At 40.9% G+C, this 71554-nt stretch overlaps 5 protein-coding genes across 6 annotated transcripts in view; 3 read left to right on the top strand and 2 right to left on the bottom strand.

Annotated features, from left to right (window-relative positions):
- Positions 1 to 4765, top strand: part of xkr8.3 (XK related 8, tandem duplicate 3) — a 4903-nt gene extending 138 nt beyond the window's left edge. The window contains exons 1-3 of the mRNA XM_072674682.1: positions 1 to 362; positions 2452 to 2639; positions 3727 to 4765. The exon at positions 1 to 362 is cut by the window's left edge and continues 138 nt beyond it. Coding sequence (XP_072530783.1) covers positions 34 to 362; positions 2452 to 2639; positions 3727 to 4469 — 1260 coding nt within the window. The 5' untranslated portion in view covers positions 1 to 33 and the 3' untranslated portion in view covers positions 4470 to 4765. The remainder of the gene's footprint in view (positions 363 to 2451; positions 2640 to 3726) is intronic.
- Positions 4766 to 18446: 13681 nt separating this feature from the next.
- On the top strand, positions 18447 to 23048 carry LOC140551284 (XK-related protein 8-like). The gene is made up of 3 exons (XM_072674681.1): positions 18447 to 18773; positions 21083 to 21273; positions 21624 to 23048. Exons 1-3 carry the CDS (start codon positions 18466 to 18468, stop codon positions 22337 to 22339), a joined length of 1215 nt encoding a protein of 404 aa, XP_072530782.1. The 5' UTR covers positions 18447 to 18465; the 3' UTR covers positions 22340 to 23048.
- A 4461-nt stretch (positions 23049 to 27509) lies between these two features.
- LOC140551065 (XK-related protein 8-like) lies at positions 27510 to 31486 on the top strand. Its single transcript, XM_072674435.1, has 3 exons — positions 27510 to 27811; positions 29783 to 29973; positions 30756 to 31486. The coding sequence occupies exons 1-3, from the start codon at positions 27510 to 27512 to the stop codon at positions 31484 to 31486; spliced, it is 1224 nt and encodes a 407-aa protein (XP_072530536.1).
- Positions 31487 to 32580: 1094 nt separating this feature from the next.
- On the bottom strand, positions 32581 to 48113 carry eya3 (EYA transcriptional coactivator and phosphatase 3). 2 transcript variants are annotated; one of them, XM_072675612.1, is made up of 18 exons: positions 48032 to 48113; positions 44403 to 44517; positions 43638 to 43687; positions 42812 to 42921; positions 42369 to 42449; positions 42148 to 42214; positions 41764 to 41873; positions 40717 to 40802; positions 39704 to 39884; positions 39284 to 39453; positions 39047 to 39130; positions 38528 to 38617; positions 38386 to 38444; positions 37877 to 38037; positions 37165 to 37279; positions 36174 to 36295; positions 35426 to 35526; positions 32581 to 35188 (listed from the first exon to the last, which is right to left on the bottom strand). In XM_072675612.1, the coding sequence occupies exons 2-18, from the start codon at positions 44433 to 44435 to the stop codon at positions 35108 to 35110; spliced, it is 1701 nt and encodes a 566-aa protein (XP_072531713.1). In that variant the 5' UTR covers positions 44436 to 44517; positions 48032 to 48113; the 3' UTR covers positions 32581 to 35107. The 2 variants fall into 2 exon arrangements, with proteins under 2 accessions (XP_072531713.1, XP_072531714.1); XM_072675613.1 differs by lacking the exons at positions 41764 to 41873; positions 42148 to 42214; positions 42369 to 42449; ... (2 more) ...; positions 44403 to 44517; positions 48032 to 48113 and adding an exon at positions 41342 to 41672.
- A 1828-nt stretch (positions 48114 to 49941) lies between these two features.
- LOC140551854 (serine/threonine-protein kinase Sgk1) lies at positions 49942 to 56717 on the bottom strand. The gene is made up of 13 exons (XM_072675609.1): positions 56546 to 56717; positions 55666 to 55741; positions 54709 to 54772; positions 54548 to 54591; positions 54372 to 54429; positions 54188 to 54271; positions 53958 to 54089; positions 53743 to 53855; positions 53472 to 53595; positions 53164 to 53259; positions 52902 to 53057; positions 52725 to 52814; positions 49942 to 52050 (listed from the first exon to the last, which is right to left on the bottom strand). Exons 1-13 carry the CDS (start codon positions 56613 to 56615, stop codon positions 51883 to 51885), a joined length of 1275 nt encoding a protein of 424 aa, XP_072531710.1. The 5' UTR covers positions 56616 to 56717; the 3' UTR covers positions 49942 to 51882.
- Between the last annotated feature and the right edge of the window lie 14837 nt (positions 56718 to 71554).

Here is a 71554-nt window from a genome sequence, read left to right as displayed (position 1 = left end):
GAACTTTTGAAAAATGTGGCGGCGTCTGTAGGCATGGAGTGTTTTCCCAGATATTCCTGGCTGGACTTTCTCTTCGCCGTTGTGGGAGTTTGTACGTTTCTGTTCGACGTGGGCTCGGATGTGTGGCTGGCCCGGGAGTTTTACCAGCACGGGGAAGTGTTCTGGTTCTCGGCGCTGCTCGGCTTCATGCTGGTCTCCTCCGTTGTGGTTCAGATGTTCAGCTGGTTCTGGATCCAGTACGACAGCCAGCTGGAGAACTACGAGTTCAAGACCTCCGGCAGGAGAGTGATCCTGTTCGGCGACTCAAAGCGTGTCAAACTCACCTGCCTCCTGCATATCTGTCAGCTGGGCTTCCTCCTCAGGTAAACAGTGGAGAAGCTCATTCAGCAGGACTGTTGTTCACACACAGCTGAGCTGAGCTAGCTCCTTCCTCTGAGCTTTTTTTTTTTTTGGAAATTAGGTCTCAAATCCTGCCTATAAACTAAAATCACCTCATACCCTTTCATCCTGCAGCTTTATGTATTGTTATATTAGATTCTCTGATTCTGTAAAATTGAGCATGGGGATATCCAATCATATCACCATCATCTGTCAAACATGGTGGTGGTACTGTTATGGCATAGGTATGTAAGGCTGCCATTGGAACTGGCTCACTGGTAGAACTAGGCAATATGTTGATATTTGATCGCACCGTGATGAATTTTGTTATCGTGATACACAGTATGCTTTTCCAAGCATATTGAGGATTGAGGATACTGTTAGTGCTTAATAAACACTGATCAGCTGCAGGTTTCATTACAGACAGTGTGATTAGACTGGGTTCATTAGATGGCGTGCAGCAGATGCTGAATAAAAAAACACTGTATTCTAGTAGTAGTATAGTAGTTTTTAGGAATATCGCTACTGATGTACTTAGGTAAGGTAAAGGTGCATGTATTTGTGACTGTACAGTGTACACCGAAATGTGTCCTCCGCATTTAACCCATCTGGTAGTGAACACACACTCACACACACACACACACACACACACGTGTTAGGGGCAGTGAGTACACACACACACACCCAGAGCGGTGGGCAGCCAACTCCAGCGCCCGGGGAGCAGAGAGGGTAAAGGGCCTTGCTCAAGGGCCCAACAGTGGCAGCTTGCCGAGCCTGGGAATCGAACCCACAACCCTGTTATCGATAACCTGCTGAGCCACCACTGCCCCTATGTGGTTACATGTGTCTTGAGAAATTTTGTCTTTAATTGTCTTTAAATATCACTTTTACTGTATTGCCCAGCTCTAGTCACAGATGTTTATTGAGGATAGGATTGCTGATAGGTAAATGCTGCACAACTGACAGCATGGGTTTGTAAAGTTAGTGTTTTGGTGAGAAATAGTAGTTTTGACACACACAGTACTGTGAATACATATATAGATATAGATATTCAACACCATTTGCAATGCTACAACATTGAATAAAAAAATAAAACGCTTGAAGGCCCACCAGGGGACATTTACATTTCACAATGGGAGCCAGATGCGGTCATAGTATTGTAAAGGTGCAATACTATCTTTACCCACCAATTACTAAGGTAGAAATTCTCACAAATATTATCTGGTATGAATGGTATCAGTACTGTCATTTAAAAGGTTCAGCATTGTTCCACAATTGTTCAACGAAGTTCCCTCTGGCCTCATTATTCAATGGTAATCAGAGCGCAGAGGTGGCTGTATGATTTTGTTGATGGAAAGAATGACACATTAAGTGAAATTGAAAACGTCAGGATTTTCTTCACCTCACAAACTATTTGGTGGGTCATTAGACTAAAACGGCCTCAACATGTAAGTTACAGAACAAGCTTCATGGCACCCTTATTGTTGGATGCACTGTGATGGTTGCTGGGGGAGCACACATTCAGAACTCAGTACACTCACATCACTTTGGAAGCTCTTATTACTGATTGGTTTCATCAGTGGAACAATAAAAGGCCACTATGTACATTTTTACTATACAAATTATTTCAATTATATTATAATCATTTCTATTCTACAGTTTTGTTATTCAGAATGGTAGTTTGTGGTACAAGGAAATAAAAATCTCCCAATTTGGTACTGCCTGTTAACCTATGCCTTTGTAGCTCCCTCTAGCACTAGTAATGCTCCCGACACTAGGAGGGTAATACATGGGATACGTGCAAAGCCTCGGAATATACCGCAGGGGTACCAAGCTCCACCACACCAGCTAACAGACGCTGCCTGCTGATGGCAAAGCAGCATGGCTCGGGATTCGAAGTCACGACTTGAATGCATGAAAAGTATTGTGATAATAATTTTGCCATATCGCCCACCTCCAGCTCTACTTCTGAATGATCAGTGTTAAATAGCTAATGCCATGTCCTATTTCTCAAAGGATTATTGTTGGAGATGGGAATTAAACCAGTGACCGTTTTGTTTTCTTCGTCCTCAGGCACATATCGGCCATCTGGCTGGGATTCTGTGTGTGGTGGCGAAAAGAGAAGGGATCAGAATATGCAGTGTATCTGACCCATGATCTCAGCATGCTCCGGCTCATCGAAACGTTCTGCGAGAGTGCTCCTCAGCTGTCCCTCATGATTTACATCATGCTGGACACCAACCAGGCCAGGACTATCCAGTGTGGGTAACCACTTCTGCCTTCCGACTGTATGACGAACGTTAGGAATGGCATAGCTTCGTGTCATGTTCATATTTCTGCCTGAAATCTTATGTAATTATGAAACCCAGGGTCTTTGTGTGGACATCAGTACACAATTAGGTAAACAGGAGGTTTGTCATGTGAAGAGTGTGGTAAACCTCTATTCAGGACGGATGCTTAAGTAATGTGTGGTGGAATGTGTTAGCCAACTTCAGATGTTGCTCATATGAGGAATGTGGGATCAAGGCACATTGTAGTAGACAAAAGTATGATAAATCATTTGCATGCAAAGAAGTGCTAAGGTAGGGCAAAGGTAGGTGAACCTGATGAACCAACAGCTCTGTATATGTGGAAGGCCTCTTTCACGCAGGCCTTGGTGTGGTATGAGTGGCACGGCAGGACAGTAGGGCAACTGCCACACCCTGCATACCCAAATTAGTACATACATAATTTTCACAAAGCCCTGAATAGTCAAATCAGCGATGTATAATACTTACAGCATTTCCTGACATGAGACTAGACAGTCATGTTAGGCTTGTCAATCCACCACAAACTAAAAAAAATGTATGAATTAATTAAGTAGCATTTGCATGGCTTAACCCCTTATTACACACTAATCAGTATTATACAGTAACTACAAGGACTTCCATACCAACCTATGGGGCTATTCTTTGGTAATAGAGGTTTGTCAATAGCGTTTTTAAGGGCTTAAAGGAGTGGGTGTCTGCTATATTGAGCCCAATCCAGTTCCAATCCACCACACTTGATATATATATATATAATTATATATTCTTCTCAATATAGTCATTCTTAATTCCCACCCACTAGCTAGGACTCCCCTTTCACACAGTGCTACTAGTGCTGGAAGGATGAAGTCTAGCATGTCCTTCCGCAGAGTCACACAGAGCACCACTGCATCCAACGCAATACCCTTTGACAGTTGATGCAACTGACAACACAAAAATGCCATCTGTCATGTGCACTGTGTCCAGCTTTCATGCTAAATGGACCAATAGAAATGCTCAACAACAACACCGATTAAACTTTGGCTTTGTGTCCCACATGCAGGTGTGAGTACGATCGCTTCCACAACATCAATAGCGTGGATGGTGGTGGACTACCACCGCTCTTTACGCTCCTTCCTGCCTGAGAAGAGCAAACAGGGATGGCTCTCTTCCGCAGTTTACTTCCTGTGGAACCTGCTGCTGATCGCCCCCAGAGTGGTCACCGTGGCTCTTTTCACCTCCGTCCTGCCCCACTACGTTGCCGTTCACTTCCTCTGTCTTTGGCCTGCGTTCGTCCTCTGGGCCTGTCTGCAGGACACCAACTTCATGGACAGTCGTGCTGGGGAATGGCTCTACAGGGCCACCGTAGGGCTTATATGGTACTTCAGCTGGTTTAATGTGGCAGAAGGTAAGACCAGAGGGAGGAGTGCTATTTATCACTGCTTTGTTATTACGGACAGTGGGATTCTGCTGTTCACGTGGTGGTGGCTCAGGGATCCAGAAAAAACACAACCCTACACCCTCTTTCTTCTCATCTTCATCCCCCTGTCGTACGGCACAGGTCTCTTGATCAAAACGCTCTATTACTGCTGCTTCCACCCAAAGCTGTGGCAGCCGGTGGACTTGGAGAAGGTTCCAGTTGATGTGCCGGATGGAGAAGTGGCTGGAAGTGCTTTTGTCCAGACAGATACTTCCTACCATGATGTTGTAAACAAGAGAATGGCCAAACACGTCAATAGCTTTTACAGCACAAGGACGTTGCCTATGGCTAAAGCAAACGGCCAAGGAGAGGACAGGGTTGTTTAAGGAGGAGAGATGAGCAAAATGAAGTTTTACTTGTATCGTGTGGGTGTTTATATGCACCTTTCTTCGGGAAAAAGGGAAATATTTTATTAGCAGAAGATAATGTTAGCCCAGATTAGATTAGACTTAGATTTTCTGATTTAGACTTTCAGTTGCACTATCCACAACTACAAATGCTGCCGAGTTGGACAGGTTTCACAGAACACTTGCAAAAAAACACTCTGAAAAGACCCACTTTTAGATGAGCTATTTATTAAAGATAGACTTATATACTACATAATATATATATATAATATAATATATACATATATATTATATATATATATATATATATATATATATATATATATATATATATAATACATCATTTTGTATGTGTATGTACAGGGATCACTCTGAATATTCAGAATATTGGCCAATACCAATCCAATCTGACTCTCGGGTTTCATAAATAAAACAACATGTAACATATATATATATACTTCCGATTTATACAGTTATTAGTAGTATTAGTTATGCTTTAAATGACCATTTTGGTGTCGAAACATGTCTTACAGATGTTGATGTTTCACTGTAAAACAGTGATGTTCCACACTGCAGCCTCTAGACTGCTGTGTTGTCTTCTGAGAACTGCTCTAGGTGGGGAATAATGTCTGTTGACGAAGTTCTAACACAGCGACTCAGCGGTAAAAACAAAGGACCCAATTAATTCATTCAAACATTCCTAGATCCCGATTCAAGCTTAGCTGTCCCTCATGATTTATCATGCTGGACACCAACCAGGCCAGGACTATCCAGTGTGGGTAACCACTTCTGCCTTCAGACTGTATGACGAACGTTAGGAATGATGAATCTGAATCTGATTGGGACATCACTAGTTTTAGCATCGCTAGCTGCAGAGGCATGGCTGAAGTTACTCTTGCAAGGTGGTGGGCTGAAAGCCAGAAGGTATACAAATATTCTTGTTCTCTCATTGGTTGAGGAAGTGGGGCAGCCCAAATCACACATCATCACACTTTGGGCAGCCTTGCTCCAACAAGGACCCCAACATTATGGCCAAAACAGAAGGCATGTGAGTAGTTTGATTACCAATAGATCCAGTCTAGCGTGGTCTTTCACGAGCATTCAGAGTAAAAAAGAATCGAATGTAGTAATGTACTCTAAATGTACACTATTAAAAGTATAAGATCTTTGTGGAAGTTTTGGAGGTTCTTCAGTTTAACACTGTGGAGGAACCTCTTCAGGTGCTTTGATGAATCTTCAATGAGCCTTTTTCTTTTGAAACCCTTTTTCTTGAAGGTAGAGCTGAGCAATATGACAATATTTGATCGTATCGCGAAAGTTTGTTATCGTGATACACAGTATGCTTTTCAAAGCATATCGAGGACACTGTTAGTGCTTAATAAACACTGATCAGCTGCACGTTTCATTACCAACAGTGTAATTAGACTGGGTTAATTAGATGAAGAGCCACAAATGTTGAAAACAAAATCACTGGATCTGAATAGTAGTTTCTAAGAATCTGTAGCTACAGATGTTTTTCGTCTGTGATTACATGTATCGTGATAAATATTGTGTATCACGAAAAAAAAATCTTTAAATATCGTGATACAGTATTTTTACCATATTGCCCAACCATAGTTGAAGGTTCTTTCATTGAAGAACCTCCAAAAGTTCCTCAAGGATCTTATACTTGTAATAGCTTGTGGGTTGTGAGCTGCATTTTCCTTTATTTGAATTCAGATTTTTCCAAATTGTTCTGTAAAGCTTGTCCTACCTAGGAACAGCAGAGCATGTTTTGTGAGGAGTTGATCCTCGCAGGGTCATTTAGTCCAGAAGTAGGATTAATCATTATCTGCAAAACTGTCCCTCAGGCTGGGCTTTAAAATACAGCTGAAGGTCTTTTTATGTAGACTAGTCCTGTGATTGATCACAGCGCGTAATCCCTAAATCACTGGTGCCAGCATCCAGCCCAGCGTTTCCTAGCATTGTCAGATCAATGATACCTATAGCGAGTTTGAACATGTTGGCGAGGGAGAGGGATAAACACTAAACAAGCAGTCGGTACAGCCTGTCAAGATGGACAGCAGATTTCCATTGGTCCCTTGGCTTGTGTTACATGACGATGTCGTTGGGATCTAGTACAAAAGCACCGGGGGGGTATGTGTACAATACCGTACAATACAGATATGGCTGATCTAAACACTGCAGTCCCACCTCTCTTAGAGCAGAATACATTAGAATCTCCTGGCTCTTGGTTTGGGTAAAGAACACAGCTCAAGCTGGAGCACATCTGTGGTATTATGAAGAGCCTGTTTACAGTGTGTTTACATTTTTTCGCATAGAATGTTGCTTATCTGTGTTTTTGACCAAACAGTGGGTTCAAATTGAGTCACACACTATACCTCATCTGTAATACCTTATCCTAATGTAAACTCTCAGCAGTGGACCTCAGCGAAGTTTGTTTAGCAATCCTGCAGTATTGTACGTCAGGTTACTGCTGGTGCAGGTCACGTGACTTGGTCATCATATGGCTTGGTTCATCGGACTCCACCTAACATGCTGGCTTTGGTACTGTTTTATTATGTAACAGGAGAGGAATCTGTCCAGGTTGATTGTGTCTGCGAAAAAAAAAGGCACTACATTTTGAAAAATGTATATTTGAAATAGTTTACATTTATATTTGGTATATTTTTTGGGGGGCCATATGATATTTTTATAGTGCAGTTATCATTGTGATAACTGGTTGTTTTTCCAAACCTGCCTAATTTAGAGTATTTTTTATTTTTTTTACAGATTTTTAAAAATGTTTGTGGAGTTGTTTGCAGCTAAAAATTCTAATAATCAGTAATGTTAGCTGATGTTTTAATTATTTAGGATTTAGTTGTTTAATATACACCAGTTTTGGAGCTACCTAGAATTCTTATTTTTATCGGTAATATTTTTACCATGATAATTCAAACTTCATGATTGTTTTATACATATACATATACCCCCCCCCCTTGGCTTTCCCCATGTCAGCTGTCTCATCAGACTACAAACAGTGTATTAACAGTATAGTGTGTTAAGCTCTGGTAATGAGTCTTACCTCCTACTGAGTTCATTAGGTTGCTGAGTGTAAGGCAGAAAGCTGGAGTTTGATCACCTACACTGGTGGTACCAGGGCTGTATTAGCCCACCAACAGCACGGATACTCAAAGATATGGGAGTTGTAAGGGCAAATTGCCAGGAAAATAACTAAAGAGATCTCCTAAAGGTAGGAGAAAGGCAGGAATTGGGCCTCCCAAGGAGCAAAGCATCCAATGAGCAGAGGTCACTAGCAGACCCTGCAGTAAATCCCAGGGTGCAAGTAAAGTACATCGGTTGCACCAACTTATATTTGTCCGGTGCCAAAACTGTCCAGCTTTTAAGTAATGGAATGCTGATGGGAACACTACTTTAGACTGTTGAATATTTCATGGCATGCCAGTGTTGTTATTGGGGGGGGGGGGGGGGGGGGGGTCTTCTTCCTTCTTTTTTAAATTTTTTTTATATATTTTTCATTCACTATATGCTCACATCTGACAATGTCTTGTTTGTCTAATTCTTTAAACATGCTGAAATTAACATCTGAGTGTTATTAATGGTTAGTTACATTTATACTGTCACAGTTTTGTCACTTTTTTATTATTATTATTAATTATTATCTTTATTATTATCATTATCAAGGTACATTTTCTCTCTTCTTTCTCTGCACTGTGACACAGTACACAACACTATACTACTCGAATGTAAAGCACACATGGCTGTTACAGATTTGTGCCCTGCAATGATCTTTACCCTAGTCATGCATAATCATTGCTGTCACACAATACAACCCTTTCTACATTGACTACCATTGACGGTTAGGAAGTTCTCCTTCTCCTGTGAAGTTCAACTTTAAGCCTGATATGAAAGTGGCCAGACAAACAAACAAACAAAAGCACAAGTAGTATCGGCTCACCTCTTTCAACCTCTCCATGTCTGATCAAATCTCACCGGCCAGCTGTGATGAGATGTTTGGAGAGATTACACCCACTGGCATGCGTCCCGCCACTGAGAAAACCACTGGAGGGAGCTGAAAGTGATGGGAGGAACATGCCTGATGCCCCTCCTCCCATTCTAAGCACCCCCCCATCTTTTCTAAGAACTGGCTCCACTTACTAGAGAGGGGGGGAGGGGGGCTGGCTGCTCTCTTTATCCTCCTCTTCCTCCTTCCATTAATAGGTGAAAGACAAATGAATCGTCTGTCTGTCTGCAGCTACATTATATGTACATTATAATGTTTGTGGACACCCCTTCTAATGAATGCATTCAGCTATTTCAAGTTGCACCATTGCTCCATTGCTGACACAGATGTCAGTCCTTGTCTAGTCCTTGTGGAGAAGTAGTGCCAATACAATAGGACACATGAACCTATTGGCACCCTGCCTAATGCTAGGCATAGGCCCGAGGAGTATAAAGTCCCCCAGCACTAAGCTGTGGAGCAGTAGAACTCTCTTGAATGATGGTGCTCCATCCAATACTTTCGGCATGACTTGGAGAGTTGTTGATGAGGCGAGGTGGTGATCGTCTGAAAATGACGTCTGACCTCACTATTGTTTTGTTACTGAATGCATTCAAATCCTCACAGCAATGCTCCAAAATCCAAAATCTAGTAGAAAGCCTTCTTTCCTGGACAGTAGAGACAGTCACTCCAACAACAGCAGGACAAACAATTTTCTAATAGCTTTGATTTCAGAAGAGACAAGGAATAAGCAGGTGTCCCAATACTTTTGTCCATATAGTGTATTTATATGTCTGTATCTCTCATTTAAAACTGTCCTTCAGACATTCTGGCCTTGCAGTGTCTGCATTGGCACTCATTGGTACTTCTAGTACTGTGCCATAACAATCTACATGTCTAGTATTAACTGCATATGAAAAATCCTTTGCTACTATTTTGCCTCTTTTGGCCTAATTTTTTTTGTAAATGTGTGTTTTTAATATTAAGCCTACAACTCTACCTAAACTTCACTTCAGTGTTGAAACTTGCTTGTTGCTGCTTGAGAATGTTTTCTTCCGTATCATTTTATAGACAAACATAAAGTGTGGCAGTGGATTATGGATGTAGCAGTCCGATCATTTATTTGCATTTATATTTTAAACCTTTTTTTTTTTTTTTTTTGGAGCAGATTTGTAAAGCTATGCATGCCAACCCTGTGATAAATGTGTACGGACTCATGTGTAATGCTACATTTCTGTGCTGACTGCCTTCTGTAACCTGAGCAGAAAGTGAAAAGTTTGAATGAACGGTATGTGTTTTTTGTGTTTCAATTAATGTATTTGTATATATTTTTGTTGTTGTATTTTTATTTGTATTTTAGCTCTGTCTGGAATTACTGTATGTATAGTGTGTGTCTTTATGGCTAGGATCAGTCTTCTGTTACTTCCAGTTTTTTTCTGTTACAGGTTCTCTATCAGATGACCTAGGCAGTTTGTTCCTGGTCTTATTTAAAGTACTGTGTAAATAAAAATGACTGAAAAAAAAACTCTTGTAGTTGCTTACAAGTTCTTTTGCACTATTCTCTAATAACCTATGATTTTTGCGGTAGTTTGAAATGTATAGACTAGAACCCAAAATATAGCTTTATACTGGGAGACTGTATAGATTAGAATCCAATAGAGACCTCTAACCCTAGATACTGTATAGGCTAAAATCCAGAAGATACCTCTAAGCCTAGAGACTGTATAGACTAGAATCCAGAAGATGCCTCTAAGATGAGATACTGTGTAGACTAGAATCCAGAAGATGCCTTTAAGATGAGATACTGTATAGACTAGGATCTAGAAGATGCCTCTAAGCTTAGATACTGTATAGACTAGAATCCAGAAGATGCCTCTAAGATGAGATACTGTATAGACTAGGATCTAGAAGATGCCTCTAAGCTGAGATACTGTATAGACTAGAATCCAGAAGATGCCTCTAAGATGAGATACTGTATAGACTAGGATCTAGAAGATGCCTCTAAGCTGAGATACTGTATAGACTAGAATCCAAAAGATGCCTCTAAGATGAGATACTGTATAGACTAGAATCCAGAAGATGCCGCCGAGCTTAGATACAGTATAGGCTATAATCTAGAAGATACCTCTAAGCTTAGATACTGTATAGACTAGAATCCAGAAGATGCCTCTAAGCTGAGATACTGTATAGGCTAGGAACTCGAAGATGCCTCTAAGCTAAGATACTGTATAGGCTAGAATCCAGAAGATGCCTCTAAGATGAGATACTGTATAGACTAGAATCCAGAAGATACCTCTAAGCTTAGATACTGTATAGACTAGAATCTAGAAGATACCTCTAACCTTAGATACTGTATAGACTAGAATCCAGAAGATGCCTCTAAGATGAGATACTGTATAGACTAGAATCCAGAAGATGCCTCTAAGATGAGATACTGTATAGACTAGAATCCAGAAGATGCCTCTAAGCTTAGATACTGTATAGACTAGAATCTAGAAGATACCTCTAACCTTAGATACTGTATAGGCTAGAATCCAGAAGATGCCTCTAAGATGAGATACTGTATAGGCTAGGATCTAGAAGATACATCTAAGCTGAGATACTGTATAGGCTAGAATCCAGTAGATGCCTCTAAGATGAGATACTGTATAGACTAGAATCCAGAAGATGCCTCTAAGATGAGATACTGTATAGGCTAGAATCCAGTAGATGCCTCTAAGCTGAGATACTGTATAGGCTAGAATCCAGAAGATGCCTCTAAGCTGAGATACTGTATAGGTGGGTCTTTAGTCTGTGTCTGAAGATAGTAAGCTACTCTGCCAATCAGACTCCCAGGGGAAGTTCATTCCACCGCTTTGGTGCCAGGACAGGAAAACGTCCGGATGCTTGTCTTCTGTGGATCTTGGCGTGTCAAGCCGGGCGGTCCTTGAAGCTCAGAGGCCTCTTGATGCAGATCAGCTTTTGACCATTGCCATCAACTACGGAGGGGCTGGTCCATTTGTGGCTTTGTAGGCCAGTGTCAGGGGTTTGAATCTGATGCGGGCAGCAGCTACAGGAAGCCAGTGAAGGGAAAGCAAGAGGGGGGTTCGCTACATGGTGGATCTTCGAAACAGTGAAGACAACCTGTGCTGCTGCACTCTGGATCAATTGCAGGGGCCTGAGGTGGTGAAATATTTAGGCCCTTACCTCATATCGCTAAATAATCGTGTTATTAAGAAATATATTCTACATTACAAAACTACACGTTACTAGGGATGATTACTAATCAAAACTATAACCAGAGCCAGTTTAAGGAGGGCCTGGCCACTTCATCGCCCTTGCCTTAGACTCCCGAAGTCCTGTCGTCCTTTTGTAGTCGGCTTCATGGTCATGCTAATCTGGATCTGGTCTAAAATCTAAAGTCTTCCTTCTGAATGTTTTTGGATCTTCTTACTTTACAAGCTGAATTTCGCTACAGCTACGCTAATAGCAGGGTAACAATCCCGTAGACTGAAACTATGTTGCATCAAAGTTAGTCGGCAGTTAAACGTTAACATCTAGAACTATCGTAGAACAACACCAGCTTACTTAAACTTCACTCTACTACTGCTGAAGGTAAGAGGGCCATTCCACCGAATGGGAGCCATTTGCTTGTTGTAACTTTTATAAAAATGAAACTTAATTTTGTATCTTTTTTCAACTCTGAATCTTATAACATATTTAACTATTCAAAACATGTATTGATCAATCTCAGGCAGCTTCATTTAATTTTTTACAAGGTTTCTAAGCCGAAGATGGTTACATTTGTCTCAATCCTGTTAACAAAACTGATTTGACATTTTTAAAGAATGTTTAAAAGCATGGCAATGAATTCCTTTGATTTCCCCCCAAGACATTTTTAAAGTTTTATTAAAATTTGATGCATCTGGGGTGTATTTTATGCTTTTTGTGTGTTTTAATAATTTTTTGTGTTTAGGTTTTTTGCACTTTTTCAACTTCGAATTTGGGTGGGTTTTCAATTTTTCAGTCCATTTTTTCACGTCAGGTACATATTCTACACTTTTTAAAAATCTTTTTTAGATTTCATGTTCAAATAATTGATATTTATGACTAAACAATCTACTCTATATGTCTGCATGCTGTATTCTTCTAAAAAATGTAGCACCATTTTATCTTTTCAAGAAAACCTAAACCTGAAATTGATAAATTGGACCAAACATAATTGGAAAAAAAGTGGTTTATTTTCTTTTTTTTTTATTTTAAGAAAACAATAATCAGGTAACAGGAAAGAACATTGGGGTTTTGGGGTTTGTTTCTTCAACAGAATCTGTAATTCTTGAATTTGCTTCTGAAGCAAAGGTCTATTGAGATTTTCAATGTGAGGACCATGGCAAAACCTTCCGACCAAACCAAAGTGGATTGGTTATTTTTTTGGGGGAGGTCAGTACGGGTAGTTTCCCCATCTGCCACGGGTTCCTACGGCCCAGTGTTCACTCTGCAGTCCATGCAATTTTTAAGCTAGGGAACCTATAGGCTGCAAAAGCTCTACCATGAACACTACCAGTGTGGCCAGTAACTGACCAGTGATGAATGGTAGGTAGAGGGGGCCCTTGATTATGTTGCCGAACACACATGAGCATCACATTAAATGACACACTGAAGTTGTTCAAATGTTGTTACATACTGTTACATTTTCTCTGTGACTTGATAAGCATAATTTCATACTGCAATGCAATCATGTCTATTTCTATGAGCTACTTTCTAAATGCATTCTAACATTTGGTTGTTACACAACTAAGGTTGCAAAATTCTAAGTTGGAAACTTTCCATGGGAATTAACCGGAATAAACTAGATAATTGCAAAGTTACAGATTAGCCTTTAACAGGGACCTTATATGTAGTTTAATTCCTCCTCTGCACGGGTCATTTCTATAATCAGCCATAATACAGGCACAATCCTGCATCCTGAGCCCACACACTACATCCAGTCAGGTTTGGATCAGAATACTGGGCTTGATATAGTTGATCTATGGCATTATGACATTACACCTGGAAGGGCTTGGTTGTGGAACTTGTAAAAAACTGTAAAACTAATATTCACACTAATAAATCAATAAACCAGAGAACTCTACATTACTTCTGTTACCGGAACTCAGTCCTGTTACTATTTATATAAGTAACAGGACTGAAAGTAACAGAACTGAGTTTTTAGCATAGAACGAGCAAAAACATGAAATATAGCTACATGGCAGCTTTGCTAATAGCATGAGGACACTGAGCACATTATTGTGATTTTTCCAAAATGTGTATTTTAAAAATGTAATCTAAAAATGAATTTAGGTAACAGGACAGAGCACTGAGATTGACCTCCTCAGTCATCATTACATAATGATCAAATATACAGAACAAAAAAGGAGGGAACCTACTTTTGGTCTTCCCCTGGCCTTCAGAAGATCCAACCAATGCAACTTCCTGTTGAACATGTGACTTGTTGAATGTTTCAATTTGATTAGATGGGTAATGTGTTATGGTAATAGGACTGAGTGAAAACCTAGGGACACAACTAAATGTGTATTTTTTCCTGTTGTAAAATGTAAAATTACAAATTACACAAAGAATTTTAATAATTATATCTCATGGAGAGCGGGAACAAGTAACAAATGCAAAGAAACAGACACATTTTCAAATCAAATCAAATCAAATCAAATTTTATTTGTCACATACATAGTCGTACACAGTATAACTTGCAGTGAAATGCTTTTTTTGACAGTCTGCCCACATCAAAGCTATTCAATAAGATCTAAATTTAAACTAAACCTTAACTTAATGAAATAAAGTGCAAAAGTGCAAAAAAAAACCCTAAATGTTTTATAAATAAAATAAAAGTTACATTTAAGTTAAATTGAAGTTAAAAAATAAAATATAAAAATATGAAAATATAGAAATATAAGAAGCAAAAAAAAATATACAGATGGAATAGTGCGTGTATACATATGTACATTTTTAAGTGTTCTATGAGTTTTTATTAATGTTTTTAATTATATGAATGTAAATTAATTTACATTAAGAGCAACCTTAAAGATGTGTTGCTTTTAGTCTCAGAATAAAAAAAAAAATAAAGACTTTGCCTATTTGTCCTTCAGTTCAGTCGGTCCAGCAACTGCTAACCAGCCAACGCGGTGCTGCTCAGAAAAGCATGAAAAGAAGCAGTTAACCATTTACAACTCCTGTCAACTTGACTATATATATAAAATAATAATAATTTGAGTTTGATGGGTTAGCTGACCTTCCAGCATAACCATTTGACTAGGCTAATCAACCAGTATGACAAAGCTGGCTGACCGGCATGACCAACCTTAACCAGCTGATTTATCAGCAAAGGGACTGTTTCCCCCTGGATGACTGTGGTGAAAGTACCGGCCTAAAAAAGTAAAACAAAACAAAAAGCAATTCTTGTGTTTTTAAATTGCCATTTCTTGTGTTTTTTACTGGCATTTCTTATATTTTTATTGACATTTCTTGTGTTTTTTATTGATATTTCATGTGTTTTGTATTGGCATTTCTTGTGTTTTTATTGATATTACATGTGTGGTTTATTGGCAATTGTTTTGTATTTTTTATTGACATTTCTTGTGTTTTTTATTGGCAATTTTTTTGTATTTTTTATTTATATTTCTTGTGTTTTTAAATTGACAGGTTTTAAAAATATTTCTTGTGTTTTTGTAGACATTTCTTGTGTTTTTTTCTTGTGTTTTTGTAGACATTTCTTGTGCTTTTTTCTTGTGTTTTTATAGACATTTCTTGTGGTTTTATATTGACATTTTACATTTTTTTATTAAAAATACTTCAAACAAAACACACATAAGTAAAAGTACTGACATTATAAGTGACTGCAGATTGACCAGCAAGTGTTGGTCAGCTTTTCTCTTATTGTTATAGCAAAGGAGAGATGATGGGTGATGTTTGGCATCCTGGGAGATGGTGTAACTACACCCATAAAAGAACCACTTTTGGTTCCATAAAAAAATGAAATGTAAAACTCCATTACATTGGTGAAGAACTTTTTTATCATCAGATGAAGGTTCTTTTCAGTTCTTTTATGCTTCTATATACAACTATGAACCATTATACAGAACTAAAAGAACTACAAAGCACCAAAAAAAAGGTCAATAGGAGCTCTGTATAGTAACAGGAACTTAACAGGAGCCACTGTTTTTGTTTAGGGGATTTCCTCCACTTAAGCAGTTACACATCAATTTCTGAAACACAGAACAGAGCGCACGACGCCCCCTTCTCTGCGGTCTCATGTCAGTATGAGTTCAGCAACCAAATCTTCTGTGTGTGTATGAATAGAAAGTGCACAGTTCTGCTACTATGATCCAAGGATGGCTGGTGCCAATCCTAGATCATGCCGGAGCCTGAGAGAGCACAACTGGCTAAATTCCCATCATTTTAGTGTGATGCTGACCGGCATGGTCGTCTGCTAGCCAGAGTGGAAGAGACACAACGGCTGATTGCACATGTGTCGGAGGACCTGTAGCATTACATGTGCTACGGGGGAGAGTACTAATGAGGGGGATGGGTGATTGGCAATCTGGTTCAGGCATGTTGGCTACTCACTGCCCTCTACATGCAAAACCACCTGGTTGGAGCATTATTATAGGGGACAGAATTCCTCAAGATACAATAGAAACCCTTACCCTGTGCTTCCACTCACTGGCCACTTTATTTGAAACACCGTAGACCTTACAGCTGCAGTATATAGGCATATAATGACAGTCTGCAGTGACAGTCTCATTTTTAGCCCCCTCTACCTACCATTCATCACTGGTCAGTTACTGGCCACATGGTCACTGCTGTCAGATTCTTGGCCCAGCAGTGATTTTTTATTGATATTTTTGTATTGATATTACATGTGTGGTTTATTGGCATTTCTTGTGTTTTTAAATGGCCATTTATTGTGTTTTTTTATTGATATTTAATGTGTTTTTTATTGTCATTTCTTGTGTTGTTTATTGTCATTTCTTGTGTTTTCTATTGGCAAATTGTTTGTTTTTTTATTTGAATTTCTTGTGTTTTTAAATTGACATTTATTGGGTTTTAAAACTATTTCTTGTGTTTTTGTAGACATTTCTTGTGTTTTTTTCTTGTGTTTTTATAGACATTTCTTGTATTTTGTTCTTGTGTTTTTATAGACATTTCTTGTGTTTTTTTCTTGTGTTTTTATAGACATTTCTTGTGGTTTTATATTGACATTTAAATTTTTTTATTCAGTAACAGGTGTGGTTTAAAAGTACAAAAGTACTTCAAACAAAACACACATAAGTAAAAGTACTGACATTATAAGTGACTGCAGATTGACCAGCAAGTGTTGGCCAGCTTTTCTCTTATTGTTATAGCAAAGGAGAGATGATGGGTGATGTTTGGCATCCTGGGAGATGGTGGAACTACACCCATAAAAGAACCACTTTTGGTTCCATAAAAAACTGAAATGTAAAACTCCATTACATTGGTGAAGAACCTTTTTATCATCAGATAAAGGTTCTTTTAAGTTCTTTTATGCTTCTATATACAACTATGAACCATTATACAGAACTAAAAGAACTACAAAACACCAAAAAAAAAAGTCAATAGGAGCTCTGTATAGTAACAGGAACTGAACAGGAGTTTTTGGTTAGGGGATTTCCTCCACTTAAGCTGTTACACATCAATTTCTGAAACACAGAACAGAGCGCACGACGCCCCCTTCTCTGCGGTCTCATGTCAGTATGAGTTCAGCAACCAAATCTTCTGTGTGTGTATGAATAGAAAGTGCACAATTCTGCTACTATGATCCAAGGATGGCCGGTGCCAATCCTAGATCATGCCGGAGCCTGAGAGAGCACAACTGGCCGTCAGCACAACTGGTCGTCTGCTAGCCAGAGTGGAAGAGACACAACGGCTGATTGCACATGTGTCGGAGGACCTGTAGCATTACATGTGCTACGGGGGAGAGTACTAATGAGGGGGATGGGTGATTGGCAATCTGGTTCAGGCATGTTGGCTACTCACTGCCCTCTACATGCAAAACCACCTGGTTGGAGCATTATTATAGGGGACAGAATTCCTCAAGATACAATAGAAACCCTTACCCTGTGCTTCCACTCTCTGGCCACTTTATTTGAAACACCGTAGACCTTACAGCTGCAGTATATAGGCATACAATGACAGTCTGCAGTGACAGTCTCATTTGTACCCCCCTCTACCTACCATTCATCACTGGTCAGTTACTGGCCACATGATCACTGCTGTCAGATTCTTGGCCCAGCAGTGACACTGACCTGGTAGTGTTCATGGTAGAGCTTTTGCAGCCTATAGGTTCCCTAGCTTATGAATTGCATGGGCTACAGAGTGAACACTGGGCCGTAGGAATCCAGGGCCGATGGGGAAACTACCCGTGCTGACCTCCCCCCAAAAAATAACCAATCCACTTTGGCTTGGTCGGAAGGTTTTGCCATGGTCGTCACATTGAAAATCTCAATAGACCTCAAAAGAGCAGTGCATGCAAAGGCGAAAACCAAGAATCTCACAGCAATAGAAGACTTTTGCAAGGTAGAACAGGTGAAAATCCCCCAACCAAGAACTTAGCCAGTCTCAGTAGTAGACGTTTGGATCAGGGGTGCCCACATCACAGATTAGCAAAGAGAAATATCAGTGTTAAACTCAGAACATGATATAAAACATACACACTCAGTTTTATCATGATTGGCTGTGGACAGTAGTTAACCCATGAGTCATCTATCATGAGAGGCAGATGGCAGCAGCTGATGTAGTGGGAATTACCGTGTGTGTGTTTGTGTGAATGATTAATGACATAACAGAGGAATGTGGAAGAAGGCGTTCCCATGCTAAAGTTCAAGGAAGCACTTACTTTCATTTCATACTGGACTATATAGTCAGAAGGCTGTAGCAACAGGGCATTGCAAAAAAAAGGACAGTGTGCTCCAGCGTTAAACCATGGAAGACGTCTTCCCGTTCAGTTTCCCAGTTTCAGCCAGCCTGCTATCTCTGCTCAGTATACTTCTTTTCCTGGTGGATGTGGCACTGGATGTGTGGGCAATTGTGGCGCTGTATCAGGAAGGGGAGTATGTCTACATGGGAGTGTTGATAGCCCTGCTGCTGGCCTCCTCAATCCTAATGCAGGTCTTCAGCTGGATCTGGTATTCAGAGCCCGGCAAGGAGATGGAAACCAGCATAGACAAATTCGCAGACAAGTACAATTTGATAGGACCGCTGCACGTCTTCCAGCTGGGAGTGTTTCTCAGGTATGACCTTTTTGGAGAGAATAAGTGGTTACCGATTGTGATTTCAATCCAGTATGAATCTACAGTGTGCATGTTTTACAGTCTGACAGTAATAATTATGAATAATTGTAATTCAGTATGAATCTGCAGTGTTTTTGTTTGTACAGTAGTCTGGCAGCAATAATTGCAATAATTTACAGTAATAATTGTGGAGAGATTTTATCCCGTATTAATCTAGAGTGTGTGTAGTTTTTACAGTAATAATTGTGGAGCGGTTTTATCCAGTATGAATCTGCAGTGTGTGTAGTTTTTACAGTCTGACAGAAAAAATGTGGAGAAATTTTATCCAGTATGAATCTACAGGGTGTGTAGTTTTTACAGTAATAATTGTGGAGAGATTTTAACCAGTATGAATCTGCAGTGTGTGTAGTTTTTACAGTAATAATCATTGAGAGATTGTATCCAGTATGAATCTGCAGTGTGTGTAGTTTTACAGTAATAATTATGGAGAGGCTTTATCCAGTGTGAATTTACAGTGTGTGTAGTTTTTACAGTAATAATTGTGGAGAGATTTTATCCAGTATGAATCTGCAGTGTGTGTTGTTTTTACAGTAATAATTATAGAGAGATTTTATCCAGTGTGAATTTACAGTGTGTGTAGTTTTACAGTAATAATTATGGAGAGATTTTATCCAGTGTGAATTTACAGTGTGTGTAGTTTTTACAGTAATAATTATGGAGAGATTTGATCCAGTGTGAATCTACAGGGTGTGTAGTTTTTACAGTAATAATTGTGTAGAGATTTTATCCAGTATGAATCTGCAGTGTGTGTAGTTTTACAGTAATAATTATATAGAGGTTTTATCCAGTGTGAATTTACAGTGTGTGTAGTTTTTACAGTAATAATTATAGAGAGATTTTATCCAGTATGAATCTGCAATGTGTGTAGTTTTTACAGTAATAATTATATAGAGATTTTATCCAGTGTGAATTTACAGTGTGTGTAGTTTTACAGTAATAATTATAGAGAGATTTTATCCAGTATGAATCTGCAATGTGTGTAGTTTTTACAGTAATAATTATATAGAGATTTTATCCAGTGTGAATTTACAGTGTGTGTAGTTTTACAGTAATAATTATAGAAAGATTTTATCCAGTATGAATCTGCAGTGTGTGTAGTTTTTACAGAAATAATTGTGGAGTCAATGGTCTTCTGTAATTGGCTGTACCCAGACCTCTCTCAGTAATAGTTACCAGAAATGGAACAACACCTGCTGATAGACATGACTGTACAACACAGAGTTAATATAACTGAATGTGTCCTGTGATGGAACACTGACAGCAACCCTTTGGGCTAAACTGTCTGTGGGAAGTTGGGGAAACTACACAGATCCTAACGGCCAATCAGACAGTCTCACAGTACATTACACAACCTCCTCTTGGAAAAGTAATCAAACTCCAGTGTAAGAATGAATAACTAGGTCTTTTGTTGGAAAACTGGGTGGGTGCCCATTACTGCTAAATTGTACACACACATATGTGTGTAACTGACAGACTGGGTAGATTAAAAAGCTGTTCTAAAGGATCTAAAGCTATGTGAATACTGTTAGTACATATGATATTAATAACTAGGGTGGATAGACGTGTAGAAGACATACAAGTACCTAAGGGATCATGTCATTATATCTTGGATTCGGTTTAATTATTTTGGTACTTTAAAAAAACTCCATGCACACAGGATTGGATAAAAGTATTTACACATCTCAGTATAGCTCTCTGGTATATTAATATAATATATCATTATTAATTATTAATATACCAAATACAATAATTTCTTTCTGATCATAACACTAGCAGTAAAATAGCAAAATGATCAAAATAATTATGATATCAATAATTAAAATACTATTTTACTACTCTTTTTTTGTAATTAAGCTGTCACAGCTGTGAGCGAGCAGCACCTCACCTGCTTTTAAGCCACCATTGTCAGAACTGACCCACCACCCAAACGCTAGTCCTCCCGTATCTGGCCTGCCTCTCGAGCAGCCATTCAGTGTGGTATGAGGCCTGCAATTGGGCTGAGTCAGTGTGACCAGCTGGTTAACCGGTTAACGCAGCAAGGCTTATCACACACTAAGGTGTATTACTCAGTAACTACAGGGGTTTCTGTACAAACCGTTGGGGCTATTCTTTGATAATAGAAGTTTGTAGTAACACTTTCAGCCAGTCATAGCCAGTTTAAGGGGCTAAAGACGGTTCTGAACGGTTCTGTGTTGTCTGTACAGTCGTTTAATCTCCATTCTGTCATTCGTTCTACCCTTCTCATGCAGGTGTGCCAGTTTAGTAGAAATCTCCATCTGCAAACTTGTCCAAATCAACAGTTACCAAGAAGGAGTCGCGGTGATGCTGAAGCATGATCTCAGCATACTGCGGCTGTTTGAGACATTCTCTGAAAGCATCCCACAGCTTGTTCTCATGATCACCATCATCATGAAGGAGCAGGAGCTGCAGCTTTTTACAGGTCAGACCAGCACCTAAAAGCACTTTTCTACAACCGTCCAAACTTCACCCAGAAATTCAGTCAGTCCTGGCTGCTGAGGCTGGACTAGCTTTACAAAACCCTCACTGGAATCCCATTCAACCCAATACGACACTGTGTAAATGACTGTGTTAGGACTACTGTGACCATTTTTATTAAGGTCGAAAGATACTGATAGGACAGATTGAGTGGAGTGCTTTGTCGTGTAACCAAGGTGATAACCATCAGCTCTCAACAGGTCCAAGACTTCTTTGTGTTGATTTCTAAATAGCACCAAAAAGGTCAGAGACCCTTTTTTTTTTAAACAAATATTTCTTATTGTTTCTCCTCAGGTTTCAAAATTGCTGCTTCACTCCTTTCCGTGGCCATTAGTGTGTTGTTTTACCATCGAGACATGCGTGAGCTGGTTCCTGAAGACCAGAATATGGGCTGGCTCTCTTCTGCTGTTTTCTTTCTGTGGAACCTGTTCCTGATTACCCCGCGGGTGGTTGCCGTGGCCCTCTTCGCCTCCGTCCTGCCCTGCTACATCGCTGTTCACTTCCTATGCCTGTGGATGCTACTGTTCCTCTGGGCCTGGAGGCAGAAGACGGACTTCATGGACACTGCCGGAGGAGAATGGCTCTACCGGGCCACTGTAGGAGTCATCTGGTACTTCAGCTGGTTTAACGTCGCCAGCGGCAACACCAGAGTCAGGGGCATCCTCTACCATGTGTTGACTGGGGCCGACACGGTGCTGCTTCTGGGATTGTGGTTTTGGAGAACATCTGTGGAATCCGCTTGCCGGAATCCTCTACCCATTAATCCCTACGTACTGACTGCTGCGTTGCCTGTGATTTACATCACCGGACTCCTGCTGAAACTGCTTTACTACTGGAAGTTCCATCCCAACTGCCATCCCTTCAGAGATGAGAAGCCACAGATTGAGTTTTACGCAAGAGCTGCAGCTGTAGAGACGGACTCTTCTGATGCTGAACCTGATGCTGAACCTCAACTGACCAATACTGGTGTCAACAAGAGGATGAGAAACATGGCTAATAATTTCTACTGATTTGGACTTTTCAATAGGGCTGGATTTTCTAGTCTATAGGATTTAAAAGCAGCCCAGATGTTACACAACTGTATTTTCTATCTATAATCTACAAGCATTCCGGGTGCTATGGGATCCTTTTATGGTGTTATGTACTTTGTTTATTTATTAGATGTCTGTGTTATACATAATAAGCTGCTAGTCAATGTTTAAATGCATCAAAATATGAGAAGCAAAGCTGCACGATCAATCATATTTTTACTGTTCTCATAAAAGGTGGAGTACAGTATATTTATGTATTTGATAAATGGGAAGCAAGTACTGGCACGCTTGGGTGATCTGCCTCTGCAGGTATTTTGATCTGTTTTCATACTGATTTCCCACATGTTTACATGTAGCCTCTGCTTATTAGGTATAGCAGCTAGGCTACAGCTCTAAGACTGAGTTTGTTTTAGCCTTTTATATTATAGTTTTAGCTTTTATTCTTGTGTCTCTTTTTGCATTTTTGCCCGGTAGTAAGTGACACGTTGTTTGATGTCATTTAGAATTACTTGCTGGTCTTCCAGAGATTATTTTTGACATTATTTTCATCAAAACCTATGTATCCAAAATAATATCCTTACTTTCATTAAGTATGGCATTTCATGTCCACATCATTCAGCCCTGATGGGAATTGGGAGCTCTGACATTTTTCTGACATGGCTTGGTAACAGCATTTATTTATTTATTTTTTGTTATATATATATATATATATATATATATATATATATATATATATATATATATATATATATATATATTTATTTATTTATATATATATATATATATATATATATATATATATATTTATATATATATATATATATATATATTTACATTTATGTGACATTTATGTGACGTTGCACATCTGTAATGTAAATGCTTTACTGCTCTCTTACTATGTCGATGTTGTGGTGTTACACGGGTTTATGTTCTCTTGTGCAAAATGCAAAGTAGAGCAACATCAACAGAACCTTTGTGTTTTCGTGCATTGGCAAAATATCAGGTTCAACAGCTCAGCCAACAAAAATGTGCACCTTGGACTTTGGAGTGGAGTGAAGGAACTGCACACAGAAGAAGCACTGCACTCACAGATGCTGCAAACAAAAGTCTTAATCAGTGAAATATGTAAAGTATTTATCTTAATGATGTTTTTATAAGATCAGAACATACATATGTATTAAAAATGTAATACATTTTTGATCTGTGAGATTCAGGCTGTGTGTTTTTCTGCACAGAAGCTTCAAGGTTTCAGTAAATGTGGTGATCTGTATTACTCAAACCCATGCCAGTGGGAACGACTTGCTTACTGCTGGCAGTTCTATTTACGTGTACTAGTCAGTCTACAACACTTTCTCCACCACCACCACCACCTACACAGGGCATTGTGTCTCCACTATCACACTTTATTGTGAGCTAGAGGTGGACGATATGGTCAAAATAGCATCACACAGTGTCCACTATCATTATTATTTTTTAGAGTATGTATATAGTGCTGTCAATGTTTGTAGATTTATCCTGTGCATTAATGCATTAATCTTATTTTTTTTACACAATATAATCATCCTACCTAAGTTTGGCCCTTACTTTCTCCTTACAGAGCCTCAGCTAAGCTCAGCTGAGCTCAGAGGGTAGATTACACTTTATTTATACAGAAATATGGATTAAATCTCATAACAAACTCATTCGCTTACCCCTCCCTCACCTCTCTCTCTCTCTCTCTCTCTCTCTCTCTCTGACACAGACACAGCTGCTCCTCTCTTAGTTCTTATCTTACTCCAGCCCAATGACTGATCATCCATTTCTCTCTTAAAAAGCTCTTGAAGCATTTCCTCTATTAAAGCTTCTGTGTCCGTGCTTCGTTGTTTTCGAGGTTTCTAAGTTCTCAAAACTACAGTGAGATATTATATATATATATATTTGTTTATTTATATGTGTGTGTGTGTGTGAATGAATAGAGGTTTGAGAACCCTTTGTACTTTGTACACCTTTACTTTAAGACTGTACACCATGTAAAACCTCTAAAACTTTATCAACACTAAAAACCAACACTAAAAACCTTTCACTCAAGGAGAACCAAACCAATAACATTTGACAAAAATGTCAGACCTAGTCATTTATTTGTTGAGAAATATTAGCCAACATTACAGAGCTGTGAGTTCCAAAGGTATATCACTTCCTTGTGCAGCAACAACTGTATCTAAACATTTCCGGTAACTGCCGATTAGACCTGTACATCGGCTTGGGGGAATCTGAGCGAATTCCTCCATACAAAACAGCTTCAGCTCTGTGATGCTGGTGGGTTTCCTCCCATGAACTGCTTGCTTTAGATCCTTCCACAACATTTCAATTGGATTAAGGTCAGGACTTTCCAAAACATTTAACCAACCTTTATTCTCCTTTACCCATTCTTTGGTAGAACGACTTGTGCTTAGCTAGTACACACTTTTATTACCTCAAGGCTGCACTTTTGTCAGGTTGTTCCAGCAGGAACCTCAATAAACTTCAGCTGGTTGAAAATGTCAGTTCTATCAGCACTTCATTGGTTCCCAGTTAAATTCTGTATTGAATACAAATTTCTTCTATTAACATATAAAGCCCTACATGGTCTCGCTCCTGAGTACCTGCGGGATCTTACTACATGTTATGAACCATCAAGAATACTTAGATCTCAGGGTGCTGAGATCTCTGAGATCTTACTCGTTCCCAAAATTCCGAAAACTTCAGCAGGGGGAAGAGCCTTTTCTTATAAAGCCCCCCAACTCTGGAATAACCATCTAGATAATGTTCGGTACTCAGACACAGTCTCAATCTTTAAATCTAAGCTGAAAACTCATCTGTTTAGTTTAGCTTTTGGTAATTAATGTTTCCCCTTAGATAAAGGATTGTAGGTCCAGGGGTTCGTGGACACAGGGAATTGTAGTACACTGAGATGCTCGAGCTATCGTCTTGCTGCTTACACACGATCACTCAGGTTTGTGGATGGTGAAGCAGATGGACGCTAGCGTTTCAGGGAGCTCCTGTGTCTGTTACCTTCTGGCCCTTCTACCCTCTACCTGCGTCAGACCAGCTGCCACCTACCAGCAGTCCCCGCCCCCACCACCACCCATGCCAGACCAGCGGCACACCCTCCTACCACTGCTACCTGTCTAATGACCATGTTAAAACCTAAATGGACTCTTAACTATCTGCCACTATTAATATCACCACTATTAACTATCATTACTCTGACCATCACTGCCATGATTATATTAAGTTATACTACCGCATTATTATTATATTATGATTATGATCAGAGCAGTTCAACAGTATAGATGGTTTGATAACTTTTATCAATAATTTATATATAGTATTGACCAGAGGAGGATGGGTCCCCCTTGTGAGTCACTTGCCACTGTTGCCGTTGGCTTGCTTACTGGGGGTCTTGGATCCTTCATGTCTTCTTATGTTATTTAATTTTTTATCTCTTTTACTAATTACTAATTATGTAAAGCTGCTTTGTGACAACAACTGTTGCAAAAAGTGCTATACAAATAAACTTGACTGGCTTAGGGTCATTGTCTTGCTGCATGACCCACATTCTCTTGAGAATGAGCTCACGGACAGATGTACTGACATTTAAAATTCATTATTCCATCAATGATGGCAAGCCGTCCTGGTCCAGATGCATGATACTGCCTCCACCATGTTTCACAGATGGGTTTAGGTTTTTACACTGCAACGCAGTGTTCTTCTTTGGTCTCATCCTTCCACAAAACAGTTTTACAATAGCATTCTGGCTTGTCCATGTGAGCTTTGGCAAACTGCAGACAGGCAGCAATGTTCTATCTGGAGTTCAACAGCGGCCTTCTCACTGAACCATTGCTGTTCAGTGTTCTTCTGATGGTGGACTCATGGACAATAACATCAGTCAATGTGAGAAAGGCCTTTAGTTGTTTAGAAGTTACCTTGGGTTTCTCTGTGACTTTGCAGACTATGATTGTGCAATTGTGGAGTGGTGAAGTCCAAACTCTTTAGAGATGATTTTGAAACCTTTTCCAGCCTAATGAGCACCAACAACTGTTCTTATGAAGATCAGACTTTAATAGATCCCTGTTCTTTAAGTAAAACAGGGCACCCACTCACACTGGATTGTCATCCCACTGCTTGAAAACACCTGACTGTAATTTCACCTTTAGATGATCTGCTAATCCTAAAGGTTCACATACATTTGCTGCTCACAGAAAGTGCAATTATGGGTAATTTCCCTCAATAAATATATGACCTAGTACATTTTTTTTAAAATCTCATTTGTTTGAGTTGGGTTCTTGTGGTCAAATTCATGGACTTTATGCCAAATTCATGCAAAAATATAGACATTTCTAAAGGGTTCACAAACATTCCAGAACCACTGTATATAATCATACAAACTGTGAGCAGTCAGGTCTTGAGATGACAAGAAACTGAACCTGGTTGAATTCTCTGGATGTTGTAGAGGAGACATCTGCATGAGCCGTGAGCGATAAGTGGTCATCGACAACTACACCAAGGCTATGTGCTTCTGCAGATGGGGTGCGGGATGTGGAAATTGAGAGACCACTGCGAAGTCCTGTAGCTGCCGCAGAGCAGTTCTGTCTTGCTTGGGTTGAGCTTTAGGTGAAGGACTGCCATCTGTAACGAGATGGTTGGTTGGACATCCTAAGAGCCAAGCCTGTGTGTCAGAAGGACGAAAAGAAAGGATGAAAAAGACATGTGAAGAAGAGAAGAGGACCTAGCACTGAGCCCTGTGGGACACCAGTGGAGAGTTTGCATGCAGCAGATGTTGAACCCCTCCTTGTTACCTCATAGGAACCAGGAACCCCTTTCCAGGTAGACTCAAACCACTCACAGACATGGAGCCGGTCGAACCACTCACAGACAAGGAGCCGCTTTCAAGCATGTGGTCTGCTGTAATTTTGCTAAAATAATTTTTTTAAATGTTTCACATATTACAGTTTACAGGAAATCAACCAATGCTGCTTTAAAGAAGGATGTGTGACGTATCAGAGGAATGTGTAGGAAGGGTGTAAACATTCCAAACTTACTTTCAGTTTAAGTTCGAAGCTTGAGTTCAGTACAGAAGTCAGAAGACTGTAGCAACAGGGCCAGGGACAGTGCGATAAATCTCCATACCATGGGCATTTCTTTTAACTGCCCGGTATTCGCTAGCCTGCTGGCTCTATTGAGTAATATTTTGTATTTCATAGACGTGGTGAGTGACTTGTACACTATTGTGTCGTTGTGTCAGGAAGGAAATCACGTCTCTATGGGAATATTAATAGCCCTGCTGCTTGGCTCATCAATCCTAGTGCATATGTTCAGCTGGATCTGGTATTCAGACCCCAATAAGAACTTGGAAAGCAGCGTGGAGACATTTGTGGGGAACTATGGCTTAATTGGACCACTGCACATATTTCAGCTGGGTATGCTCCTCAGGTATGGACAGATTTTACTATTTTATTTAATATTTTATCCAAATTCTAACTCAGAGATGCCACTATCATTTTTTTTATGACATTATGTCCATTAACCCTTGTGGCACAGTCATCCATTAGCTCAAACAATGGAATTGGGCAAGCCACAAACTCACCCTCTCAGCTGTCGAGTCACATGAGCGAATGCCGACTTAAAATGACTTAGGGGGAAACACGTTGCAGCCCTCAACTTAGTCTGGTGGACTTGGCAGGCGGAAGGAAGCAATGACTAGCATTGACCACGTCTAGGCACAGTCTGAGAAAAGGAAAATCAATCAATCAATCAATAAATAAATAAAACTATGAATAGAAAATGAGTACAAAATATCAGTTTCTCTCTACTACTGAGCTAAATAATAATCTCACAAAAGAATGTAATTTCTATCTTTTTTTAATATTAGGTACAATATAATTAGTGTTTGGTGTCAAAAATCTGTTTACTGTTCACATTGCCATTGGAATACATTGTTTAAAACCTCCAGTTGCACTTTACACCATTTTAAACCTTCAAAATAAAGCATCCCGTAGAAATGATTCAAAATGACCTCAAGCTAAATCCTACATGAACTTTTATCGACTTCACTGACTCAGCTTGCCTCAGGGTTGCTGAATCCCCAGATAGCAAGCAGTCACTGAACTGTCAACATTAACTTCACTGGATGCTTTATGTAGAGGAAGGGTCATTTTGTGAAAAGCTGAATAGGGAAAGAATAGTGAAAAGGGACTTGTAGAAATGTTTTTTTTAAAATATCAGCACAAACATCAGCACAGAAACTAGAAATACGTTTGCTTATGCATAAAAAAGGGAGGGTGAACTCAGAATATCTTTGTCTTGGAAGCCGGGTTGGCTGTCCTGTGGAGAATTCGACCCTTCCTCCTCAGACTTCAAGACTTCACTACTGCAGCTCTCTTCTGGCTGGTCTCCCTCTGTGCACCATCAGACCCCTGCAACTTATCCAGAACGCAGCAGCACAGGTTGTCTTCAATGTCCCTAAATTCAGCCATGTCACTCCACTGCTGCGTTCTCTCCACTGGCTTCCTGTAGCTGCCCGCATCAGATTCAAAACCCTGACGCTGGCCTACAAAGCCAAGAACGGAGCAGCCCCTCCATACTTGATGGCGATGGTCAAAAGCCTATCCGCACCAAGAGCCCTTCAAGCTTCAAGTACGGCTCGGCTCAACCCACTATCCCTAAAAAACACGGAAAACAAGCGTCCAGGCTTTTTTTCTGTCCTGGCACCAAAGTGGTGGAATGAACTTCCCCTGGCTGTCGCTCGCTGTCTTCAAACGCAGACTGAAGACCCACCTCTTCAGAGAGTACTTGGGAGAATAGCAGAGTGATCACCTTACTGGCTTGTGTTTAGTAGAGTCTAAACTTAGAGGTATCTTTGAATTTTAGTCTATTCTAACTAGCTGAGGTTTTTCTTGGGTAAATAGCAAAGCACTTTTGTAAGTCGCTCTGGATAAGAGCATCTGCTAAATGCCTTAATTGTAAATGTAAATGTCTGCATGAGGAGCCGGAGCCAGGCCCCCCCATCCCTGAGCTGATAGTAGAAATGGAGGAGATGAGGTGCAACACCTTCTCCCAAAATTCAATGTCATAACTCCACTTATGGTGCAAAATGTGAATCATGAGTATTGAAACTACCATCCCTCACTTTTAATGCCAATACTACCAGTTCAGGTTCCAAAGTAGAAGGTGCAGCACTTTGTCTGGCGACCTGTTCCACTTAAGCAACCTGCACCCGCACATTCAAGGCAAGACAGGCCAGACAAGGCCAGAGTGTGCTACTTCGCTACAGGGACCAGACGAACTGTGTGTGTGCATTTGCACATCTGGGTCAGCCATAAGCGTGCATTCATTATAATGGATCGTCCACAAACATTTGGACATACTGTGCATGTATTAATTTAGTCTTTCGTTCTCATGCAGGGTGGCGGGCGCGACTGAGATCAACGTTCGGAACCTTCTGCGGAAAGGTCGCTTCCGAAAGGGAGAAGTCGTGTGCCGCAACCACGAGCTCAGCATGTTGCGTCTGTTTGAGACCTTCTTTGAAAGCGCCCCACAGGTCATCCTCAAGATGTCCATCGCTGTGCGAAAGCGTGACCTGCCGCCTTTTACAGGTCAGTTGAACCCCTAAAACGCTCTTCCTGTCGTTCTCTTTATAGAATTATCGGATGCTGAATGAGGTCCCATCACTCCATAGACATTAAAAGCTGGATCTGCAGCTTCTGGTACCTACAGCAGCTCTGTCCCCCATCTCCATCCTCCTACAAATGAGCTAACAGATGGCTAGATATGTCAGATGTCCACAATTTGCTCTGGTTTGAGGCAAGTGTGCGTCTTGCAGTTTGCGGGATGTTAACCCGCAACGATCTTCCTGATAGATAATCAACCCATGGGTCAAATATCCTAAAAGCTTTCCAAGCCATTTTACTGATGGGTACAACCTTCCTTGTAAGACTGTTGAGCAATATATCGCAATACATTACTTGCGCTACATTATGTGGGCAAAAGTCTTTGGACACCTGCTCATTCATCATTTCTTCTGCAACTGTGGAGTAACTGTCTCTAATGCTGTGAGGATTTGATTGCCTTCAGCGACAAGTGCGTCCAGCGTGTCGAATCAGCACCACTCCACCTCACCCCCAACATCTCCAAAAGGACTGGATGGAGCACCATCCATCGTTCACCATCCCCACAGCTCAATGCTGGGGGGCTCTACACCCCTGTAGCCCACATTTGCCATTAGGCACAGTGCCAATAGGTTCATGTTTAGGTCAATAGTTCTCCACAGGACCTACACAGGCCGTGTGTGTACTATGCAATGGGTGCAACCTAAAGTTGCTGATGGTGTCTTCAAACATCTGTGCATCCTTGTCCTCATTTGTTTTTTTCTTTTCAGGTATTACAATTGCCCATTCGCTCGTCTTCATCTCCTTCGATGTGTTCTTCAATCAAGATGTGCGTGCAGTTAACCTCGTGGATCGAAAGAGAAGGCTCTCCTCTGTGGTTTTCTTCCTGTGGAACCTGTTCCTGATTGCCTCGCGGATGGTTGCCGTGGGCCTCTTCGCCTCCGTCTTGCCCTGCTACATCGCCGTTCACTTCCTATTGCTGTGGATGCTGCTGTTCCTCTGGGCCTGGAGGCAGAAGACAGACTTAATGGAGACTAAAGGAGGTGATCTTCTCTATCGGGCCACCCTAGCAGTCATCTGGTACTTCAGCTGGTTTAGCGGGACACGTGTTACCACCAAAGCCGTGATCAGCGTCTACAATGTGTGCATGTTGCTGGACACTGCGCTGCTTCTGGGCTTGTGGTTTTGGAGACGATCTGTAGAATCAGCTCGCTTGAATTCTCCGCTCGTTAATCCCTACGTACTGATCGGTGCGCTGGCTGCAGTTTACTTTACTGGCTTCTTGCTGAAACTGCTTTACTACTGGAAGTTCCATCCCAAGCTGCCGAGGTTTCGATTTGATGATGGAGGGGAGAGGCCAGGGATGCCCTTACAGAGACGACCTGCAGCACTGGATGATCTGGGAGAAGATGAGCCTTGGTTACCTGAAACAGAACCCCAACAGACCATCACTGGTGCAGAGAAGAGGATGAGAACCATGGTTATGAATTTTTACTGCTAATTTAGACTTTATAACTGATGAACAATGACTGGCTGGAAATTGGTCCTGGAGAACCCCCAGCCCTGCACATTTTAATGGTTTCCTACTCCAACACCCCATCTTCAACTCAGGAGGGGCCTGCTAATGAGTGGATGAGCTGGATCAGGTGTGTTTGGAGCTGGGTAAGCACTAAAAGATTCAGGTTTAGACTTACTTGATTAGATCATACTGTTATTCTGGGTGCTATGGGATCCTTCTGTTATGTTTTATTCGCTCTATCATCTGGAAGTTCACCCTAATAGTCCCCTAAAAATGTTTACATGCTGTCTTATTCACATGCAGTGCCAGTTTACTGTGTTACAATGAACAGTTAAGTGACTGGCGGGTGACATGATACTCAAAAGGCAAAGATGAGGCATTAAATGAACCTGGAAATCGAATGCAGTCCAGGAAAATCAGCGACGCCTGCACAAATATGACCTTCATGCATCGTGAGTCGGCAGATGAAAACCTTCCCTACAGCCTGACTACAAACTTTATAGGTTGGTGGCGGGCAGCGGGTCTTCCCGGCCCCAGCCGCTGGGTATGTGGGGTAGGCGCTCATTCAGTCATGGCTCGAGCTTTAGCTATGCTAGGTTGGCCTTGTGATTGGTCAGGGGTGTACGAATATAAACCTGACCCACTTTAAGGACCACCCATTCCACATCAGGAGAAAAGCAATACCAGTGAAACACAGACTTTACACTGGGGGGCCAGCTTTAGGTTCCCAGGGGCCTTAAATGCACAGCCTGTACCAATCATGCTGTCGGATTCCATAACCCTTGTCATCCAGGTTAAAACCTAAAAAGGTTTTATACAGATGAAAGACACCAGGACCACCAGATCCAGCTTTAAAAGGTTTTATTTACGTTGCCACAAACATTCTTATAGTACACAGAAAAAAAAATTCTGGGCCAAACAGTATTCCGGTCCCATACAAAAAAAAAGGAAAAAGTGGAAATTGCATCTCACTTGAGTACAATATTGAATAAACTACTTAAATTTCCTACTTAACATAGTCAAGTTGAGCCAGTTCTGTCAGCTTGAGAGTCCTCCTAACTTTTCGTATTTGAGGAAAGGGAAAAAAAAAAAAAAGAAGTTCATTCACACTTCCACGACAGCCACTCTAACTGAGAAAATCCTAGCACACGCGCGCACACACACACACACACACACACACACACACACACACACACACACACACACACACACACACACACACACACACAGGATAAGCGAGGGGTAAATGATTTGTCGTAGCTGCGTAATTCTTTAGAGCACACGGTCCTGAATCAGAGGGGCAATCTCTGAGCTCCGACACTTCATGGTGCTTTCAAGCCTAGTTTTGCACGAGAAGCCCAAATTCTTCAGCACAAATTAAACACATCACTCGAAATGTGCTCACCAACAACACAGGCAAAACAAGAAAACTCACAAAAAACAACAACAACAAAAAATATATATGAACACGTCACATGTACGATATGCCACGAGGACAGAAAGAAAACATCCGGAACCAGGCCTAAGGACTAAACCTGTTAGCAGGGGGCCCAAACAGACACCCATCAACAACACTAGGACGTCATCGCTGACCACGCTTCCGGGCTGGACGTGCTAACGGCTTCAAGGTCCGACCCAAAACCTGTAGAACTGTACGATCTCATCTCAAACGGATGAGTTGTACAGCTTCGTTTGATTGTCCATGCATTGTTTAAGTCTCGAAAGTGATGCGGGTGAGAATAAAGCTCAAGGTCACTTTATGCTCACTAAAGGGGGTCAGCTGCATTAGAACTGCATGCATGAGGGGAAGAAACAGCATTTGGAGGACAGGACGGGAGGAAATGAGAAGAATAGCGCATGTACGGTATTCTGAAATGTAAAAAAAAAGGTAATAAAAACAAAAGGAGAAACAGACACACTCATGCACACAAAAACCTTAAACATATTAGCATGACTTGCCATATTTCAGTAAATCCCTTTACAATGATACATTAAATGTAGAGTTTATAGGTAAAAGGCACAATATAAATAATTACAGGGAAAAAACAAAAAAACAAAAACAAGCATACACACACACACAGATGGAGAGTACACATTCGTAATCGTCAAAGCTGCTTGTGTAAATCAAAAATGCTCTTTTTCTTTAGGCTCAGTATTGTTCAGTCGAAACCTCACAGAATCAACCCTCCTCCTCCTCCTCTTTACGCCGCTGCTTTTAACACACTCTCAGGTAAACAGATTAAACATTTATCACCGACCGAAAATCAAAACGTATTGCACAGACAACTTCCTTTTCCCACAATATAAGTCATTAATGAGCTACTCATGAGCCGGAGCGGAGGTACTACAAGTTCTGCCACTTTTTTTTTTTTGCCGCTCAAAATGACCAACACGCATAGCCTTGCAAAAGTCCGCCGCTGAAGTCTGTGAACTAAGAAGTGACCCGCTGTGGTTGGTTCATGTGTACAAGTACTCAAGTGTGACTGCCCTCAGTTGTACGAGGCTTTGGTGTCGAAATACGCATTGCGACACCCGCCGCATCAGATGCTCTGTACTCCAAGCTCAGCTTCTGGTCCACCCAAGGGTAAATGCTTAGTAAGAGGGTGCTTTTGATTCCCTCAAAAGGACACTTCGGACTGTGAGCATAGAAACTGAAGTTTCCAAACAGGCTTATCTGACACATTTAGGACCTGTGACTGACTGGAAAGGTAACACCAACATTTATATGGAACCAATACCAACACTTGGTCCTGCTATCTAATGCAGTTCTATTAAACTCTACTGAACAGCCTAACTGTGAAGTAAATGGGCTTGTTTTTGATACTGAGGGTTCACGTGCAAAGACGTGTGGCACACGAGGAACTGTTTAAAAGACACCGGCGATAAACTGAGGTCTATGGTAAACCCTGTGTGTACCACTGGAGCACCGGCGCAAAAAAGAAGAGCAAATTCACAAAAATCTGAATAACAGAAAAAACTGTACTACCAACATACATAATCAGGCTTCTCGACAGATCCAGTCCTCTACACGCTTTGGAATGAGTGCAAAACCAAAATCGGAGTCCAGACGACCTTTAAAGCAAATATGAGCATGACCAAGAACACAAACTAGAGAATAAATTCTCAAAATCAAAAAAATGAAAATCACCCAAAGCTTTCATGCCAGTGCAGACCTTTGGTCTTTCCTTTGGTGAATCCAGTTGTAATGGAGATGGTTATGCTAGCAGCCCTTTTGCAGTGGGCCGGCAGTAAGCGGGTCACTATTTTTCTGGCGATCCTCACGTTTGTGCGGATCACGTCTCTGGAGGTGTGTAGCAGTGCCAGGCTCAGCTCCAGGGTAACTTAGCTGCCTTAGAGTTCGTGGAGAGCTGAGACTGAGAAGGGGAGGGGGGAGGATGTAGAGCCGTCCGTCAGCGACGAGTGTTTTCCAGTTTACAAGCACTGACTTTCCAAATTCAGCCTTAATCAGCTCCCAGCAGGTGTCCATAAGGTGATGGGTGGATGTGTGTTTGGAGCAGGGGTGTGACCAGAGACCTCCCTCCAGCACGTGAGGTGGTTTATCACTGTCAGACAGCCTGGGTCTTCCCTCCAGTCAGTCCGCCTCTATAAGAAGTCTAGCTCCAGAGCTTGGTGCAGCGACACCAGGTCCCCATGAGCAGAGATCCGCCAGAAGGGCATGTTGTGCTGCACAAACACAGAGCATTTCCTTCATTATACACATGGAATTTAAAAGATATGGACATCCAAACTTTTCTTAGCATTTAATTATTTCATTGAAATTTGACAGTGCAGCCTAATACCTGGGAACCACACAATGGTTCAAATCTTTGCTTCCAGTCTACTTGAACAAAGCAGATAAAACAAAAGTGTGAGGGGTATCCACAGCATGAATGGTTGAGAGGTTGCGTGTGAGTGCTGTACCTGCTTAGCTGCAAACTCCTCCTCTCTGCCATCTCCAATAACCACATAGGTCACCTTTTTCCCAAAGCGGGACACAATGCGCTCAAAGCAACTCTCTTTTCCTGTAAATCAAACAAAAAACAAACAAAAAAAGTCTTAGCATTCCATTGATTCTTTCATCTTACTAAAGATTAGTATCCAGTAACTACCAAGGTTTATGCAGCAAGTACTTCTAACTACTTCCAGACCTGCTGACTGGTCTCTAAAGACTCTGGTAAACTCCATGCCCAGGAGAGTTAAGGTAGTTTTGAAAAATAATGGTGGCCACACAAAATATTGACACTTCAGGAACTTTCACTAAGGGGTGTACTCACTTTCATTGCCGGTGGTTTAGACATTAATGGCTGTACATTGAGTACACTGTTATAAAATCTGCACATCTGTCCATGCCTTGTTATCTGACATTCAAAGAAGATTCAACTGAATGTCTCTTAAATGCAACTGAACTGTAATGTTATTTAAATGTAAATAACCTGTGTTGAATGCAACTCTACACATAACTCTAACCCTAACCTTAATTATACCTTTTTAGGGTTCAGCAGTCAGGCATTTACACTCAAGTTCAGTTGCATTTAAGAGACATTCAGTTGAATGTTGAAGCTGAATGTCAGGTGATGACTGTCCAAGTAAAGTGAGACTCAAGAAAAAAAACAAACAAAAAACAAACAAACAAAAAAAAAGCAAGGATGTTGAGTGGATCTGAACGTACCTATTTTAGTGGCGCTGTAGATGTTGTCCACAGGGAACACATCCCCCAGGCCGTAGAGAAGAACTTTAGCCAAAGCAGGAACCAGCTGCGTGGTGGTGACCAAAACATTCATGCACCTGCCCCTGCACACAAGACCAAGAGGGTCCATCAGCACTCACTCTAAACTTAGTTCATATACACTGAAACACTTTTATATCTGAAAGAGCAAGTTTACACCACCCCCCCCCATTGTAATTTTGTACCATTTCTATCAGTCTGTTTATAATGAAATGTCTACAATGTAAAGGGATGCTGGTGTTTAGCAGTCATAGGTGTACTATATCACTACAGAAGGCAGTTCTGTACTTCTGGAAATAAGAAACTGGAATGTTACTTCTATCATGTAACAAGATATTAGACGTACACTGCAGAGTAATAGTTTCTTCTGCTACATGCAGTACTAGAACAAACGCCAGCTAATGTTTTAATTATTATTTTTTTTTATTATTGTGCCAATTCTCTCACATTGTCTTATTGTTATCCTGTTAGGAAGTGCAGACCACAGTAGTTTTCACTTCAATGTGGGGAAGTAGGCAGAATGAATTACCCCTCCTGTAGTTCTCCTTTTTTTAAGCTGAGATCATTGATAGTAACCTACAAATGCTACAAGTGACCATCTGTGTGGCTAGAGGTCGCTTTGCAATTTGGAGAAATGAGAAATAAACTGAGAAAGCATCTCAGCTAAATTCTAATCAATCAACTCATGTGTGTTAAAGTCACTTATGAAGAGGTTGCACAATGGAGATAAACATTGTCACTATAATTGGTATAAATCCGTCTTTATGATATATGCAGTTAATACATAAATTCATACTGTGACAAAACAGTATCATGGTAAACCATCGCACTACCCAGAGAACAAAATCCAATGAAGTGTGTTTGGATAATTGTAAGGTAGTGTAGAACATTAAGGTCTGTGCTACTGTCTTCAGCCTAGAACAATGGGCCTCACCTCGACTGAATGAGCAGCAGGGATTTGATAGCGGTGCTTAGCCAGCTGTCAGTCGCTGTCTCGATCTCAGAGCGCACACGAAGCAGCAGCTCCCTCTTCAGGGGACTCAGCAGAGCTGCAGGGAAAGAGAACATTCACAGTCAGCCATCTACAACTCGTAACGCATGACATAATAACAGTGTATTTCAACCTAATCTCTGTCTGTCTGCTGCATCTGTATACTGTAATTACCTGAGACCTGAGATTTTTCCCTGTGCTGACAAACAAAAGAAAAATCTGTGACTCAAAGCTGAAATAACCCAAGCTACTTTTTTTTAAATCCATTGTTATACAACTTTCCAACATTCAAAATCAGCTCCATTTATCTCATCTCCCGGTATCCACTGACAAATGGCAGAAAGCACCAAGTTGATTGTGTATTATTGTGTAATTTTATTTTAATTTAGATTTAGAGTTATTTTGTGACTGAAAAAAATCTGTTCTACTTAGACAAATTCACTGACAATTCAGAAGCTGCCAGATGACAATTTCTAAATCAGTTTTACACAGAAATGGGCTGAAATTATTGTGTGTGGTAACTGACCATTTACGACAAACGCAGCAAAACACACAAAGTCTGTGTTCTGTTATTAAAACAACCCAGAGAACACAGAAGAATGGTATTCCAAGTTAAGAGCAGCAATGTAGACTGAGTGAGACTGTGTTCTCTTACCTCCAACGTTCCCTTTGTATCCATTGTAGATCTCCTTAAGGCGGCGGTACCTGAAGGCTAACTTCCGCATCCATTCCACTCCCCCCTGCACTCCTGTGGTGGAGCCTGTGCCTCCTGCCCCAGCAGCTCCATTAAAGCCATCACTCGCAAAGTTATAATTACTAAAGGTGAAAAAGAGGGGTTTTGTGACTACCTTGTTTCTACAAAGGCTAAATTACTACCAATTGCTAAATTCATCACTGCACTGTCAGTTCTGCAAAGTATGCAGAACAAATCAGCAAGCGTCTATAGACTGACTGAGTTAAAGTATATCAGTATATGTTAAATAATGAATGACAAAATTATATTATTACGATTTTCATATAAAAAACAAAACAAAAAAACAAAACAAAACGGAACACAACCCCCCAATGCTTTGGTGTATGTATGTAAGATTTGTTCACTTTAATCGATCAGATCTGTAATATGTAATAATACGAATCAACAATAGTGGACTAGTCCTGCAGTACCTTAGATCTTGTCCATTGTCATCAGAGGCTACATCCTCAACATGGACCTGATCACACTCCTGTAGAGAAACAGACCATTGTTTAAATCATATAAAAAAATAAAAACACAGAAACCCCATAACAGCAGAGAAAGGGGCATCACCTCCAGATCATTGAAGAACAGATGAGTGTCTGCAAGCTCAAATATCAGCTCCTCCATTTGCAGACCCAGATTTAGGACTGTGGCCGGATCCTAGGGGAAAAAGACCCAATTTCAAATACACCAGCACAGACTCTGCACAAATCTCAACCAGAATACATCACACAGTTTAGCCGTCATGTTACAAAAATAAGCACAAACTTTTAAACATTTCAAAAATGTATTATATGCCCAATTAGCCTTTCATTAAAAAAAATCACTTTTAATACAAGAAAAGGAAAAAAACAACCATAAATTATACCATGACTAGAATCTAGTTATTTGGCCTGAAGAGCTGTACTTTATTTTACTGCATTGTCTGTTCACTAAAGGAATCCTATGCCTGCCCTCCATTTAATTGATCTGCATTGAAGCATGCCATTCCTGAACAGTACAGACCCCCCCCTCCCTTATAAACGTGTACATTTCAAAACATCAAAACAACTTAATTTAATTATTATGTCCTTTGTCCATTAACAGCACCTTGCCAAACTTCTGGGCAAATGATCCTGTGAGGAGAGAGTGGAAAATGATGATGGTTTCATCCAGATCCCACAAGAAGATTCGCTGTGACAGAAAGGAGAAGACCTTAGATTAGAACTTCAAGTAAAACTGCAAGTAAAACTTCTAAGTAAAACTTAGAAGATTAACAGTGACTTATTTACTACAAATATACACATATTCCATATGTGGACTAAACACCATCAACACAGTTTATACCTCCAGGTCGTTGTCAGTAGACTGGGAGCTGTCAGGCTTCTTGCCTTTGCCTTTAGCTTTGCTGGGCGGGTTCCTGCGGGCAGTTTCGTCCTGGTCACGAGGCGCTGTGGAGAGCGGAGTTCTGGCTGGCAGAGCTGCACCAGCTGGGAGGGCAACACCAGGAGATGTGACTAAGAGAGAACACAGCTCCAATCAGTCATTAAGAAAAAAAAGTTAACAATAAAATTATTCATACAGAGTTGGGAAATTGAACTTTTCCAGCTCTGTTCAAGTTAAAATAAGATTTAATGTTTTTCCATCGTTATCCTAAATTTATTTAGTTTCCCCTCATAATTCCAAGCTATATGCTTTATCCCAACTTTTATCACCATAAACATTTATATATATATATATAGGTTTTATGAAGTGGCTGTGGGCTACCTGTGGTGCTGGGCAGGCCTGCAGTGGCACTGCCCTCGGTCTTGGCGGCTGTGTAATTCGGCACCACCACACCGGCTCCATCGCCTTCACTGCTGGGCGCTGCAGCCGGAAGGTAATTGGGGGGAGGGACGTAGTACTGAGGAAACTGATTCTGTCCCAAAGAATTATAGCTGGAAAAATCCTGTCGAAGAAAATGAAGAGTCATCATTTACTTTCATGGTGCCCAATAAAGGAAACGGTTAAGATATATACTGTACAGTAAAGCACCCGACAATGTCTAACAATCATGGTATAACTATCAAGTGACAATAGAGTAAAGAAAGCTAGCAACATTAAATGTGTTTGCACATGGGACAGTTGCCCAAATAAGAATTGGTCCACTTTTAACTGCTCTGTGAACCTGTGAATTTGTAAACTGTTCCTCTCTCAGTTTGGTTGCAATCACTGAACTCCGATAAGTGGAATGCTAGTTCAGCCTGGTCTGAATTCATTCGAGATTTATGTCAAGCTAACTTGAGAGAGCGGGGGCGTTGTGTTAAAAAAAATAAGCCAACCACTTTTCAACAGGAAAACTAACAAATGGCTCTTCAAAATCAGGGTTCCTTCAAGGATATCTTGGAAAAGAGAGAAAGGAAGGAGTCATAAGAGCTTTGTTTACGCAGATGTTATCTGGTATGCATGTCTGCTTTCTTTATGATTGTGCTTTGGCTAGCATCCTGTTCTCTGGTCTTCTACAGGTAAACACAGCAACTAAGTGCACTTCCTCCTATAATTTTTACATTTGGTCTTCCAGCAAGTAAATGTCACAAGCAAGGAGTATTAATTGTAAACATGGATAAAAGGCCAGCTGTGTGCGTGTTGGATGCGCATACCGGGTTATTGTTTCACACATGCCGGCCACTCCACGTTAAGAAGACAATGTGAACGACTAAACAAGACAACCGGATTTGGGCAGCAAATCAGACCTGGGCCACTTTTACCCGCTATGTTTACTTTAGCAGCTAGAAATTCACCTGGTGTGTAACAGTTGCTGTAGCGGTCGTGACAGCAGTGGCTGAGGGGATGTTGGTGTACACACTGGATGTAGTGAAGCAGGACCCTAAAGCAAATATCCAGAGAAGCATGAGGAAAAGATGAAGCAGCAAATATGATGAAGCAGATTTCAGAAGTGATAAACATTGCCAGGAATTAAAACACATAATTAATCTGAATATTAATGACACATTTTATGAAAATGATTGAAATGGTGGTGGGTGAATCATGGGAACATGTCAAATGCACAGTACTGCATTCGATAGAAGTGTATGAATATGCATGAGAGCAATGTGATGCATTGATCTTAAGGCAGTGATCCAAGTCTATTCATCTTACAATGTTATAGAATAGTTATAATTCGGTTATAGAAAATTTTTGTACCAAAATAATCATTTTAAACTGTATAGTAGTAAACATTTATATTACTAATTTCAAAATCACAGTCAGTTGTGATTTACATCCCTAGTATTTGAGAATGCTACACTGTAAACTTCAAACACACAGCTGTATGCCAGACTGTAATCCTCCATTGACAGGCCGGTGGCAAGCACAGTGCTCGGAGGGAAAGGCAGGAGGACAGAGAGAGTGCAGCAGCAGGCTTGCCTTGGCTGGGGTAGGAGTAGTGGGCCTGACCCTGCGGGGCTGGAGTATAGGCTGAGCTGAAGCTGAGAAACCCCGTCTGGCCAGCAGGGGGCACCTCGTGTAGCAGCCCTGCCTCGTTCTTAATGCCTGGCCACATGGCACCTGTCGTCAGGCACGGACAGAGGCATGGACGGAGAGATGGAGCAATAGAAAACCAAAAAAATAAATAAAAACAAGGAGAGAATTGACAAAAAAAAAATGCAGAACAAGATGATTAGACAGCAGAAAAGAAGCAGGAGTGAGCTGAAACGTGAATGAAGGAAAGTGAGTTCATTAAATGGTTTAAATGCAGAGTGAGAGCGTGTGTTACAGTGGCATGGCAGTGGCATCAGCTGGCAGCTGAATTAATGAATGCATGTGTGGGTGAGGGAGAGAGAACAGACCGAATGGGGGCAGGCCGTACGTCTGGCCTGTTTGACTGAAGGTGCTGTATGCAGCTGACTGGCCCAGTGAAGGGAACGCCATCTGGCTGTCATAAGCAGTAACTGCAGGACTGAGAAAGAGGGAGAGTGTTTTCATCTGATTGTTTGAATCACGACAAACAGGTTGTGCCTCAGGTTGTTTCACAGCTTTTTATGCAGTTACTGAACACTGCTTTTTTTTGTAGTTTTTCGCTAATTTTGTGCTTCATGCAGTTGTTTAGTGCTCTAGACATACTGACCACTTAAGATTATTCACTCATTATAGTGTACTGGGCCAATGCATCACGATAACAGTAACAGTTATATTGCCGTAGTACATATGTCAGAGCATTGCTCAACTCTTACTTGCTTCCTTGGTACATCTGTGAGGTATATTCAGCGGCTGTAGCCGTGAGGTCTTTGCATGTTTCAACTGGGAGAAGGGAAAAAAAAATATAAAAGTTACATTATATTCCATTACAATTTATAAACAAACTACAATTCTGATCCTTTTCAAACAATGCCTTGTATGATTTGTGTAATAATAATAATAATAATAATAATAACAACACTAATTATAATAAAACCTTTGTCACTATAGGAGCTGTCTGTGTCACAGGGCTTGGTTCTTGATACGTCTTGATTTGACTGCTCTTGACGTCCGGGAACTGACAGACATTAAAGAACAAGCTGTCATATATTCGCATACATACACACACAGTATTTACAATGTGTTGTGTACTAGATTTTGAATGGATAGAATTGCCATTTTTACCCATCATTCAACACTTAAATCAACCACAATTGCAAAGTTAAAATGTGTTCTTAGAGAATTAAAAAAAAGTATTCCAAATATAATGCAGGATGAAATTGTACCGAAACCACATAACCATAGATTATCTCCTCTCCTGGCGCAACTCACACTAACCCCACCCCTATGGTAATACTGTATACTGCTGAATATTTTTCCATATTTTGACTCCAAACGTTGCCACAATCTGATTTTGGAGAATAAAAAATTGAGCTTCACCTGTATCCAAATGAGTGGCAGATGATGGAGGGTAAGTGGTGACCTCTGAGCCTAAAACAGCTGGATCCCTCCTGTCAGGGCAGTTACTGTTGTCATTAGCACCCTCATCCCTACAAAACAACAAATACCATACATGAAAAGTCTCGCTGTAGAATCCCACAAACAATTAGCACCTCATCTGGAAATCTGGATGTTTTCTGTATTGTCAAGAGATCTGATCATTAATGAGTGGTTAATATCCACTGGAAATGAATTTAATGTGGGCCATCGAATAAAGACATAGTGAATGGCAATGGGACAGAGTACAAAGTTATGCCTGTAGGCATAAATACAGAGACATTCCTTCTGGACAATTAAGCAATGGCGTTCAACAGTCTTCAAAATCCCATTTTAGTCATGCTTTTAAAGGTAAACATGTGACTGCTTGCTTGAACATTAGCACACACGGATGCCTATTATTCCTCCCCCAAACCCTTAAGGCTACATTCAAAGCAGATTAAAAAAAAAAGGCCAAATCCAATCTTTTTGGTCATATGTGACTCAAATGTGTTATCTGTGTGGCAGTGTGAACGGCAAAAACACACACACTGAACCTGACGTTCGGTTCTGATTTAAGCCACTTTCAACTTTGAACAGCCAGATTGAAATTCATCTGATTTTTACATTAATCTAACTCAACATTCGCTGAGTAAAATGGGGAAAATGGGCAACAGCAGTGAGGGACGTTTGTAGTGGTGGAATAGTGAGGTAAAAGTAGGTAGCCTTCAACAAAAGACACTCAATGTTTGCAAGGATTAACAGGAAAAGTACAAAAGGAAGACTTTACCTCGGGTTCTGCTCCTGACAAGGCTTTGATTCATGCCGAGCTTTTTTCGCCTATTAAATAAACAAAGTTGACCATTGTTATAATTACAGGTACCACGAATTACCATAGAATTCAACAGTTTGAAAACACCAGAAGGTATTTTTAATTTGATTTTATTATTTTATTTGTTATTATTTCTTTCTGAAGAATAACAAGAAATTAGTCAATGATCAACAATATACTGTTATTATCCATGTATAACCAAGGCACCTTATATGCCTTGAAATTTGATCTCCACTTTGAAAGGAAAGATCATTTGAGACTTTAGATATTTCAGTTATTGCAAATCCAATCTTGATATACTAAATTATAAAAACCTTTTTACAGCTTTATATAAAACAAAGGGGGCTGGTGTATTTTTTTGGTATTTATTGAAATATTTGTCTATTCATTCATTCATTTTTGCCACAACTTGGACTAATTGTATCTCTCTCTCTCTCACTCACTCACTCACTCACACATTCATATATACATACACACAGCTAATTCTATTTTCAAGAGTACACAGAATATTTAATAATGTATCCTGTATTTTTAAACACACATCAGTCCACTACCCAAATATATCCAGTCAAAAGTGTTGTGTTCAAAAACTGACCACTGATGAAGGGCTAGAGGCATCTAACTGTACACCAGCATTTAACTGTACACCAGCAAGGGGTAGCTACCATTAGATTTAGCTCCTAGATCAGCCAGAAAGAGTACATCCATTTTCTGTGTACTCACCGGCAACTCTGACACATCCTGTGGCTCGTCCATGACGGCAGTAAAGTCCTCACCAGGCTGGCCAGAAGCTTCTGCTCACTCACTGTCTACTGCAACACCTGCTTTCGTGCAGGCCCTGTGTCAAACATGCATGTGAGAGCACAGTCAGACAGTGTGGGCACAGCTTTCTTTATATACTCTGCGTTCTTCTTATCATAGATGATACTTGACTTGTGATCCTGCCCTTATCAACTGTGTGATCATAAAGCAGAGTATGGTGGAGCACTCAGCAGCCATAGAAGAAGGTGCATATCTGCTGCCGCTAATCCTCTGCACTCTCTGGACAGGTGAGCTTAGTCATGACAGGTGAGGCACGCACATCAAAAACCACTCACCTGATGCCTCCCTTTTCCTTCACTCGCACAGGGATTACGCATCCGCCTCTGCTTACATGCGCTGTAACCTACTTTCATGGAAAACTAGTCAGTGCGTATTATTTGCTGACTATTTCAGGGGCATTAAATGTTTCGGTACAAGCTGTCATGCAAAAAGCTGACCACGGATAAGATCTAGCCTCGAAGTCATCCCCGTTCGTCTTCCATTTACACTGGCGTATAAAGTAAAAATGGGTCAGCACGTGGTTTAATTACATTTACAGACAAGGATGGGAGGGGGGAGCTTATGCAATTTTAATTTTAAACAAAGGTTAATGCACCAAATTAAAGATCTATTTTAAAACTATAACTGATGTTGTGCCAAACATCAAACATTCAAACATCAAACATTCAAAATATAAGTATATGATGCAAGGCAACTTGATTATTACCTTTAGGGTAATGTATTAAGATGTAAAAAACTTCTTATATTATTAATAGACACAAGCTGATTTGGAGTCAATACTGATCGTCTTTCAGCTTGATCAGCCAATTGCAAGTCTGGATGTCGCATTTAATTTTTCGAGGCAAACTTGGTATTCATCATCGTAACCGCATCAAAATTTTTCCTCCCCAATTTTGGACAGACAATTACCCAACCCGCTCATTGGTACTCTCCCCATATCACATGTAACAATAAAGATACTGAGAGGACTGACGCATGCCACCTCTCACATGTGCAACCAGCCACCGCCTCTTTTTGAACTGCCGCTGATGTGACGTCATTGGCAATGAGTTTGGAAGAAAGTGGCAGGTGCCCGGGGAAAAAGACCAAAGCAAATTGTGCTCTCCCTGGCTCTGGCTGCCGATGACAGTCAATGCAGGGTGTTTGTAATGTTGTGTACATTGTCTTGAGAGGACTTGTACTTAGCGTTTTTTTTTTTTTTTTTTTCAAAACAACCAAATTTAAAATATTGTCGAACACTACCTGCAAGAGCCTGTGAATTCCTGTATATGCAGAAACGCACTATGGAGTTTCCAGTGTCGCTAGCCGTGTTTGCTAGCTCTGTTGATACTCACTGTACTAGGATGAGTGATATAATCTCCAGAGGGGCAGACAGTTAGTGGTGTTAAAAATATATGAAAAAAATTTAATAAATAATAAAACAAAACAAAAAAAACAAAAACAAAAAAAAAAACCCTGATTTTATCTTGGGATTTAAATCAGCTAGAAATGTCCAGATTCAAACTAGCAGTTTAATGAGGAAATTAAGATGTCTGTGACTTATATACATGTATATATATTACTGAAATTATTATGTATGTTTTTACTGCTAAGGACCTGTTTGCTTGAACTGCCCGTTTTCCTTTTTTTAGTCAGTGTCAATATTGCACTATAATGGCTCTGACTATATTATATATATATATTTATTTTCTGTCCCCTTTATCTTAAAATATATCAATACATGGCGATAACGACACTGTGGTATAATCTCAACAATACATTTGACGCCGTGCACTGATGTACTGTTGTTGTAGGAACAAGGCTGCGGGCCAAGCGCCAAAGATCAGTACACCAGTGTCAACAGCACCCCTTCTTGTGTATTGCTGCTTAAATATGGTTATTTGTTGGCCACTGCAGTTTCCCTGCTCTTCTCTGTGTGGGCTCTGTTTGGGCACAGCCTTTCGATTATAATTACATTTATTGGCGTATATTGGTGTTCATGAAACACCACATTTGGTCCAATTGACAACTGCCGCCGGATTGGCTGCCCTGTATTGTGCTTAGTGCTGGGCTACGGGATATGACCTCAAATAAGTATCACGATTAATAAACAATTACACAAGCTGCTCGAGTTGCACAGTTGGCTTGGTGTTTGAGGTCTCGTCCATGTTCCTTCAATGTCACAGACTGGACGGGGCAGAGTCACGTGACTACACAAAAATCGAAATAATCCACATGGTTTTGATTCATTTTCGATTAATTGCCCAGCCCAAATTGAGGATCTTAAGGAGCTGTAACACTCCTGAGAACTGCAATATGAATAAGGAGATGATGGTGATTTCAAAATTGGCTGCTTTTACAGCCTCGTTTTCATAAACGCAGTGCATGGGCTGGAGAGTAAACGACATGCTTGAAGCTTTACATACTAGCAGTGAGGGGGATTTTTGGCTCTGTTGAAATACTCCATTGACACTGTTAGTACACAAAAGGTGCACGCTGATTCAGCATATCACAGCTCATCCTGGTACACTAATGCACAAGACAGAGGGAAAAAAGCTTCGGATTAGCCATACCAATATACTGCTACACCTCAGAACAGCTACAGCTCCAGATGGACTCCGGGACAGTGGTGTACTCCCCCCTTTATGTTCACCCCCATTGAAGCAGTCATTAGTTCAGAAACAGGTGATCTGCTGGTTCTAACGTCTCATTCTAACTTCACAGACCAACAGAACAGTCTCACCACTGACTTTATGTTTATGTGAGTTTATTTTGTCTCACATTCTGTACTGCTATATATATGGTGGTTGGTGTGGCGCAAGGGATAACACCAGTATACCTGCCAGTGAGGGAGACTGGGGTTTGATTCCTGGTCTGGGTACAGCAATAAGAGTCTCTGGGCAAGACTCCTAACACTACATTGTTCCACTTTTAGAAATGCAGCAGCTTAAGCATATATGTGTGTATATGCATAAATATACTTGTAGATACGTGTGTGTGTGTGTATGTGTGTGTGTGATTGCTGGTCAAGACACTTGTTGTCTTTTGACCTCTTTCTCTCTCTCGCTGGCTCGCTATCACAGACACACACACACACACACACACAACAAACATACGTTGTGCTATATATACACATGAATGCATGCATGCACAACACATAGCATAGCTAGCTACATGCAACCGAGACCCGTTAACGGGTACAGACCCACACTCTCTATTCGCTGCCTATGTCGCATTAAATAAGCCACAAATCACCACTAAAGGGCTACTGAGAGTGAACATGCTCCTCTGTTCGCGGTACAGCACAACGAAGTCCAACAATCCAACTTTTCTTCAGCTCAGCCTGCTGGCTAGCACTAGCTAGCTAACTGCTAACTCCTATTCACTCAGCCTTTAGCTTTAGCTAGTTAGCCTAGCCGCGTCAGGTTGTGTTACCGCGTGTGTTACTGAGCACGACTAAACGGACGAGCGCCAGGCCGACAGTAAAAGTGCCTCCATTAAGGTGGGGAATGAACCCGCGTCTTGCGCAAGTAAAGGAATTTAACGCTTACCATGACACTCAGGCGTCCGTGTTATGCTAGCGCTAACCGGCTAACGCCCTCGCGCGAGCTCCTCCGTGTTGTCAGGGACAACTGCGCAGCAGGAAGCGCACACCGCGCGTGCGCCGCACCGACAGGGTTATTTTATTTATTTGGCAGAAAAGAGATCGGTGGAGTATTACGTTAATTCCAATGGAAATAGATACATTTTAAAAACAGAATCACCTCGAGAGGGTTTTTATATTTTCCAATAAATATTATATTTTTTATTACGTTTTTCTGTTGTGCGTTTCGGATTTTATTTTTTAGGCTTTTTATTTTTAAAGCATTTTAAGTAGTTACGTATATGAAAAGTCATCTACAATTAGTTGCATTTATTATTATTATTATTATTATTATTATTATTAGTTGTTGTTGTATGCAGCTTTCTTGCAACATTTTCGCATCCATTTGCTAAGCACTTAACAACGCCAGAGCCGTACCATCACCATACCGTAGCACATGCCTAGCTACACCATAGCAACCAGCTAGCAACGCAATAGAAACCACCCGGGACACCAAAGCGACCTCATAGCAACATCATAGAAACCTTTTAGCAAATACAGTTTACCTTACTGACCACATGTGCCCACTCTTTATGTCATGATGACACAAATACACTGGTAACACCCAACCAACCAAATGGAGTTCCACAGTAACCATTTGGCTACAACCTGAGCAACTACCAGAGACACCATAGCAGCTGCTTAGCAACCACACAGCATCACCCGAGCAAGATAAATCTGAGCAGATAAATCATCTCGCAACACTATAGGACCACCCATCTGCCAAGCACTTAGCAACACCAGAGCAACATCCAAGCTGCCACCTAGCAACACTACAACAATCATCTGTGATACCATAGCAACCAGTTAGCAACACCATTAGTAATCAGTTAACAACACCATAGAAATCACCTAAAAAAACCTTTACTGACCACATAGCAACAGCCTAGCAACTGCCTGGAGGTGGGAACCACTTAAGCTGCACAACCGTTCTGTGTTTCCTTTAGAAGCTGCATTTTTTCTAGTTATTATTGTGATTATTATTATTATTATTATTAGGATTAGTAGTAGCAGGGTAGGTCCAGGGTGCACCAATGAGCTCAAACTGAAATGGAAAGAAGTGTATTGCATGTTCATCATAAAAAGATGCACATTTCTTTTTATGAAAAGTTGCTTCTGATGGCAATATTTCTCTTTTATTACTGACAACCTTCCGTGAACACCTTGAACTCCAATAACTCATCATTTTATTTCTTTATGGTACATCTGCACTACTCATATGGAGCTAGAGAGGGCTGTAAGTCACATCTGCTTGTTTTATTGAGCATATCTCATTCCTGAAGGCAGAGCAACACAGGGCTTAGATCAGGAGCCCCTTGCCATGATCCTGCATATTAGACCAGATAAGGCGAATAAGGCCTTAAGGTTGAGGAAAGCACAGCGGTCTGCACAGTGTTGGGCCCCCTCCCCACAGGCTCATAGGCCTCAAAACACACTCGTAACGTACATTCCAAATGTGATCTTGAACCTTCACACCGGGCAGAGACAAGCCTTCTGTCTCCCAGATTGTTCCCATTCTATGGTTTATTGTCCTGGCTTCCTTCTGTGTAAATCTATTACCCTCTCACTGCACTAAAAATAGGGTAATTAACACCTTCACTGTTAACTCCCTTTTGCTGACCACAGGCTGTGTGCCTTGGCCATAGATTTCTATGGTGTTAAGCTCATCTCATAGTATTCAGCATTCCTTTCAGCGTTGCTGTAGGGGCAGTTCAGATCAACGTGTTTATGCATATACTCCAGCAAGCAGGTCAGAAGTTGACTTCTGCGTGAACGATGGCAGTACGAGTTTGCCAAGAAACGACAGGAACACACCAGTTTAGCCACCCAGATGTGGGTGTTTGTTAAAGAATTTATTGAACATTTTTATAAAGATCACAATTAAATATTTCATAGACCTAGGGATTTCCAACATGGTTCAACCGTATAGTACAGAATGGCATGTAAATAAATATACATGAAAGAAAAAAAAAAAAACAAAAACAAAGAAAAAACAACCAAAACAGTATAAAATAAAGTCGTCACTTCCAAATATGGAAGAAAATAAACTTAAACTGTATTGCGTCACATCTCTAAAGTGGATGGAGGAGAGTAGCATTGGTCCGATAGTGAAGGAACATAGTGAAATGCACACGCCTTCGCTGGTTGTGACAAAAAGGTGCCCCCTATGAAAGGCCTTGCCTATTTAAGTTCATGCACCTACGCTATCGACCCGATGCCGTATTGCCTAATCTGAAAAGCGCTTACCGCCTACATCTCAAGTTTATTGCACAGTAGTCTCTGTCCAAATGGAAAGTCGTACAAGTGGGGGAAAAGGGTGGAAAACACACACACGCACACACGCTCACACACACGCTCACACAGGAGAATGACAATATGCATAAATTAGCTGGACAGGCACCCAGTGCACGTGAAACTATTCACAGTTCTTTTCCTGTGCCGGTACCTAGAAGAGCTGTATGTGAGCCATACTGTTTGAGTACAGGCCATCAGACAACCACGCTAAAACGCTAACAAATAAATGTAAATGTCATCACTGGTACAAAATATACAGCCCATTCTCTGTTTAATGATAAAGTGATAGTATATATATTTCTATGAACAAGCCAAATGACCTATCACACATACAGTAACACAAGTACAGTGGAAAAACAACAACAAAAAAAAGTGCTGGCTTGTGGAGAAAGACAGGAGAAGGAAGTACGTGTAAGACACAAAGCTCCATTCGGGGGGTTCCGAAGATGATCTACTCATGATCTACTCTGTCGGTCTAACTCGATCACACCTATGTCTGATAGCGGAAGAATAAATGATATATTAAGGGAAGCAAAATGCAATAAAACTCTGAAGTTATCGTAAATCGTCTTCATTTGCAGCATCTCAGTGCAGCTGGCTCTGATGCAGTCTGGGAAAAGCTGCGTTGTAGGTCTTAACACATGCGTGGGTCCAAACATGCTGTGCGCGCCACAATGCTGAAATGCAGCTGATTAGCAAGGATGACGCTTGTCATTTAGAGAGCCTAGAAGACGTCAGTCATGTAAGCCGTACTTTCCTTGATCCTTTTCATCCCCGGTGTGCAATAATGCAAGTGAGTACCATTCATTTGACGTCTTCTCTTAAACGTCTGTCAGAAATGTCTCAAAAAGTTTGATCATATGCAAAAGCCCGCCCCCACCCCACCCCAGAGAAGTCTGAAAGGCATCTCGCCCAGTAGCTGGTGCCACCATCATTACAGGGCCATGTGGCCAAAAGCCTCGTCGTTATTGTTATTATTACTATTTTCATTCTTTCAAAATGTTCAGGCACTTCCTAGTTTTCCATCCACAGCGCTTAGTCCAGTCGTACAGCAGTCAGAGGATATTGGGGTCCCCGACACAAACTTGGCACGCTCAGCATCTGCTCCTGGTTTAAGTCCAAGATATGATCCTGCAGATATCCAAAAAACCCTGCGTGGGCGGTCACAGACGTCCACGGCAAACCGATCCTCATCGCTCATACAGTACATGTGATCCGAATAGCAATGATAACAATCCAAACATGAGAACGACGACAACGACAACGTCAACAACAACAAAAAAAGATAACAGTAGTCTCCTCCTTCTTGGTCCCTCGTGTGCGCTGAAGAAGCAGCCTTCTTGTCTCTCTTGCGGCTTGTAGTCCGGAATGGGGGAAGTGTGTGTGTGTGTGTGTGTGTGTACGTGTCTGTGTGTATGTGTGTGTGGGAGAGTGTGTTTGTGTGATGGGAGGAAGAGGGTATGGCTACTGGAAGGCAAGATCAGCTGGAGGTCCGTAGGAAAAGCCAGGGAAGGCGCCGGCTGCCTCTCGGACGCTGCTGGTCACGTGCAGGTTGTCTGTGTTGAACAGGGAGGTGGACACAGGCAGGTGTGTGAACTCGGGGTCAAAGTGCCGAAGGTCGGTGGGACCGGTCTGTGAATTCGATAAAAGTAACAGTGTTATACACACACACACACACACACACACACACACATACACATATATGTACACATACATACATACATATACATGAATACACATGTATTCACACATTTAAATGTGCTGGCTTTAGAATATTAGAATGAATAATAATAATAATAATAATAATAATATACTATAAATTACAATATTGTTGCCATCCATCGTCTCCAAAATAGTAACGTTATGTACTATTGTTATTGCACTGAAACATAACCATTTCTATTGGTTCATTCATTTTAAACATTAAAAAGAAGTTATTCATTTCATGACAGTAAATACAGAGTAGGCACTTATTATTTAGCCAAAATAAATGTCTAAACATATAAATTGGTGTCTGTTAAAACAAATAATTGGTGTCTGTATCTCACCACTTTATAATTATTTTTCCTGATTCACATTTGAGTATTTAGTGTATTCAAAAAAATCTGCATTGTAGCAAAACAAGGTAAATGAATCAAATGAATCATCGAGAAAATGATTCATGAGTCACTCACTGAATCCTTTTTAATTGTAATAGAGCTGTAATAGAATCGAACTGCCAGAGATTCGCACCCCATACATGTACATGAGTGCACAAGCAAGCCAAAAACAAAAAAAACAAAACAAAAAAAAAAAACACCTCTTACCACTGAGGGGACGAAAGGAGGGGTGATCTTTCTGGCCATCAGGTCGTCCCAGTTGATAGGCGAGAAGAAGCTGTGGTACTTGAGTTCCAGCTAAAGGAAAGCACAAGTCGGTCAGGTCCCTGTAGGCTGTAGTTAAGCGTTGAGGAGTTATGCACATGGTGTGAATTAGACACTTACAAAGTCGTCCTTCACTCCCAGCCTCTTGGTCCGGTCCTTCTGCAGCAGACCCTCGAGCAGCTCACGTCCAGAGTTAGACACGTTGGGTTTCAGCACCAGAGACTTGTGGAGGATGTTGTTGTACATCTCAGCTGTGTTGCGACTGTAGAAAGGAGGCTAGAAAGAAATACGGAGAGAGAGAGAGAGACATTAGACTAATTGTAAAGCCTACAGTGGTAATAAATGTTACTAAGGACAGCTGTAGCTTTTTTTTCTTGCTTACCAATCCATACAGCATCTCATAAAGGACCGACCCAAGGCACCACCAGTCCACTGTGCGATCATAGGCTTGTTTCTGTAGGACCTCTGGTGCCAAATACTGTGAAAAAACAAATACATATCTAAATATTAGACCAAACATACCTCCATGTGGTCATATAGTAACCCCTTGTGGTGTAAATATTTGACCTTGATTTGATTAGATTCAGTTCATTAGAAAATGATTCAGGGCACAATTGATTCAGTGGAAAAATTCACCATAATTGCCTTATGGTGGATCAGTGAACATAAGTCTAGGATGCATCTGCTTACCTCAGGAGTTCCACAGAACGTTGTTGTTGTTCCGTTGGGTTCCAGTCCCTCCTTGCACAGGCCAAAATCGGTCAGCACGATGTGGCCCTGAGAGTCCAGCAGGATGTTCTCTGGCTTGAGGTCTCTGTGGGAGCAGGGCAGAGTCAGATGCCAAAGCTGCTACACAGACACCTAATTTGACCGCAAAGAAAACTGGGCCAGGTCGGCTGGCCTCTCTGTCTGTCTGCCTGCCTGCCAAGTACGCCCACTAGGGGGCAGCACGAGAGCATACCTGTAAACGATGTGGAGCGAGTGGAGGTAGCCGAGAGCGCTGGCAATTTCAGCAGCGTAAAACCTGGCCCTGGGCTCCAGGAAAACCCTCTCACGCTGGAGGTGGTAGAACAACTGCAAAGGAAAAGATTTAGGTGGTTAAGTACGTATGTGAAAACAGTAGGGTGTTTGTTTTCACTGCTACTACTACTACTGCTGCTGCTGCTTCCAATGTACCTCGCCCCCGTTGACGTAGTCCAGCACAAAGTAGAGCTTGTCGGTGGTCTGGAAAGAGTAATGCAGACCCACCAGGAATGGGTGTTTGATGTTCTTCATCAGGACGCTACGTTCAGCCATGATATGCTTTTGCTAGAAAGACAGATAATGAATGAGTGTGAATGTTCTTGACTTGGGTCTAATGGAAATTCTTGACCGTTTTTTTTTTTATGCTCATTAAAAGGCCTCACCTCCTTTTTCTTCAGAATGATCTTCTTCTGTAGCACCTTCACAGCATAGTACCGCTCAGTATCCTTGTGTCTGGCCAGCAGAACCTGAGGGAGAAACGTTTTTGTGATGAATCTGAATTCAGTAAACAGATTTAAGCATTTTTAATGTAAATGTCTTTGGAGCTTTGGAAAGTGCTCTGCTCACCTTTCCAAAACTACCCTTGCCGATGATCTTCAGGTAGTCGAAGTCACATGGCTTGATCCTGTTGGACAAAGAAATAGAAGGTCTGTGAGCCAGCTGAACGCAATGAACACAGAATTGCTGCTGTATGGACGAATGGTAGAGGATGCAGATGTGCAGACTGCAGTTTGGCGACTTACTGAGTTTCCTCTGCTAGAGAGCTCCTGGGGGAGGTCAGGCAAAACTGAAGAAGAAAGAGATGATGTTATTTTACTCATTCAGGTGTAACTTGCATATGGAACTCTTCCAATATTGAGTTTTACATCCAAGTATATATATAAATAAATCCATTCATGCACACCTGGTCTCTCCCCATTTCCTCATTCTGGTTCTCGTCGATCTTCAGAAAGGAGCCGACCTGAGAACTGAAGTGGAGAAGATCAGACAATGCTATGCCTTCCCTCACCAGAAGTCGGCAGCATAAGCAAAGCTTGCAACTGCAACATGCATTTTTTTGAGGAGTTGTTTATGCAGTAAGACTTAAGATTCCAGTATATTACAGTAAAAAAAAAAAACTTGATTAGCCTTGATTAGCACTTGATTAGCCTACATTAGCAGGCCATATTCAGATGGTTTAGGCAGGGTATTGCCTATGGTTTGTTCTGGGTATTTGTTGGGATCGTTCCCCAGTCTGTTTTTTCTTAGGGTAGAACTAGGCTGTGTGCACTCGGAAAGGGTCTCGGAAGAGTCTGGAATATTCTCCCTGAGACAGAAATCTGGCGTCTGGAGGTGACAGATGAGGCAGCGGGGAATTTTCCACTGGAGTAACCTACATGGCCGACACCGAGACCAATTGAGCCGGTCCCTATTCACACTTAATACAATTAGACAGTTATCCTCGTCTAGGGGACACGCAGGATGTACTCAAAGATGCTTACTGCGGCGGAGGCTGGGCTGCTGGCTGGCTATAAAGCAGGTACTATTCCTGTGTGAGCTTTGTGGCGTAAGACAAGAGATTAGACTATTCATGGAATCTACAGCCGCGCTCTGGTACAGTTACATGCGTCTGATTGGATTACTGCGCCACAATACACTGACCTGGGTTCAGTTGAACAAACAGCCTCATTAGGTCATTCTAAGAAGCCAGGATGAATGAAAGAATGAATGGGAATTTTCCAGGGCGGCAGCTGAAACCCTCACCTGAAACCGTCAGCTATCTGTTGGCTGATTCTATCACTATTTGCGCTGTGTGTTGACAGATATTTGCATGCATGTGTGCTTTTGCTTTCTAACCGGATGCAGGAAATGAGCTACTTACTGTTGGCAGATATGGGGGCTGGACACCAGCTTCTGAATGAAGTCGTTTAAGCCCATCTTCCTCTCTTTGATGAAAGCTGCAGTTAAAAGAGAAGCATTTTACGTCAGTGGGGGAGCCACCGGAGGAGGTCGGCGTAGAAGCCCTACTCAACACTAGCAAATGGAGGAATACGCTTATATCATCCCTCCAGTGTTTTACACCTTTTTCAAAGTGTTTTCTCCACACCAAAAACACACAGGGTGGTCATTTTACATGTGGGACCCACTTTGAGGTGTGTTCCTTACAGGATTGAAGTCTGGATTATGTAACACTGAGGAAATTCATTCACAGCGACCACTGTGCCTCAAACACTGATCCCACCGTGACATAATAACGTACCAGTGACGTCAAAATCCACGAAAACTCAAATACACCGTTCACCAAAAGATCACACAAATAAATACATGAATCACATGAAATATAAATTGCATAGGCATGTGTATCTACACATACAGAAGCCTTGAGATGCTCATTTGACTAACACAGTAAACAATAAACACAGGACGCCATGAACTTGACCCTCAGAGTGGATCAATATTCGGTCTAGTGCAAATCAATGGGACTTCAATAAAGGCTGTCTGAATGGGAGAGCTTCTGTCTGTCTGCCTGTCCAGCACAGTGACATTTCACATTATTATTAGGCTACTATAAAAAACACTTATTGCTACATTATCTGTATAACTCCATAACTCTATTATGCATTTTATGTAAATAAATATTTACCAAATTTATTTTCTCGACTACTGTACACTTTATTATTATTATTTTTTTATTATTATTTTTTTTTTTTAGCATTATTGCCATCTCTCACACACATTTATATTCTTTCCCCAGTACATACCGGTGAGGACAGATACGATGCCTCTCATCCTGCAATAGGTCAAATCGCAGCGAGCCTCGGTCACAGCCATCCTCCTCAGAACACAGTAAGTAAATCCAGCCCGTGTCTAAAACTGCTCTGTGAACACGCCGTGCTTCCTCACCGCCTCCTGACTCTGTCTCCTGCCTGCAGCTGCGCTCTGCTGCTGGTTTTATACCGAACACGTGGCTCGTGGGTTTCTTCCCCCCCCTTCCCCCCCCTCCACCTCCCCTCCCTGGAGGCGAAGCCGTTACGTCACGAGCGTAGCCGAGGCAACGGTGGTACCCCTGACGTCACGCAGGCCAACCTCCCTCGCTCTGCCTGTAGGGGGCGCGGCGCGGCAGCAGCGGCGGAAGCGGCAACAGGGGCTTCTCGGCAATGGAAGTATGGCGCGCAGGAAGAGCGACCAGGCGAGCATGTGTGCGTTAATCCAGTTAAAGCGAGCCGATCCGCCCGCCTGTGAATGGGCTGCCTGAAACGGTGCAGCGAATGCAACTGGGCAGAGTCTCATACACAAGCTGCAGCTTTTTGAAGAGAGAGAGAGAGAGAAAGAGTGTGTGTGTATGAAGGGTGTTAATAGGCGAGTGTGGTTATTTGACCCGGAGCTGTGGAATCGAGTGCGGTACACACACTGGTGCAGTGTGGGGTGTAGGGGGGTGGTTTATTAGACTGTATTTGGCTGATAAGAATAAAAATGGAATAAAATGTTTATCAGAAAATACACGATGCTATTATTCCTAATAAAGTGTAATATTTTTGTGCATTAGATAAAAAAAAAAACTGTGTTATGTAAAAATTCCTCCATGTAGGCTCCTGCCTATCGACGTTACCCTCCCCCTCTTATCAGACCAAATCAGCCCCCCCCCAACTAAATTTAGATGCATTGATCTAGTGCTTCTGAATAGCCACCTAATATCATCATTTCCCACATAATATCATAATATCATTCAGACAAAACAATGCATTCACACATCATCGCTGCTGGGACGGCACCTTCAATTCTTCACCAAATTTTTGCAAGCGAGTTACGTTAATTCAAATTCTATGCAGTATCTAAGCTTAGAGGTACCTTCTGGATTCTAGTCTATGCAGTATCTAAGCTTAGAGGTACCTTCTGGATTCTAGTCTATACAGTATTTAAGCTTAGAGGTATCTTCTGGATCCTAGTCTATGCAGTATCTAAGCTTAGAGGCATCTTCTGGATCCTAGTCTATACAGTATCTAAGCTTAGAGGCATATTCTGGATTCTAGTCTATACAGTATCTCATCTTAGAGGTATCTTCTGGATCCTAGTCTATACAGTATCTAAGCTTAGAGGTACCTTCTGGATCCTAGTCTATACAGTATTTAAGCTTAGAGGTATCTTCTGAATCCTAGTCTATGCAGTATCTAAGCTTAGAGGTACCTTCTGGATTCTAGTCTATACCGTATCTAAGCTTAGAGGTATCAATTGGATTCTAGCCTATACAGTATTCCAACTTAAAGGTATGTATTGGATTCTAGTCTATAGAGTATATCAGCTTAGAGGTATCTTCTGGATTCTAGTGTATTAATTTGTCACTGGACATATGTACAGTATACTTTCTTATGGTTCTATGGTACCTTTATCACACGTTTGCATTTATTAATGTGGAAGCATAAATAGTTACTAGTGCCCTTTCCTCAATACACCAAGAATTCACCACCAGAGTTTCCACACCATCAAGTTTATACATGTTCAACTCTAGACAAAAAGCTCTGCTAAATTTTTTACCAGTCAATCAATAAAACCAGAGTTAAACTGAACTGGAGTGAATGCTGGGCTGAACAGTAAATGCTGAACTAGAAGATCAACGTTAATTCATTCAGTCAGCATCCTCTCATATTGTTATCAGCAAGATTTGGTTAAAAAAACCCTTAAGAAACAGACCCCTCAGGGCCGTGTCTTGCTGAGTAGCTTAATGTAGAAATACAAGGCTGTGTCTCTTTGCTCGTTGTAGCTTTCAGGGCGCTCGGTAATTTTGCAAAGGTTTACATGGACTGAGTGTCCTCCAGAATGAAGCTGCTGGTCTTTAGTCTGTCCACAGCTGGAAACTCACCACAGGTGGATTCCTAGCGGATCGGCCTGTATTCAGACATTACGCTTCATCGTCCGACTGCCGCTGCTTTCCAAACTGAACAGACCTGGTCAGTTGGTCACACAAATGTTTTGGACAAACTAGCCTTTTGTCCATGTTGGAGTGACATCCAGACATGTTAACGGCCCTCCAGTTGGCTGTGCTGAAGCCTAATGAAAAGTTTTGAGGGAGTGTGAGCACACTGTTAAAGGGTGCAGACAGAAAATCCAAAAACGCTACTATTGAGAGCCGGGTGTGACGGCGCAGAGATTGTGATAAAGGGTGTATTGTGAAATAATGACTGTATAGCACAGTTTTGAGATGCTTGAGCTGTCGTCTCACTGCTTACACGCGATCACTCAGGTTTGTTGACGGTGGAGCAGATAGATGCAGGTGTTTTCAGGGTGCTCCCGTGTCTGTGTTACCTTCTGGCTCTCTCCTTTTAATTAGGCTGTTATAGTCAGATCTGCCAGAGTCATCAGACACACTCTGATACTGCTCAACATTCTCTGCTCTCCATAAAATTCCTCTCAGAACTAACCCTCTCTTTTTACCTTCTCCGAGTAAATGGCCCCCCAGCCTGACCTGCTGGAAGATTGCCCGCTGAGGTCCCCTCTACCTGCGTCAAACCAGCTGCCACCTACCAGTCCAACCAGCAGGCCCCCCACCCACCACCACCCATAGCAGACCAGCGTCTCACCCACCAACCACTGCTAACTGTTTAGTGACCATGTTAAAACCTGTTAAAAACATGTTAAAAAAAAACAACTCGTAATTATCTGCTACTTGGACTCGTAACTGTCTGCCACTATTCACTAATAATATCACCATTATTAACTATCTGTTGTATCTGGTTTGGTAATTTTTATCATTAATGTTTAAATAGTTCTGACCAGAGGAGGATGGGTCGGGTCCCCCTTGTGAGTCTTGGTTCCTCCCAAGGTTTCTTCCTCCAGCTCTGAGGGAGTTTTTCCTTGCCACTGTCGCCGTTGGCTTGCTCACTGGGGGTCTTTGATCCATCATGTCTTACGTTATTTTCTTCTTTCTTCTTTGTCTCTGTCTTTTTTTAATCACTATTTATGTAAAGCTGCTTTGTGACGACAACAGTTGTAAAAAGCGCTATACAAATAAATCTGACTTGACTTGACTATTTTGTATAGCACAGTTTCTTGTATCTCTAACACTCACTCCTAACAACCTATTGCATAGATTGGAATCCAATCCAGGATATACAGCACTCTGTTACCCCCACAATCACGTTCATGATGTTTCTGAACGAAAATCCTCTACATCAGAATTATGAGCTCCCCAATATATATATATGTATATTTTAGTGCTGGTTGCATGACCTTCATTCACCGTCATTCAACGTCCATCTATCTGTGCTCTTCCCTAGTGTCTCGGCTTACACAGCTGTAGCGGTAATGAACCGGGCCTATTTGAGAGACATAAATCCTGCTTTAAATCTACTTACGATTTCTGAAGTTTTCCCTGATTAAACACTTTCAGGCCAAGGTCGTGAGGACCCTACTCAGCAGTAGCTTACATAAGCCGATATTGTGCGCCCCATCAGGCCTCTCACAGTCGCCCTGGCCGCAGCTACAGATGTGGTCTACTGACCCTGTAAGTTATGTAACTGTGTCATAATAGTTTGAGCTGTCCACTGCCCACTGGTGTATAAGCACTCAGTGTTCCTATGGTGACAGTGATCTACTTCATCCCCTGTTGTTAAAATAAAAGATACATGTCGCCGAAATCAATCAAATCCTCACAGCGATGCTTTAGAATCTAGTAGAAAGCCTTCTTCCCTGGCAATAGAGGCAATTACTCCAACCACAGCAGGATAAACAAATTTTTAATACCCTTGATTTCAAAAGAAACAATGAAGGAGCAGGTGTCCCAATACTTTTGTCCATTTAGTGTACTTTTTATAATGGCTGATGTTTTGGATGCAGGTTGATCCTGTGCCATTATATCAGCTGAGCTAATGGGCTAAATGGGCTAGTCCTATCACATGAGGCCTTCACGAGTCAGGAGGCCAAAGTCATGCAAGCAGGAAGAGTCTCACAATCATTTGTGAGTGTCATGTGACTCCATGCACTGACATCTATACTAGTTTCATTTTACATAATAGAGGCTTCACGGCTGAGGGGAGAGAGACACTCCCACTGAAACAGAGCAAAATTTCCCACAGAGCTTCAAGAAACGAGCAGACGATCTGCAATCACTGCTGTTTATCTCCGAATTGGAATGGTGGTGGAGTTAGTGTGAGCAACAAATCTTTTACAGGGCCCAAAGTTTGAGCCCTCAGAAGTTTGAGCAGCTCACATGGCCAGTACTTAGTAATAACTTTGAACTTTTGTCAAGTATCACTTCTTGTTTGGGGAATTTTTAGCCATTCTTCCTCGCAAAAGGCTTCTAGTTCGGTGAGATTCCTTGGCTGTCTTACATGCCCTGCTCCTTTAAGGTCTACCTTCAGGCTTTTAATCCTAACTATGTCAAAGGACTACATAGGCCATGGTAAGACCTCAGCTTACACCTCTTGAGGTAGACCATTGTGGATTTTGAGCTTTTTTCAAGGTCGTTACACTGCTGTAGAATCAATCCTGGTCTGATGTTTGCTTTTCAGAATTTAATATAAATTAATGTTAATATATTATTGAATATTATATTAATTAATATATTCTTTCCAATACAGTCTCAGTACTCCCCTGTAAAATGTTCTTTGGGCCACTGGCTGCAACACAAACCCTGAGCATGATCGCTCGACCCCTGTGCATAACTTTTCATGAAATTCTTCACCCATTCTGCAACTATTCCAGAGTCCACTGAATGTTCCTGAAGATTTTAAATAGTCAAACAGGTCTTCAGCAGTAAAACCTTACATAATAATATCAGTTATATATAATATATTAATAATAATAATTAGAGATGGAAGGATCGATCGGCTGTGTATCTGTATCAGCCGATTTTCAGCCCAAATATGTGACCAGCAATTGGATGATAATTTAGACAATTATATAATTATATAGCTGGTCAGATCATGTGATTCATATCATGAGTTGCAGCAGCTCTGTGCGAAGTCACAGACCCCTTCAGTTCCTCATTTAACCGCTTGATTGAATACAGAAATATGGACCTCGCTCACAGCTGCAGAAGCCTATTTAAAGCCAGAGTTCAAAATCCGCTCTGTGTGTGGATAGACAACACCACTAACTGGATACCTCTGTCGAGAGTACATCACTCAGTCTAGTACAGGGAGTATCAGCAGAGCTAGCAAACGCCGCCAGCAACACTTTAAGCTTCACAGTGCAGGTGCAAACTCCACAGGCCTTGCCTTTCTAGGCATCATATGAGCAATTCTCTTGGAAAGCTTTCTTAGTCATTGTTCCTGTTACACTGCTATTTTTAATTACATTAAATTACATTGCAGAAACACCTGTCATCATGTAAGGCATTCCAACTGTTTTTAGAGTTTTAGACAGCTGCTTAACCCCTTGAATAACCTATGGACTGTCGGCGGGCCGAAAGCCTTTTTACAAACTTCTATTATCAGAGAATAACCCCGCCAGTTGGTACAGAAGCCCCTGTAGTTACTGTGTAATAGGCCTTTCTTTGTTAATGGGTTAATGGATCCCACTGCTGCTGATTGTTGGGACTGGGTTTGAGGAGTCAGAGTATTTAAAAAGCTTTGCCATTTGCATTACCTGGCCTTTCCTAATGATAACTGTGAACAGGCCATATCACAAACAAGCTAATTAAGCATTAGCTCTGCAACTCTACAAAACGAGAATAACAATAATCTTGCTTAAACTGTTAAGGGGCAGTGACGGCTCAGCGGTTAGAACGCCGGGCTATTGATAAGAGGGTTCGGCAAGCTGTTAAGTGTCTCTTGGTTCCTTGCGCAAGGCCTTATCCCTCTCTGCATTGGCTGCTCACTGCTCCGGGCATGTGCGCTCACTGTATCACTGTGTGTGCTTACTCACTAGTGTGTATGTGTGTATATTGTCACTGCACAGATGGGTTATTCATTATGGGTAAGTGGATGCAAGCAGAGAAGTTGCAGATGTGCTTTAGTTGTGTGATCATGACTTAGAGTGAACCTCGACAGGCTGTTTATAAATGACTGGGCTGGCTAAGTATTGTGGGTGGGTTCTGGGGGCTGTGTGGGAACCCCTGTTGTAAGGCAATAGCAGTGAGCAGAGTGAGCTGAGTGTGTGGGATAGCTTTGGCCCAGTAAAGCGGTCTGGCTGTGTCTCAGTAAACCTGAGCTTTCTGTGTCTTCACCAGCTCTGGTGTCCTTTACACAGATCACATCACTGTGTGTGTGTGTGTGTGTGTGTGTATGTGTGTATGCCAAATGTCTGGACAGCCTCAACTCTTCTTACATCTTTCTGAACCCACCATCCCTACCCCCCCCCCCCCCCGCCTCTTTCTCTCGCACTTTCCCGCTTTCTCTCTTTGTTCTTTGTATTTCTCTTTTCCTCTGTTTCATCTCTCTCTCTCTCTCTCTCTCTCTCTCTCTCTCTCTCTCTCTCTGCCAGGCGTACAGGTGAAGTCAGCTGAAAGCTGCGTTTGACTCAGAGAGTGAATCTGCCGTCACAGTCTGACTTCCGCACAGTTCCGCTGGGTCCTTGAGCTGTTGCCATGGAGACGGCAGTCTTCGCTGTCAGTGCAGTGTGTCTGTGGGTCGGGTTCCCTTCTGCCACACTCTAGTGATGTGTGTGTGTGTGTGTGTGTGTGTACTGGCAGGACAGAGTGAGTCATACACAACCTCCAGCCCGATATCACACACATACACCCACAAACACACCCACACACACACTGTGTCGATGCAGGAGCCGGGGGTTTCAGCAGGATTTCCCACAGTGATACCCAGCCTCAGGGGATGGTCCCTAAAGCCCCGGGCCAATGACTCACACAAACACTGAACCACTTTTACACCAGTGCATACATGGTTTGCCCCTTACGCATCTCCATCTGTGGTATACGCCCTCTATGAATTGTCGTTGTTACACCTCTCTCTCTCTGTCTCACACACTTCTTATGATGGCATTATTATTGAGAAAATAAGTAATTACTACGCTTTTTGTCATATTACATCAATATTTGAGGAAAATGGCATTATTACTCAGAAATGTCAGTATTATAAAGTAAGTTAATATTAAGAGTCAATATTAAGCCACAAATATTCAAAATTCAGTGGTCCCCTAGATTATATACAGATGCTCCAATTGGTAACAAACTATCTGTTAAAACCAAGACGTATACGCCCTCTAAGAACTGTCGTTGTCACATCTCTCTTTCTCTGTCTCACACACTTCCTATCTAAAGTTTATCTTTTCATAAGGTGGGAACTACAAATGCTTACATTGTCATTTAACAGTAAAGGAACATACTGTATAGTCAGGTTAGAAAAGAGGAAACAGTCCCACACCTGTAAATATTAGTGAAAGTGTTAGTGACAGTCCTGGTTGGCAATAAGGCCTCAGGCTGCTCACCAATTAGGAGAGAACAATCAACTGCATCTCTGGCAGCAAAAAATCGAGTCTCTTAAAAAAGTCTCTTAAAATACAAAACATTTTCTCATACTTTTTTCTCTTAATGTTACTATGTTGAATAAATGAATAGTTTAATTTCAAGTAACTATGTCAGGATATTTAATCATTATTTACATTAAGGCAATATGTTAGGAAATTCTATTATTAGGAAATGAAGTCAATATTCCTAGACAATTAGTCACTATATAGAGATATTAAGCCAATATTTGAGGAAAATGGCATTATTATGGAAAAAATAAGTCATTATTCCAAAATAATATGTTAGTTTCTTAAAATATTACATCAATATTTTAGAAAAGTGGCATTATTATTGAGAAATTAAATCAATATTCCAAGACAAGACATGCTATTATGTTTTTAAAAAGACAATTGGTAACTATATTGAGATGTTACATCAATATTTTAAGAAAATGACATTTTTATTGAGAAATGAAATCATTGTTGCTTTTTATATAGTACATCCATATTTTAGGAAAATGGCATTATTATTGAGAAATGTCAATATTGTCAAGGAAGTCAATATTCCAAGAAAATATGTTGCTATTTTAAGAAATTTCATTTTGGGAGAATGTATCTCTAAAATATAGAAATATTACACCAATATTTTAAGAAACATTGTTTCCATTATTGTTACAAATTAAGTCAATATTAAGCCAAAATTATTCAAAATTTGGTCACACTTTATTTCAGTGGCCCCCTGTAGATTATCTACAGATGCTCCAATTGGTAACAAAATATCTGTTAAAACCAAGACTTAAGGTTAGGTTTTGTCTTGAGGATTTGATCAGGATTAGGGTTAGGTTAAGAGTGGGGTTTAGGGTAAGGGTAGGAGGATAAGGTTAAGAGTTGGTCAGTTGAATGCTACTTCAAGATATGTCAATCAACTACAATTCAGGGTAACAGAATAAAGTGTTGCCCAGGTTTCTGACATGTGGCCTTCCATACCTTTCATACTCACTTTTGGGCCAAAAGGGCTCCAGTCTGTGCTTTTAACAATACGATGTTAATGGGATTGATGGGATTGTTGTATGAGCTGTATTTATTTTTGTTTACTATTTTGAAGTTACTCAGTTTGATCTAGTGTATAAAAATCAACCAGTTCCCACACCAGCTTACTCCCCAGTCCGTACAGTTCATATTAGGTCAATACGATTCAGAAACAGTCCACTTTGAATTCGCTGCTTTTGTGATGTCCTGTCCACCTGTTTCACCTATAGCATGTTAGCCCCGCCCACCAACACTGAAGTTCTAAGAAGTGTTTCTGCTGCTTTTGGAATGAGGTGCAATACAGAGCAACTACCCAGCCAGCAGAAACTCATTGAAAGGACGACTTTGCATGATATCTTAGCAATGTTGACATTTGATTGAAAAGTGTTGAAATTTCTAAATTTGTCTAAATTTGTTTATGAAAGTTGAAATGACGTTGTTTTTAGGTTGCTTCAGCGGCTTCAACCCATCCTTAAACGTACCGTGGTGTCCCGCTACCCCTAGCCACGTTATCCCTGGCCTGTGTTCATGCTGCATTGGGCTGCAGCGGTTCTTCACTGCAGCAAGAGCAGCCGTCAAAGGGGACCGTTTCACGTGTCGCTTTCTTTTCCAAGACGTCAAGAATTTTACGTTTTTGAACAACCATAATTATGTTAGTGCGTGGGTTTGTACACAAAATTATTGTCATAGCCATTTGAGGGCTGTATGTGGTCTGAAAAAGATGTGGACCACACCAGATTGACTAAACACAGCCCAATTATTAACGTCTCTTTTTGGGATAAATAAATGCCATGATGGGCCAATCAGAATTAGCCCACAAAACAATGTCCAAATGACATCCGGGGCTGGGTGGGCAATCAGAGCAGAGCTTATTGACGTATATCGGTCTTAATGGCACAGTCAAAGATGTTAAACAGCATGTTAAATCTAAGAGATAAAGAAAGCTTTAAAAATTTACCATTTTTGGTTCATAAACCCAAACACACATCATCATATTTAAGGAAATGTAGAATAAAGGAATACACAGATTTTGGTTCTTTGAAGTTCATTCAAAAACAACTGAAGACCCTTTCATGTTGTTTATTAATGGTAAGTATTAATTATGGTTTGAATTTAGAATTGATTTGTTTTTTTTCAGCATGTATGTTAAAGTATGTTCTGCGAATCCTCCAACTGCATTCATTTCACATTTAGCAGGACAACAGGCTGTGACTGGGCTCATGATTGATCTGTGATATTTGGAATGTAAATTGTCTTTGGTGCTAATATTCTCTGAACTTGCCTGAGGTCTAAAAAGCTATAAACTAAAAAATAAAAAGATTTTGTTACAATTTTTTATAACTAAAATAAAATGTTGTCAACATTTTCTGTGAACAAAGATTTTGAAAAGGACAATGGAAATGTCAGCATGTTTGACCAGAACAGAACACAGAAGGTCGGTGACATTTTCCCTCCTCGTTTCAAATGACAGACGTGAATGGGAATTAGAATAGCATTAGTGTCTGAGTTAAGATTACATACTCAAATCCTCAGCACTGCTCTGCTCCCAGTGTTCAGACTGGCTGACCTGTTTCAAATCAGACAGACCGTCAACAGAAAGCAGAGCCTTTCCAACGGCATAAATTATAAACAGCTGTTGCCTTTAAACCTTTAAAAGGTTCTTCACACTCATTTTCTGATGGTATCACATTTTGGTACCTGTGTTTTATCAGTACTCTAAAAGAACACTCATCTTTTTTGTAAGGGATGGTGGACGCTAACTTGTTGTTTCCAACTTGTGTAATTTCGATTAGCTGCAGCTGTTTTCAGTTCTGATTAATGAGATTCTTTTTGCTCAGATCGGATTCGGCTATGTTGATGGTTAACATTCATAAACGTAAGTGATCTGTATGTATCTGATCAAGAACCACATATAAACATGACTCATTTTTTTTCTCAATTTACCATGCCCACGCCACCCTAAACTGTGTCAGAAAGTCAGATTTGAGTCACTTAGCCTGCTAATGGGAACTTAGCCTTAAAAACTCATCACTACACTGTTAAAGGTATTAAAGGTATTGAGATCCTTGAGGAACTTTTGGAGGTTCTTCAGTTTGAAAATTTCAAAGCACCCTTTTCTTCTAAAAAAAACTTTTCTTAGAGGTTTTCTCAAAGCACCTCCACCACCGTTCCTCAATGATCTCATTTAACAGTGGCAGTTTGTTCTTGGGATTTTTTTTTTTACTTCTTCTTTAGTTCAGTAGCTTTTCCAACACCACAGCAGTAGCTACGAAAGAACATGTTTGTAGACAGATCACTTACAGAGAGAGAGAGAGAGAAAGAGAGAGAGAGAGAGAGAGAGAGAGAGAGAGAGAGAGAGAGAGAGAGAAAGAGATGATGAACAAGAGAATGACATGTAGAAAGGTTGGCTAAAAAGAGATAGACAGACAGACAGACAGACAGACAGACAGATAGATAGATAGATAGATAGATAGATAGATAGACGGAAAGACAGAGAGACAGAAAGATAGACAGATAAATAGACAGAAAGAGACAGATAGATAGATAGACAGACAGAGAGACAGAAAGATAGACAGATAGATAGATATATAGATAGACAGATGAAAAGACAGATAGACAGAAACATAGATAGATAGACAGACAAATAGACAGAAAGAGACAGATAGATAGATAGACAGAGAGACAGAAAGATAGACCAATAGATAGATATTTAGATAGACAGAAAGACAGAGATAAAACATAGATAGAGAGACAGAGAGATAGACAGATAAATAGACAGAAAGAGACAGATAGATAGATAGATAGATAGATAGATAGATAGATAGATAGACAGACAAATAGACAGAAAGAGACAGATAGATAGATAGACAGAGAGACAGAAAGATAGACTGATAGATAGATATTTAGATAGACAGAAAGACAGAGATAAAACATAGATAGAGAGACAGAGAGATAGACAGATAAATAGACAGAAAGAGACAGACAGACAGATAGATAGATAGATAGATAGATAGATAGATAGATAGATAGATAGATAGATAGACAGAAAGAGACAGATAGATAGATAGATAGATAGATAGATAGATAGATAGACAGAAAGAGACATACAGAAAGAGACAGATAGATAGATAGATAGAGACATACAGAAAGAGACAGATAGATAGATAGATAGATAGATAGATAGACAAAAAGAGACATACAGAAAGAGACAGATAGATAGATAGACAGAGAGACAGAAAGATAGACCGATAGATAGATAGATAGATAGATAGATAGATAGATAGATAGAAAGACAGAGATAAAAACATAGATAGAGAGACAGAGAGATAGACAGATAAATAGACAGAAAGAGACAGACAGACAGATAGACAGATAGATAGATAGATAGATAGATAGATAGATAGATAGACAGAAAGACAGAGAGATAGAAACATAGATAGATAGACAGACAAATAGACAGAAAGAGACAGATAGATAGATAGACAGAGAGACAGAAAGATAGACCGATAAATAGATATATAGATAGACAGAAAGACAGAGATAAAAACATAGATAGAGAGACAGAGAGATAGACAGATAAATAGACAGAAAGAGACAGACAGACAGACAGATAGATAGATAGATAGATAGATTGATAGATAGATAGATAGATAGATAGACAGAAAGAGACAGATAGATAGAGAGATAGATAGATAGACAGAAAGAGACATACAGAAAGAGACAGACAGATAGATAGATAGATAGATAGACAGAAAGAGACAGATAGATAGATAGACAGAGAGACAGAAAGATAGACCGATAGATATATATATAGATAGATAGACACACGTAAAGACAGAGATAGAAACATAGATAGAGAGACAGATAGATAGATAGACAGAAAGAGAGGGAGAGAGACATAGACAGAGAGAGCGTGAGAGCTCTGGTCTCAGGTGGAAATGAGACTATTGGATCAGACTAAACTGGATTATGTCTAGGGGTTATGAATGAATGGATGGGCGGATGGATGGATAAAGGGATTGTGCTCAGGCAGAACAGGCTAATTTGTGGTTTCAACTGAAAATACCCTTTAGTTAATAAAAAGAGTTAAAGCTATTAGAAATCCCTCCACACAAAACAGAGAGGAGCTTATGAAAGGGCAATAACAAAGAACTGCACAATGGGTTCTATTGATGACAGTGGTTCATCACTGGGCTTTGAAATTATGATCTGTGGTAACTTGGGGTACATACAGAACACAGAAATCAAAAATGCTGGACAATCCTTTAGGTTACTGGTTCAGTTCCCTTCTTTTTAGATATTCTGAATTCAAATACGGTCTTCGCTGCTTTGTCCTCTCGTCTTGTCTTTCTCCTCTCATCTAATCTTTCAGAGCATTGCGTATTCGGGGCAGCCTGAATGTTACTCTTACCTCTATTACACAACACCGCATTCATTATTCATTATTCAAGCACTCTTCTCCTTTTACACGGGGGGAATTACAGTAGTGTCCCCTTATTACTGCCTTTCAGCTTCTTCGTTTTATGTTGTATGAACTGTGCTCTAGGCTGCATTTGTGGTTTTAGTCTCCACCCATTTAGCTATAGGCATTGTCTACGCAAACAGCAGAGTTGAGGATGTTGGGGAATTTTACAGTGCTGGGTAGGGTTGGGTTGCCACCCATCCCGTAAAATACAGAATTATATTTTTAATATTGTGGTTTGATTGTTTAGGATGTTGAGTTTTTAAAGTATAAATGGATGACTCATTTATTTTATATTCAGTAGCAGCTATAAGCCAATATAAATATTATAGATGGCCATTTGAAGAACAAATCAGACTAATGGAAGAACAGTAATAAATGAATACATTAGTTAAGAGAAAACTTATTGTTTAATATATACACATTTCCTGGATTCAAAATGATGGTAGTTGGGCCCGTGGTGGTCATGGCCCAGAGGAGCCATGGTGGGCGTCCCTTATTTTCATTTCTGAAAGGTGGTAACCCCAGTGCTGGGTCAAATTTGGGTGGCTTTTGGTTAGCCTAGTCACAGGATTAGCTAATTAATGACTGCCACAATATGTCAACAACATGATTAGCTCATGTTAGCTAGCTATAGTACCTTATATAGTACCTCTGTTTTACTGGAGAAGGTAGTTGAAGCCTATTTGTGTGACTCTTGTCTGAATTTCTGGCTGAATAGTAGGTCGTTTTAGGAAAACATGATGAATGACTTGGGCTACCATAATGTAGCCCAATAATAAGCCTATATATACCATAATTAGCCTACCAGCTGAGATGATTAGCTAACCTAGCTGGTTAGCCAAACAAAGCTGATTAAACTAGCTAGACTTCACTGTTCGTTTTTTTAACATACTGTGCATGAAACGAGTGTTGTGCGTAATGTGGATGGTGCTATTTCTGTACCTTTTGGGGTTTAAGTGTTTAATTTTCCTCATTATTTTATTTTCAGGTTGGAACGAACATGCCGGAATATTCATGACAGGCTGACATGAAGAAGCTCACAACGACAACAACAACAATGAGTGCTGAGTAAAAGTGACCATATAGTAGGTCATTAGGGTAGGGCCAGAATGTTGGGATAAGCCACCGATGCTGAGCAACCCTTAAAGTGGTAAATAGTGACCCCATAATAATAATAATGGCCTAGACTGGCCTAATTTTAGAATGATGAGATAACATACTGCCGAACGTGGTCTGATCTATCCCACTGATGAACAATATTATAGTATATATTATATGATATATATCGAGAGAAGAAAATGGACATTACTGAGTCAAACACTAGATCATTTAAAGAGTAAATGTTCTTACCTATAAAAGATTTCTTGCCGTTCTTCATGTCTGCAGTACTTCGCCAAGAGAGTGGAGATGAAGTTCAGAAGCAGGTTGGTGTCTTTTTACATTTGCATCCTTGTGAGCGCATTTGCAGTGTGTGTATGTGTGTTTGTGTGTGTTTATGTGTGTGTTTCCTAGAGATGCTCCCTGCAGGTCCGGTTAATGTAGTGAGGTATGCCCTTCGTATTTCAAATTGTGTCCTTCATACACTACATACCTTTCCTCCTGTTTCTGTTTCTTTCTTTCTCGCCTGCCCCAGTGGCTCTGTGACGCACCTGTCCTCACCTGTTTCTCTGTCGCCGCACCAACAAAACAAAGCCCCAGGTGTCAGGTAACAGGGCGTCTCACCAGCATCACGCCCCCCACCCCCCGGGGAAACGTCTCCAGGTTACACACACACACCACCAGGATAATGGCTAACAAACACACACACAGACACACAGATTCTCAGATTGTACATTCAGTACAGAAAATTCACAATGACCTGCATCCAATTTTTACTTGCAGC

The sequence above is a fragment of the Salminus brasiliensis genome, chromosome 3 (genome assembly GCF_030463535.1).
Source record: "Salminus brasiliensis chromosome 3, fSalBra1.hap2, whole genome shotgun sequence".
NCBI classification, from domain to species: Eukaryota; Metazoa; Chordata; class Actinopteri; order Characiformes; family Bryconidae; genus Salminus; species Salminus brasiliensis.
This window is presented reverse-complemented; position numbering and strand designations above follow the sequence as displayed.

Bases quoted from the DNA above. Each gene is read 5' to 3' on its own strand.
- LOC140551284 (XM_072674681.1), top strand. From the start codon at position 18,466: ATGGAAGACGTCTTCCCGTTCAGTTTCCCAGTTTCAGCCAGCCTGCTA. The intron at 18,774-21,082 runs GTATGACCTTTT...CTTCTCATGCAG, and splicing joins CAGCTGGGAGTGTTTCTCAG to GTGTGCCAGTTTAGTAGAAA. The intron at 21,274-21,623 runs GTCAGACCAGCA...GTTTCTCCTCAG, and splicing joins GGAGCTGCAGCTTTTTACAG to GTTTCAAAATTGCTGCTTCA.
- LOC140551065 (XM_072674435.1), top strand. From the start codon at position 27,510: ATGGGCATTTCTTTTAACTGCCCGGTATTCGCTAGCCTGCTGGCTCTA. The intron at 27,812-29,782 runs GTATGGACAGAT...GTTCTCATGCAG, and splicing joins CAGCTGGGTATGCTCCTCAG to GGTGGCGGGCGCGACTGAGA. The intron at 29,974-30,755 runs GTCAGTTGAACC...TTTTCTTTTCAG, and splicing joins TGACCTGCCGCCTTTTACAG to GTATTACAATTGCCCATTCG.
- eya3 (XM_072675612.1), bottom strand. From the start codon at position 44,435: ATGGACGAGCCACAGGATGTGTCAGAGTTGCCG. The intron at 43,688-44,402 runs GTGAGTACACAG...TTTATTTAATAG, and splicing joins AGGATGTGTCAGAGTTGCCG to GCGAAAAAAGCTCGGCATGA. The intron at 38,038-38,385 runs GTACTGCAGGAC...TTTCACCTTTAG, and splicing joins GACAATGGACAAGATCTAAG to TAATTATAACTTTGCGAGTG.
- LOC140551854 (XM_072675609.1), bottom strand. From the start codon at position 56,615: ATGGCTGTGACCGAGGCTCGCTGCGATTTGACCTATTGCAGGATGAGA. The intron at 54,090-54,187 runs GTGAGGCCTTTT...CTGTCTTTCTAG, and splicing joins TCATTCTGAAGAAAAAGGAG to CAAAAGCATATCATGGCTGA. The intron at 52,815-52,901 runs GTAAGTGTCTAA...GCTTTCCTTTAG, and splicing joins TGGGAGTGAAGGACGACTTT to CTGGAACTCAAGTACCACAG.